Genomic DNA, 72,089 nt, shown 5'->3' with positions numbered 1-72,089 from the left:
ATATATATATATATATATATTTGTTTTCGTAGATTTTCACGGGTGTAGGTATGCTGGTTTTGTTGTATTCGGGTCTTTTCCCGTGTAAGGTTGAGATTGTCTTTGCAACGTTTCGGCAGGATCACACCTGCCATCCTCAAGCGTGGGCTCAAAATGTGGGTTTAAAATGGGAACGGAGCTGCCATTTTTCTGTAAGTCTTGGTGGGAGGGGATGGGGTGCTGGCTTTGTTTCAGTAAGTGGAATGATTGGTTGTGTGGTTGTATCATGATTGGTAGATTGGTGCTGATTGGTGCAGGTTTTGTGTGCATTGTTGTTTTGTATTTTAACGGCTTGGGTGGTGGGTGGTGTTCGTTTGTTGGCTAGGGCTGGTTTCCAGATGTTTGGTAGGCGGGAGGTATCATCACGTTTGTTCATGCTGTGGGGATGTTTCTCTATTTCGATGGCTTCCATGATTATTCTCTTGTGGAGGTGTTCTGTTTTGGAGATTAACCTGGCTCCTTCAAAGTTGATTTCGTGTCCTGTAGCTTTAAGGTGCTGGAAAAGGGAAGAAGTTTTTTCTTTTTTTCATACTGCATTTTTGTGTTCTGTGATGCGTGCATTTATTCTCCTGTTTGTTTGTCCTATGTATATTGCTGGGCAGATTTTGCATGGTATTTCGTAGACTCCTTGGTTTTCTAGCTGGATTTTGTCTTTGGGGTTTCTTAAGATGTTGGCTATTTTTTGGTCAGTGGTGAAGGCTGTCCTGATATTGTGTTTGTGGAGAATTTTGCTGATTTTATCTGTGGTGCCTTTGATGTAAGGGAGGAGGGCGATGCCATTTTCCTGTTCTGTATCTTGGTTTTTGGGGGGAGTCTCCTTTTGGATTAGGTTGGTGATTGTTTTTCTTTGGAATCCATTGGAGATTAATACATTTGTGAGTTTGTGTAATTCAGTTTTCAGGTGGTCTTTGTTGGCTAGGCGTTTGGTTCTGGAGATGAGGGTCTTGGCTACAGAGTTGATCTGTGCAGGGTGGTGATGGGATTGTGCATTTAAGTAGTGGTTGATGTGTGTTTTTTTCTGGTAGATGGTGTGTCCTAGGGAGCCATTGGGTTTTTTGTAGATTAGGACATCCAGAAAGGGAAGTTGGTTGTTTGCTTCTATTTCCATGGTGAATTGTATTTTGGGGTGTAGGTTGTTGAGATGTGTGAGGAAGTTGTCCAGTTTTTCTTTTCCATGTGGCCAAATCACGAAAGTGTCATCAACATATCTAAGCCAGAGTTTGGGTTTGTGTTCAGATTTGTCTAAGCAGCAACAAGAAGAAAAAGCACTCTCCAAACTGAAGAAAGACAACAACATAATCATTCTCCCAGCAGACAAAGGAAACGCCACAGTGGTGATGAACACATCTGACTACCAAGCCAAACTGTCCAACCTACTCCAAGACCCTGCTTACAAACCTATAAACACAGACCCCACCACCTACCTGGAAAAAACCACCAAATCCAAAATAAAAGCCTCTGCCATCAGTGAAGAGATCCAGCAAAGAATCATCCCCAGAGAGAAATCTTCCAGATGCCCCAAACTCTATGGGCTCCCCAAGATACACAAAGAAGGAACACCACTCAGACCTATAGTCAGCTCCATAGGCTCACCTCTACAGAATCTTGCCAAATTCCTCGCCAAACAACTCCAACCCTACGCAGAAACCATCACCTCAAACGTACAAAACTCACTCCACTTCATAGAAACAATAAAGAAACAAAACATACAACCCAGCGACCTACTTGTGAGTTTCGATGTCATATCCCTCTTCACCCAAGTGCCTATAAAAGAAGCCTTGACAGCCATCCAGAAAAAACACAACCCCCCTAAACACATCCTGGACCTGACCAACCACTGCCTAACCAACACATACTTCATCCATAATGGACAAAGATACAAACAGATAGAAGGAGCACCCATGGGATCACCCCTCTCACCTGTCATTGCAAACTTATACATGGAACATTTTGAAACCAACGCCTTAGACAAATCTGAACACAAACACAAACTCTGGCTTAGATATGTTGATGACACTTTCATGATTTGGCCACATGGAAAAGAAAAACTGGACAACTTCCTCACACATCTCAACAGCCTACACCCCAAAATACAATTCACCATGGAAATAGAAGCAAACAACCAACTTCCCTTTCTGGATGTCCTAATCTACAAAAAACCTAATGGCTCCCTAGGACACACCATCTACCAGAAAAAAACACACACCAACCACTACTTAAATGCACAATCCCATCACCACCCTGCACAGATCAACTCTGTAGCCAAGACCCTCATCTCCAGAACCAAATGCCTAGCCGACAAAGACCACCTGAAAACTGAATTACACAAACTCACAAATGTATTAATCTCCAATGGATTCCAAAGAAAAACAATCACCAACCTAATCCAAAAGGAGACTCCCCCAAAAAACCAAGACACAGAACAGGACAATGGCATCGCCCTCCTCCCTTACATCAAAGGCACCACAGATAAAATCAGCAAAATTCTCCACAAGCACAATATCAGGACAGCCTTCACCACTGACCAAAAAATAGCCAACATCTTAAGAAACCCCAAAGACAAAATCCAGTTAGAAAACCAAGGAGTCTACAAAATACCATGCAAAATCTGCCCAGCAATATACATAGGACAAACAAACAGAAGAATAAATGCACGCATCACAGAACACAAGAACGCAGGAAGAAAAAAAGAAAAAACTTCCTCCCTTTTCCAGCACCTTAAAGCTACAGGACATGAAATCAACTTTGAAGGAGCCAGGTTAATCTCCAAAACAGAACACCTCCACAAGAGAATAATTATGGAAGCCATCGAAATAGAGAAACACCCCCACAATATGAATAAACGTGATGATACCTCCCGCCTACCAAACATCTGGAAACCAGCCCTAGCCAACAAACGAACACCACCCACCACCCAAGCCGTTACAATACAAAACAACAATGCACATACAGCCAGCACCAATCAGCACCAATCTACCAATCATGATACAACCACACAACCAATCATTCCACTTACTGAAACAAAGCCAGCACCCCATCCCCTCCCACCAAGATTTACAGAAAGACGGCAGCTCCGATCACATTTTAAGCCCACAGCTTGAAGATGGCAGGTGAGATCCTGCCGAAACGTTGCAAAGACAATCTCAACCTTACACGGGAAAAGACCCGAATACAACAAAGCAGCATACCTACACCCGTGAAAATCTACGAAAACATATATATATATATATATATATATATATATATATATATATATATATATATATATATATATATATATATATATATATATATATATATATATATATATATATATATATATATATATATATATATATATATATATATATATATATATATATATATATATATATATATACACACACACACACAGACACTCACCTGAAGATGGCGAGTGAGACCTCGCTGAAACGTTGCCAAGACAATCTCAATCTTACATGGGAAAAGACCCGAATACAACAAGACCAGCATACACACACACACACACACACACACACACACACAGTGAATAGTGAAAGTATCTGGCATGCTAGTAAAATCATGAAGTCTTCATGCCACCCACTTTCACATTTAATGTCAAATGACTGTTACAACCAAAATGACTGAATTGACACAACATGCTTAACCCAAGTTAAACAAATTGCAATAATATTTAGTGTATTAATCAACTTCTATCATTTGTAGTCTACTGAGAACAGTAGTCAACAGGTTTGACTTAGATTTTACTTAGATAAAATAAAAAATAGAATTCAGTTGAATCAGGCTTACTAGGTGCTCTATGTATCTTTAGGAATATTAATTAGCAGAGTAAAATCCAATTAAGCATCTTGTGGCTTCAGTGCCAAGCCAGATTTTTCCCTAAATCTCATAATTCTGACTATAGTAAGAGTGATAAGATTTCTGAAAAATTACATGGGTTTTCTCATTGTTTTATGGAATGTTGGTTGACCTTCATGTTTGAAATATTTTATGTATTTTGATAGACTGCATGCAGGTTAATAAAATAAACAGATTCCATGAGGGATCAATTTAAGTTTTAGTATCTCTCATGCCTTAAATGATTACTGTACATATTTATCTATTTGCATAACAACTTGCATTCACATGTTTGATATTTTGATTCCAGAACATATTAGGAGAAATAGGAAACTCCTATATTCAGATCTGTAGCATCCTTTTTCTGAAGTTAAACTCTATCAAGATGAACAAGAGCAGTAAACCAATAACAAATGACTCATGTCACCAGTTAATGTTTTTATGCTCAACATTATCTCTTGAAATGAGCATGGTATGATTGTACTAAGGACTGAGACTAAACAGGCTATTATATTTCAGACCTGTTTCTTAAAAACCAAGCTGCAAGAAAAATAGTGGTTCACTATTTGCACACCTAGAGTAATGACAAGATTCCTAAAGGGTTGATGTGGCTGGAAATGGACACCCACAAGGGTGATAATGTACATATACATTAGAAAAAATAGAATTGCAAACCACGAGGCACACCTAAGGAAATGTAGATCTAAACCATCAGTTTATGACTATGTCCATGAAGGCGAACCTATGGCACGCATGCCATAGGTAGCATGCAGAGCCATATCTGAAGGCACATGAGGCGTTGTCCTATGTCAGCTCCAGTGTGCATGGGCGTACTGTCCAGCTGACTTTTGGCCTTCCAGAGGGGGGGGGAGGCCCTTTTCACCATCCCCAGGCTTCAGGAAACCCTCCAGAGTCCGTGGATGGCAAAAAACTGGCCCAACAGGCCTACCAGAAGTTTGCAAACAAACTTTAGGAAAGCCTCTGGAAGCCTAGGGAAGGCGAAAAACAGCCCAACAGGCCTACAGGAAATCCGGAGGCCTGAGAGCATGCGCGGGGAGGTTGTTCGTGCATGCGTGAGGGGGAGGGCATTGCATTGTGGGTGTGGGCATGTGCACATGCACTATTGCATGCAAGCACACCCTTTTGGCACCTGAGCAGAAAAACATTCTCCATCACTGGACTATGTGGTCATGTCTTTTCTGGCTGTTTTCTAAAATATCAGAGTCAAATTAGACAAGATATGCAATGGTTTATTTAACAGCCTGAGAGCAATCAGAAAAAAGAAGAGACTGATCTTTTCATAAAGCTGTTTCAAGAAAAATGCGAAGAGATGAGGAAAAATATTGAATGTAAGCAGTCCTCAGATGGATGCTGAAAATCCTGTTTATTCCAAGAAGATGAAAACTAGAACAACTTGAATCTAATATGAAGATCTGAAAAAAAAATTCCTCAGTCATTTTTTAAAACATCTTTATCAGAAATGCATAATTCATTGTTTCTTTACATGTCTGAACTTCTTCAAATAATCTTTCTGTTTTGAACCAGATGCTGTCAATGACTTCTGTTGAATGCAACAGCGCTTCCTTTTTAGGAAGATGTGGCTGTAATGTGGAAGAGTAGCTTAACTACTGAATTTTCATTCCTTGGTCATCGTTAGCAAAGACATATTTGGAACATTTAGAGATGGTAACAGCAATTGTGACCAGCAGTTTTCATATCAATAATAGCTAAGGATCTTTGGATACTTTACCTTTTTAACTATTACTTTTAAAAAGACTTAGTCACCTGGCTGTTTTCTTCCTTCCAAGCTCAAGAATAGTAATTTTAGTATTTTTATTTTCATAATATTTCAGATAGATTACAGTGTAAGGCTTGAACTACTTGTAATCCTAAATTGGATTAACAGAGGGATGCATTAACAGAGGTATTAATACATGAGGTATTAATACTACTCTATAAAGCCTTTAAGACCACACTAGAATACTGCATCCAGTTTTGGTCACCACACTATATAAACTCTAGAAAGAGTGCAGAGAAGAGTGCAACAAAGATGATTAGAGGACTGGAGGCTAAAATATATGAAGAATGATTACAGAAACTGGGCAATGAAGAGTGAAGAGAAGGACCAGGGGAGACATGATAACAGTGTTCCAATATTTGAGGGACTGCCACAGAGAAGAGGGGGAGAGCCTATTTCCCAAAACACCTGAAGATCACACAAGGAATAATGGATGGAAACTGATCAAGGAGAGGTTCAACTTAGAAATAAGGAGAAATTTTCTGCCAGTGAGAACAATCAACCAATGGAACAGCTTGCCTTCAGAAGTTGTGGGAGTTTCATCACTGGAAGCTTTCAAGAAGAGACTGCACTGCCATCTGTCAGAAATGGTGTAAGGTCTCCTGCTTGGGCAGGGTGTTGGACTAGGTGACCTACAAGGTCCCTTCCAGCTTTGTTATTCTGTTATTTTGTTATACTTGGGGATTGGTAGTGAGTGCATTCATGTGAATAGACATTGAAGCAATAAGATTGCTCATTAACATCCCATAGAATCACCTGAAATAAGAATATAATAGTTATGATTACTATGGAGAAGGGAGTGTTTTCTGCTGTCTTGATTTTCTGGAGGAAAGTTGGGATATAAATAAACACATATGTATATTAATTGCTTTGGCATAGCCAGCCTCTTAAACCTTTTTCAGAAGTACGAAGGAAACTCCTCTTTAACAACTCCATGTGTTCTGTTATTTAATGCATTGCTTTTTATCATTGTAAGAGTGATAATTTCCTCCAATATGGCATGCAAAGTTACCTTCCTTCTTGGCTCTGTAAATGATATAGTCCCCAAGAGCCTATTTTTCCCAGTATTCTCATAAACAATACTACATAGGAAATGTGTCACTTTAAGAACCATAAAAGCTACTTGACTCATGCCTAGGTGTCACAAATAATTTATTGCAGTCATCTGATGCAACCAGCATTGAGATGAACAAGGAAAAATGATACTGGTAGAGGGAAAGCAGGGAAGGAAAAATGAATTATACTGCATAAGAGACACAGTTGACATAAATATGGATGAAGAATCCTAATTCTTAACAGCCAAGAAGCACAGCTAGTGATGATGGATGGCAGGAGGCATAGTTCAGCAACACCAAAGACCTCTCACCTTTGACCTAAGTATAAAATTAGATCAGTGATGAAATGCAATTTTTTTTTACTACTGGTTCTGTGGGCGTGGCTCGGTGGGCGTGGTGTGGCTTGGTGGGTGTGGCTTGGTGGGCATGGTAGGAGAAGTATACTGCAAAATCTCCATTCCCACCCCACTCTGAGGCCAGCCAGAGGTGACATTTGCCGGTTCTCCGAACTACTCAAAATTTCCGCTACTGGTTCTCCAGAACCTGCTGAATTTCACCCCTGAATTAGATCCATCAGAATTATATATAATAGCTAGTTCTGGGTGTGGTTGGATATATGTCAAAGAATTCATCCAGACCAGTGTTTCTCAACGTTGGTAACTTTAAGATGTATGGGCTTCAACTCCCAGAATACTCCAGCGATATTGCTAGCTGGGGAAATCTGACAGTTGAGATCCACACATTTTAAAGTTGCTAAAGTGAAGAAAATTGATCCAGACAATTCAAAATGTCTTGAATGTCTAATACAACACAGCTGCTCATATTTGCCCAAGCCTCTATTTGCATCGATAGCAGTTCAGCATCTGAATAGATTTATATCAAGTCAAGCATTAGTCTATCAAACATCTTTTCTTTTGAGTCAATAAGCACATCTGAATTTCGAGAGTAAGCATTTTCACAAAATGGCTGTAAATTAAGATGATGTCTAATATTGAGCATCTGCTTTTCTGGATGCCATGTTTCCATTTAATTTTGATTTCATTAGAAGTCTCCCCCTCAGAAATTACAAATAAAGTCAGGTAGACTAGAGAGACTGAACTGCACCAGAAGAGCTATTCCCATCAAAAGGTGTGCCCCACAGAATCAGATTATCTATGCTGATCAAAATATGGGATTCTTGGTTTCTCTTTATCTTTCCATTCTTGCTATCATTAATGGTGCTGCTAGGGTTAAAACTGAGCTCTTCAGTTTTAAAACCTGGGCCTTATGAAAGTACCTTGGGGCTACCAAAACTGTTTTCTGAACACATGTGATATTATTGGTAAGACCCATATAAATAGCAAGGAGATACCTTACAGTACACAGATAATTATACAGATGAGTCCTCTGCTCCGTCTGCAATTAGATCCAGATCTCAGATTTAAAAAGTCATGACCTTCTTGAAAAAGATTTTTGGACTGATAAAACCTTGCCTGATAATGGGTGGAAACTAATCAAGGAGAGAAGCAACTTAGAACTGAGGAGAAACTTCCTGACAGTTAGAACAATTAATCAGTGGAACAGCTTGCCTCCAGATGTTGTGAATGCCCCAACACTGGAAGTCTTTAAGAAGATGTTGGATAGCCATCTGTCTGAAACAGTATAGGGTTTCAGGTCCCTTCCAACTCTACTATTGTATTGTATTGTATTATAATGGTAAGCATAACTAAATACTGATAAGCCTCCTAGCCAAGGAATACTTGCAAAAAAGAAGATCAGATAATCCAGAATTAGGTATTATAATTGTGACCAAGAAGCTTAGCTATGCATGAAAGCCTTGACCTGCAGGTAGAATTTCCTTCCATTCATGCAAAATAAATAGATAATGGATACGTGATTTTTCTGGGTAAGTGCGTGTATGTACATATTCATTATTTCCAGTGCTTGGACTTCAGTAGGATGTAACTATTTGTGTTTGTTTATGTACACGCAGCCTTGAAGCTCAAAGCTTTTACTCCAAAGGAGAAAAGCCAAGCCAATTTTCATCACTCTTACAAAGAAGAATGGCTATCCATTCTGAACTGCAGTGCTCACCCTGATCACTTCTAACTTGCTTTTCTTGTTTGGTTTCAGGATCATTAGCTACTCGTGGTCATCAATATTGTAGCTTAATGCAATTTTTGGCAACTTGGAACAAGAACGCTTATATTCATTTTGACGTTTCTCACTTTCTCCATCCATTTAGCATTCACAGCTCTTGGAGACAGATACATTAGTCTTCCATATTTGCTTGCTGATGAAAAAAAGGCCTGCCCTATCATTCAATGATTTTCCGTAACCTATTGCCCCCAAGTTGTGTTGTGCTTTTGGCTACCAACTGAGATTCTGAATATATTTTGATTGCATTGCAGGGGGGAAAATGGGAGGGTATAATATTGGTCAAGATCAGAGGTGGTATTCAGCAGGTTCTGACCAGTTCTGGAGAACCAGTAGTGGAAATTTTGAGTACCATCTCTAACTGACCCTGCCCCATCTATTCTCTGCCTTCCGAGTCCCAACTGATCGGGAGGAAATGGGGGATTTTGTAGTAACCTTTCCCTGGAGTGGGGAGAGAATGGAGATTTTATAATATCCTTCCCCTGGAGTTGGGTGGGAATGGAGAGTTTACAGTATCCTTCCCCTGCCATGCCCACCAAGCTATGCCACATCCACCAAGTCACACCCACAGAACCGGTAGTAAAACTTTTTTGAATTTTTTGAATGATAACTTGTAATTCCAAGTCCAGAAAGTATATAGCTGCAGAAATGTCCAACAGTGAGAATCCATGGACAGGAAACGAAATGATCTTTTGGCACAGGTTTCTGCTAAAAGTGGATCTTCAAATTAGCAGTGGCTAAGAATCATCCACTCAATTTCCAATATATATTTGGAGAAGCACCTAAGTAGCAACATAGACATTTTACTGAATGTGTTCTTCCCACTTCTCCCTTTCATTTTTATTCCCAGCTTCCTCCTGGTTACGTTGTGACCTTTGTTACAAAATTTGTTGTCACCTATGCTTAGCTTTTAGTGCTTCAATTTAAACAGGGTAGATCTTGTAGCTGTACATATTACAGTTAAAATTCAGCCCTTGATCTTTCTCCAGCATTTTCTGGTTGCTAGACAATAGCCAGTTCCCTGATAAACAGCAATGTTTCTCAACCTTAGCAACGTTTAAGGTATCTGGACTTCAACTCCCAGATTTCCCCAGAAATGTTCTCCCTCCCATGTTCTCACAAGCTGGACCCATTGTGATTCCAATTCCTGCTCTTGAAATTTGGTGCTGATTCTTTGGATATTACCTGTTTTTCCCTGCCCAATGGATTTGCAATACATTCACTGATATCCTTTTTTCATTTTTAAGTTGAGTTGGCATTGGCAGAGCATTGTTAGTGAATGCAAAGGGAGCTCCGGGAAGGGCTTTCCTGAATCAAAAATCAGGTCTCTTGAACAATCCAGTCCCACAGGTTGTCCATAAGGTAACATGTAAAGGTTCCGCTCGCACATATGTGGCAGTCATTCCCGACTCTAGGGGGTGGCGCTCATCTCAGTTTCAAAGCTGAAGAGCCAGCGCTGTCTGAAGACATCTCCATGGTCATGACTAAATGCCAAAGGCACACGGAACACTGTTATCCTCCCACCAAAGTGGTTCATATTTGTTATTTGCATTTTTACATGCTATATTGGCAAAAGCTGAGACAAGTAACAGGAGCTCACTCTGTTACGCGGCTAAGGGATTCGAACACTGAATTGCCGACATTTTGATCGACAAACTCAGTGACTTAGCCCCTGAGCCACCGCATTCTAGGTTGTCCTTAGTAACTCAGAAGGAAGACATGGAGACAATAGCTATTCCTTTAATCATCATCATGAGCTGGAAGCCTAGACATTCCTTAAAAAAGAGAGCTCTTTCTTTTAAGGTGATAAGACAAATGACTTTGGCCCTTCACCAGAGGAAGACTGATCCAAAGCAAGTTCAATATTTAAAACAGTTGGAAAAATTACAATAATACAATAGTAGAGTTGGAAGGGACCTTGGAGGTCTTCTAGTCCAACCCCCTGCCTAGGCAGGAAACCCTATACCATTTCAGACAAATGGCTATTCAACATCCAAATTCACATTTTTAAAATGAGAGGCAGGAAAAAAAAACCAACACTTCTAATGTATTCCCAGGAGTTATTTCAGTATTTTTCATTCTGTCCCATTTACTGGACCATTGATTTCATTAGGAAAAGAAAATAACAAAGAAATAAATCATAGTGAGTGGTGAAAAAAAAGCTGAGAGATGCTCAGATATGTATGCTATTCCTAGGCTTCTCAAAGCCTTATAAAGGCTCTAAGAGAGATGTCTGTAAGTTGTTAATATAAGGGATGAAACTCCTGCTTTTCTTAGGTAAAGGTTCCTCTTGCACATATATTCTAGTCGTTCCTGACTCTAGGGGGCGGTGCTCATCTCCATTTCAAAGCCAAATAGCCAGTGCTGCCCGAAGACATCTCCATTGTCATGTGGGCAGTATGACTAAATGCCGAAGGCACACAGAATGCTGTTACATTCCCATCAAAGGTGGTTCCTATTTTTTCTACTTGCATTTTTACATGCTTTCGAACTGCTAGGTTGGCAGAAGCTGTGACAAGTAATGGGAGCTCACTCCATTACATGGCACTAGGGATTCGAACCACCAAACTGCCAACCTTTCTGATTGACAAGCTCAGCGTCTTAGCCACTGAATTGTATGATAATGTACGTACCGAGACAAGTAACAAGAGCTCACTCCATTATGGGGTGCTAGGGATTCGAACCACCAAACTGCCGACTTTTCTGATCGACAAGCTCAGCATCTTAGCCATTGAGCCACTGCGTCCATGCTTTTCTCGCAACAAAGTAAAAACAGAAAGCATGCCATCTATGCCATTCAAAATGATCACGGCAATAGACTTCTCCTCAAAATCAGCAATAGACTTCTCCTCAAAATCATTTCTATCCAAAGAGTTCAATTTATGCAAACATTTACTGCTTTGCTTGGAAGGTGTGACCCTTTTTTCCCTGGCCCTGATCAATACGCGTCACAGTGTCATACATCTCCACTTCTCACCCACTCATCTTCTTTCCAATTGCTTAACAAGCTCTTCTTCAGTTATTACCCTTAAAAGAAACTTTTTTGTCATTTGCAGGATGTCAGCAACCATAAAGGAGGAAAACAAAGATGGCAATGTATGAAGAACCAACTCATCCCCAGTTTATAAAAGTATCTCTGCCCAGTTGCCTGGAGACAATTTTTAATTGCTATAGGCAACAAAGCAAAGGGTTGTTTAATACAACTGCTTCTGAGCAGGTAGAGGACAGAAGGGATGAGTAGGAAGATATTTTCTTGCCTCAGATCATGCTGAGTTGCATGAGAATGGCACAAGAATCTAGTTAAAAGTCACATCCATTGCCATTTACTTTTGGGAAGTTGAAAGGTAATCAATTTGGGACTTTTTATATGAAGTTTATAATTTCAGAACAGTGCTAGGGAGAATCGTTGCATTGGAGATAGTACAGATACTTCTAGAAGAATCCAGGATTAATATAATGAGGGAGCAACTAGGTATCATGGATTATCAAATTATTACTATGAATTGATAGTGGCGAGATTTGTATTTGAGATCATCACTTGAGTAATTAGCAAAAATTGTATGGTCTTCTTCAACATCAAGAGACTCCAGGAAGTCTAAAATATCTAGGGCTGTCTCTCATCTTATTTATTTAGAAGCAGAAGAAGCTGCCTTACATTGAAGCAGACTGTTGGTTGATTCAGATTATACTATTGATACTGTTGAGATCTTCCCTATCCCTGCAAGAAGTTAGCCAAGTTTGTGCCAGGACGTCTACTTGCAAAATGTTTTTTTTAAACTAAACTAAGCACTACCAGCAGTGCTTGGGGTTTAGGAGAATAGCAATAGTACTTAGGACTTACATACCGCTTTATAGTGCTTCACAGCTCTCTCTGAACGGTTTACAGAGTCAGCATTTTGCCCCCAACAATCTGGGTCCTCATTTTACCCACCTCAGAAGGATGGACGGCTGAGTGAACCTTGAGCCTGGTGAGATTCGATCTGCCAAATTTGCAGGTAGCCAGCAGTCAGCAGAAGTAGCCTTCAGTACTGCACTTTAGCCATTGCAGCTCTTGTGGAATAGTGGACATTGCTTCTTTAAATCAGGGCAGCACCAAGAAAAAAGAGAATATCCTAAGTGAGCATCTAAATTTCCCCCTGTGGAAATAGTTTTATTTTGTTCTGAAAAGTTTGCATTAGATATGGATCACAGAAGCCATTATGCAATCTGTTCTTTTATAAACAACAGTCCAAGGCTTTGGTGAATCATGATAATATGATTATCGTTCATCTAGGCTTACTCAAGCGTTTCAACTAGATAGGAAGAAAAGAAAAATATTCTTTCTTCGGCTAGGCAAAGAGTTTGTTTGTCTGCTTTCTTTCAGAGGTCGAACAATCCAAGGCAGAAGCCTGGGGCAAAGTAACTATATGGCTTCCCCAGGGACATATCAGGAGGACTTGTCTTTTCCAATCAATGAATTGTGTTGATCTACACCTCCACAAAAATGCTGAATTTTTGGTCAGGAGAAAAAAGATGGGGTTAGGGTTAGGGAAAAGAGAATAGCATCACATAATAAAACCACCCTGTGCTTTGTTTAATGAAAGGGAGACATGTTTGTGGCTTAACCATGAATAGACAAAGCTTGTAACAAATTAACAAGAGCCAATTTAGGTCAACTTTCAATTTAGGTGAAAGATCCAGCTATTCCAGCATTGTGTCTCACACATCATCCCCGCCCTGGAAGCTCACAAGCAGGAGAGGGAAGTGATGGTTTTCAATTGCTGCTCCTCAGAACATGGGATTGTAACAATCATGCCCGTGATTTACAGTTTAGAATGCCAACATTAACACAACCAACAAGTCTGCTTGTGATGTGCTGAAACCTCCTGGCATATGCTACACTATTGGGTAGCATAAATCACACTTGGAATTATTCCCTTATAGAGTTCTGCAGCTGCTATCTTTAATTCTTGCCTAATCATTTTATTATTTCATGATTCAACTGAAAGCTCTAAAACTCTACAACTCTAAATGGCCCTTTCCCAAAGGACTTGCTACCTACCAGATCCTGATGGCAGATTGGGTTAAATTAAATAATAGGATACTTGTGATAGTAGCATCCATAACGTGAAACAGCTTCTCAAGTGGGTTTTTGTTAAAGTATATAACTGCTTGCCTTCTTCAATCAGCAAAGTTCTCCCTTCTCTCTCCCTTTCCCTCTCCCCCCTCTCTCTGTGTCTGTCTGCCTGTCTGTCTGTCTACCTACTCATCCATCCATCCATCCATCCATCCATCCATCCATCCATCCATTCCAGATTTCCCCATTTTTTCATTATCAGCATGACTGGATTGTTTATAGATAAAGGCACAAAAAATATATACAAGCATAATAATTACCAAGTTCAGGAAAATGACAGTCACCTAAAAACCAAGATAAAATAAAAATTAAAAGTTAAAAATTAAAATCGCTTTTAACTTTATTGTAGAGCCATCTGGCTTTGTAAATTAATGGCTCATTCTCTTGATTTTAATAGTTTTGTTCTAATCATGGTTTTATTATTCATTTAGGTTTTGATAGATATCTCAATTGTGTTTTTATAGGCAGGCAAGCGATAACCTATTAAATAAATGAGTATAATGGCTTTGCCTGCATTTGGGAGTTCACAGAAAGTGGCCTTAGAAATTGATTATCAAACTTAATTTCCACCATGAGAATACCAAAGAATGTAGGGCTGAAGAATCATTTTATGTAAAGATTTGGGAACAATAGTTTCATACAAAGCAAGCCCTCCATCTTTTTATTGCTATAGTAACACTAACAAATAATTGAAAAAAATAATTGAAATACTCAGAAAGAATAGCAGGAAAAAAGTGTAAATTATAGAGAGGAGCCTGCACAGGCAAACAAGCTCTATTGATTTGTCTGACTTTCAAGAGTTCTTAGTGATCTTTTAAACTAATTTTTAACTAGTTAATTTTGCTTGCTGTGGTGGTTATGGCTTCTAATCACTGAGGAGAAAATTATGACGACCATATTATGACTTACAGTTCTGTTGGATTATATTTATGTAATTTGCCTTTGACACCCAAGGGGGTCAGGTTAATTCACACACTTCAGATACAATGCAGTTGTCCATGACTTATCCCATGACATTTGAGTAATGAGGACGGTGCTATTTGGGATACAATGATAATAAGATGCACTACTTATGTTACTATCTTGCTCATCCCCCTTATTCAGGCTGGGAAAGCATAACCATGCTTTTCTGGTAACAAAGATCTTGAACTATGGAGGACCTGGTGTGTTAAGGACTTAGGAGATTGAAGAGGCAACTTGCATGAGGAAACTAATGTGATTTTGATCAACTAAGCATATTATTGAGCTGGGTCAAGCTGTAGTTATAAAGAGAGTACACCCACTGAAATTGAAATTGATGATGGACCCAACCCTTTATGGGGTCATATATTGAGCTGGAACTCATTGTGCCTCACAACCCCAATATTCTGCCTCAAATCATACACATATTGGAACTGTTGTGGCCTGCCAGCGGCCACCAGAGCTGGCAGCAGATTTGGACAGTGAGTAGGTTGGGGAGGAACATGGGCCAGTGCTGGAGTCTGGAAAAGGCTCTGATGAATGCTCTGCATCGGAGACAGAGATGGAGCCACAGACATCAGTGAGGCAGATGAACTGGAGCCTGTTCCCAGTGTGCGCATGCGCAGAGTTGCCAGATGAAGGGAACAGCTAAGGAACAAGGGTCGACTTGGGAGTAAGGCCACAGGTGGACGGTGAATGGCCCCTCCCATAGGGAGTAGCGAAAGAGGAGGGGTGTTTGCAGGAGACAATTCGTTCATTCCTGCATCCTTGCCAAGTATTGTGCTCTGAAAGATATCGGGTTGGTCATTCTCCAAGCCTGATAAAGGTCAGTAATTGAGAACTATCTTGAAAGACTGTGGGGGAGGAAAGACTTTGCTGGAGAGGAATTCACTGTAAATTAAATAAAAGAGGTTTAAGGACTCAGCTTTAGCTGCCAGGGAAGCCTAGGTCAGAACATGAGCCATTATTTTCATGGTGGGTAAGCTTATGCCTTTTTAATGCAACAAAGTGAATACTTAAACATACAGGAGGATTTGTGTGTTTCTGTGTGTACAGTCCCTCGCATTAAATACACAATTTTATTTTTTTAAGAGATGATACAATTGCATGAACCCGGTCTTTGAGACAGCTACCTGGATTGAACTGTTTTGCTTCACTCATTAGCCCACCACTAAGTGCTCTTCCTTATTGTTAATATAAAATGCTGATTACCAATTCTTGAGCCAGCAGAAAATCATATTCAATACAATAATACAATAGCAGAGTTGGAAGGGACCTTGGAGGTCTTCTAGTCCAACCCCCTGCCTAGGCAGGAAACTCTATACCGTTTCAGACAAATGGCTATCCAACATCTTCTTAAAGACTTCCAGTTTTGGGGCACTCACAACTTCTGGAGGCAAGCTGTTCCACTGATTAATTGTTCTAACTGTCAGGAAATTTCTCTTCAGTTCTAAGTTGCTTCTCTCCTTGATTAATTTCTACCCATTGCTTCTTGTTCTACCCTCAGGTGCCTTGGAGAATAGTTTGCCTCCCTCTTCTTTGTGACAACCTCTGAGATATTGGAACACTGCTATCATGTCTCCCCTAGTTCTTCTTTTCATTAAACTAGACACACCCAGTTCCTGCAACCGTTCTTCATATGTTTTAGCCTCCAGTCCCCTAATCATCTTTGTTGCTCTTCTCTGCACTCTTTCTAGAGTCTCCACATCTTTTCTACATCGTGGCGATGTATTCCCATAACATTTTCTGTTCCTACTGGCAGTTCCTCTGCTGCAGTAAACAATGCCAGCAAATACAAGATAGCAAATGGTGCTAACATAATATACAGAACATGTTAAACAAAATGATTGGTGGATTCCCCCAATTTTATTTTCTTCCCCCCTCCACCAAATATCACAAACCAGCAGAATATGGGATAGATGTGGGACTGGAGGGGGAAGCATGTTTTGACAGATAGCTTGGTACCTATGATAGATTAGCTTTTAAAATTAACTCTGTTTTTGTACAAGTATTTTGGATAGGTGCAAAGTGAACCAGTCAACTGATAGTCGGATTTCCACGTTCAGATCGAGCTATACATAGATATAGTGCTATGCAGACTACTAAACCTATGTTTCAAATATGAGCAGGTCTGGCAGTATTCCAGAAAAGCATTGGATTTGTGTTGAAGTTGAACAATTGAGAGGTATGGAGCCACAGAAACTAAACCACATCTCATCCTCAACTTCATCATATGCCCCTCCACTGTTGGTCAGCTTCTGTCAGGTCCACCTTTTGTCCTGCCATTCTGTTGGAAGTGGGAGGGGAAGGGCGGCTTGCTGCCATTTTTCGCATGCTTTTGCTGTAATTGCTTGGGAATTAGAGAGAGGGATTGTCTTTGGAGATGGAACAGGCTCCCTCCCAGCCAGTTTCCAGTCTGGTTCCAAGGCTGTCATACCCTGAGAGTGAACTATTATCTGTCTAGCACCTTGGAGTTCTTAAAACAACCTTGCATCACATTGGTTGCTGGTGGACTGGTCGGTGTGTGTGTGTGTGTGTGTGTGTGTTGGGTTTGGGGATGAAACAATTGCTTTGTACTTTGCTTGGGCTTTTTCAGATTTCGTCTGACTTTACTGCAACCACACTCTCTCAGTAAAAAGTTCTTTTGATTCAGCTCAATGAGAGTCTTGCTTTCCTGAGGGACCAGCTGGGGCAGGTCCTGACAGCTGTAGTATAACAGATTAACAGAGTTGGAAGGGACTTTATAGGTCATCTAGTCCAACCCCCCCAGCTCAAGCAGGAGACCATTTCTGACAAATGGCAGTCCGCTCTCTTCTTGAAAATCTCAAGTGATGGAGCTCCCACAACTTCCGAAGGCAAGCTGCTCCATTGGTTGTTCTCACTGTCAGAAAGTCCCTCCTTATTTAAACGACCCAGATCTCCAACCTAGGGAAAGGTTTGCAGAGTACAGAGGGTGTGTCTAGTTTGAAAGAACTAGATTCTCCTCCTGTCCAAATTTAAACAGCCCTGAAGAACAGGGCCTAGATGTCTTAAGGCTGCCCAGTTGAGAATTATGGATAAGATGAAAACAATATTAAGTGAACACGGCAAAAAAGACAGACTGCTATGGCACGTTAATAATGTGGTTAGGTGCAAGTGAACAAAGGCTGCCAGACTGATAATTGGTGAGTATTTTTCAATGTAGCACTAGCACTTAGACTTATATACCACTTCACAGTGCTTTACAGCCCTCTCTAAGCAGTTTACAAAGTCAGCATATTGCCCCCAACAATCTGGGTCATTTTACCCACCTCAGAAGGATGGAAGGCTGAGTCAACCTTATACAATATTACAATAGAGTTGGAAGGGACCTTGGAGGTTTTCTAGTCCAACCCCCTGCCTAGGCAGGAAACACTGTACCGTTTCAGACAAAGGGCTATCCAAATCTTCTTGAAGACTTCCAGTGTTGGGGCATTCACAACTTCTGGAGGCAAGCTGTTCCACTGATTAATTGTTCTGTCAGGAAATTTCTCCTCAGTTCTAAGTTGCTTCATTCCTTGCTTAGTTCCCATCCATTGCTTCTTGTTCTATCCTCAAGTGCCTTGGAGAATAGATTGACTCCCTCTTCTTTGTGGCAACCTCTGAGATATTGGAACACTATCATGTCTCCCCTAGTCCTTCTTTTCATTCAACTAGACATACCCAGTTCCTGCAACTGTTCTCCATGTTTTAGTCTCCAGTCCCCTAATCATCTTTGTTGCTCTTCTCTGCACTCTTTCTAGAGTCTCCACATCTTTTTTACATCGTGGCGACCAGAACTGAATACAGTATTTCAAGTGTGGCCTAACCAAGGCATTATAAAGTGGTATTAACACTCCACGTGATCTTGATTCTATCCCTCTGTCTATGCAGCCTAGAACTGTGTTGGCTTTTTTGGCAGCTGATGCACACTGCTGGCTCATATCAAGATCAAACTGTTGGCAGTCAGGAGAATTAGCCTGCAATACTGCATTATAACCACTATACTACCACACCTCTTTGTGTAACCCCAAGTGTAATTCCTCACTTGAGTTTATCCTTGGCAACTCTATCCAGCCTACTTTGTGTACCTTTAACTAAAGACCTTTTCCCTGACAAAAGTTTCTGTCATGGCCCCATTGGATCTTGGTATGGAGGAGTTGGAATTCATCCAATGGGGATGGCACAACTCCCCTAATGTCTGGAGAGTCCAGGGGCTGAAGACAATGCTGTCCCATGGCCCTCCAGCATTGGGTGAGATGTTCAATCGGAAGGGGAGCTGACTGCCTTCACAAACACAGGGGAAGATTGACTGCAGACAGGCAGTGGTGAGGACAGGCAGGTCGCCTCTGATGAGGATCAGCTGCCTCCCCCAATGATCCAAGGGTACAGAGAGAGTAGCAGAGGGAAGGTCAGAGGTCTGTGAGGTTGTTGGTGAGGAACATCAACACCAAGGAACATCTGGCTTGAACTGATTTAATCAAGCTGGGGGAGGGTGACTTCATTGGGAACAATTGCTTCGTTTTGGCCTGCTCTTGCCCAACCTTCAGATCATGTTTCTGTCCTGTGGTCTCTGATTTTGCTTGATCTTGAACCATGTTTGACTTACAGACCTTGCCTTGTTTTTGGACTATGGACTTCCTCGCCTTCTGAAGCAGCTCTGGTGACTATTGGCTTTAATTTGTGGGACTGTGTTGCATTGTCTTGACCAGCCATTGTAGGGCCATTTGTTGTGGGATAGAAGAGTAATAAAGGACTTTATTGAAGCTTGCCTCTATCTAGCCCTAGGCGACCTGGGTTGTAACAATTTAACATTGATTTTGCTTCTGGCATTTCTCATAGAGTTTAATCTGTTCCTCTTAACATTGTTAAACAACAGCTTTCCCCTAGTTAAATATATTGAATTAAATAATGACTAATTCTAAATTAAAAATGTGTTGAAAGATGATTTTGCTGCAAATATTGTGACTGAGACACAGATGGATCAAATAGGAAAACAAAAACAAAAACTGATATATTACAAAGCAGTGAGACTGAAACAAAAAACTTACCTGCCAACAGACTGATTTAATTTTCTTGCTGAATTCCTTTTCCTAAGGTATTCCATACATTTATACAACTATTTTTAAACCAATATGGCACCCAGTGAAAAACTGCATTGGCTGCAATTTCTTAGCAACCAGTTGTAATTTGAGGACGATTTGTAACTCAAAATATACTGCACCGAAATTGTTCAATGTTTCAAGACACATATGACTTCTGTTTTCTGTAGGACTTTAAAAGACTTAACTCTTTGAGAATATCTTTCCTGACAAGTTTTCTCCTCTCAAAACTATTATAATCAGTTACTCTAACTTCTCTCTGCCATATACTGTAGCTATTAAAGGCAAAATATTAACCATATCCAGAATGAGATATCAGAGCAAAATATCCAAATGTAAGCTACTAATAAGTAGGGGCTACCATATGGCTCTTCCATTTTTATTTAGATTGGGAGAGACCATCTCTTGGCAGTCAATGAGATAGAAAACCACAGGAAGAAGGCATGTGATACGTACAGATGGTGGTAGTTTGAAGAAAAATTGATATGCAGGTTATTGTTTTTTTACTTTTATCTGTGATACGGGTAGTCCTTAATTTACAACCACAATTGGAAACATTGTGGTTGTTAAGCAAGTCTGGCTTTACCCATTCACTTTGCTTGTTGGAAGTTCTCTGGGATGGCAATTGTGTGACCCCACAATACTGCAACTGTTGTATATACATGCCAGTTGCCAAGCGTTCAAATTTTGATCATGTGACTGTGGGGATGTTTCACTGGTCGTAAGTATGACTGGGTTGTAAGTCACTTTTTTCACTGCCAACTTAAGTTTGAATGATTGCTAAATGAATGGTCATAAGTCAAGGACTACCTGTATGTCAGTTTTAATGCTTAGGCCTCAATTTGCCACCTCAGGCTAGCAGGAAACTAAATTTTTCATGAATCCTGTCCATGGTGTGTCAGCAGGCCGGAGGGTCCTAGGGGAGTCTGAAATTTTATGATGGCTCCATCATTATTAATATCTACTCTTTTCTGAGCCTGGTGGTTTATGTATGTTTAAATTAATGACTGTCTTATATTTTATAAGAGCTGAGGTGGTACAGTGGTTAAAACGCAGTACTGCAGGCTACGTTTGTTGACTGCTGGCTGCCTGCAATTTGGCAGATCGAATCTCACCAGGCTCAAGGTTGACTCATGTTTCCATCCTTCCAAAGTTGGTAAAACGAGGACCCAGATTGTGGGGAGCAATAGGCTGATTCTGTAAACAACTTACAGAGGACTGTAAAGCACTGGGAAGCGGTATAGTTTTAATGCTATTGCTATTGCTATTTTGAATGATGGTTTTCATGTATTTGTTTTATTTCATTCTGTTATGCTGCTCAGGGTTACTTTTTGTGAGGTGAAGGGGAGGTTACATAAATGTAATAAAAAAATTAACCCATAAGGACATACAAAGGAGATAGAAAACATGCAAGGTACATATTTGAACCTCTTGTCAGAGGGGCAAAATATGAAATATCTGAACAGAAATGAAAACACTTATTTTCAGTGGGCAATGTGCACTTTTTGCAGCATGTAGCAATTACAAATGGAGAAAATTCTTTCTATTTTGAACAGTAAACAATTACATAACTCTAGGACTCATATTTGTGAAGAGAAACCAAACATTTTTCATCTAATTACTTTTAGTGAAATTGAAACGTTTTCCCCATCCATCACATTGACATAGTTTAAATTCATTAAATCAGCATATACCCTCTAATCTATTTTAAGATTATTGCAAATGGTTGACTGTAGGACTTTATAACTCACAGTAACAACCTTCTTTCCTTGTGCATATTTTTCTATAAATATTCAATTTTAGACAAGTGTTCACTTTGAAAATTGTTTGAAAACAAATAAGAATTTTGGAGACATTTTCACTGGTAACAGGGTAACATTTTTGCAATTAATACATACCGGATAGCCAAAAGGTGTCTATGAATATCTTGACTTTGATGTTTCCAAAGTGCAGTCTACCTCACTTCTGACATCTCTCCCACTTCCATTGAATGCCCAGGGAAGAAACCAGAAAGCAGAACTTCCTTCCTCCCCCCAAAGCAGGAAATTTCCAGTATAAATAATGAGTACTGGGGGTTTTAACATCTCCAGTGATGAACTAAATGTATTTCATTAAGGAAAGGCAGCACCGTCACTTAGTTCCTAGTGAATACATGGGCGTGTCCATCTAATCATTTTGGTAATAGTAATGAAAGGATGTGTTATTACTTTTTTCCAGGATATCTGTGTATTTCCTTATCTATCCTGTGTAGTCTGCCTAGTTTGGTCTAGAGCAGTGTTTCTCAAACTTGGCGACTTTAAGTCCTGTGGACTTCAACTCCCAGAATTCCCCAGCCAGCTATGCTGGCTGGGGGATTCTGGGAGTTGAAGTCCACAGGACTTAAAGTCGCCAAGTTTGAGAAACACTGGTCTAGAGGCCTGGGATGCCTGGAAGTGTCTCCCAATCAAGTACTAACATGCCTGATTCTGCTTAGCTTTTGAACCCAGACAAGCTGGACAGTGGTGACACCTGCTGAGACTTATCAAGTTATCTTATTCTGTGTAGAATAACAATCAAGTTATAAACAGGAATATACATTGGTGGAGATGATAGATTACAAAAATGCAGAAATTATGTCCTTCTAAATATTAGGCTACAAATGCCAGCATTATCCTGATGAAGTAGAATGAATTGGAATCCAGTAACATCTGGGAGGTCCAGTTCTCCATTCCTAAGATAAGAGGTGTTGGGATGATCAGTATCTTCCAGTCTTACTCTACATGACTATAATAATGAGGGATACAAGACTAGTTAGATCAAACTAAAGGCTCTTGTTTTCAGCATTTTTTCCCTCATAGTAGGCAATCAAACATTTCCAGGAAGCTCATCAACAAAGCAAATCATAATACAGATAAATCTATCTTGCTATATGGATTTGTCAGCACTTTACTTCTTTTCCAATGAATATGAGTGAACTTTTAGTAGCATCCCATCCCCAAATTAGTGCATCGTAATAGAAGAAGTACATCCTTTTAATCTGTACCCTGAGATTACCATCAAAGAATTTTATTGGATGGCAATGAGAACAAGATGTGGAGGGGGAAATGGGAGAGCAGGAAAGGGAAGGAAAATATTTATACCATCCTATACATCATGCATAGATTTGTTAAGAGTTGGGAGTGCAAAATCAGCCATAGGGAATTATGTAGCATGATCATGATTTATGCTCCAATCCCTCTTCAGCACATCAGTCATTACAATCTCTCCTATTTATCTTCTATCAGTTTTGGATTAATTAAAAACCTTTCTAGGTTATGCTGGTAGCTTCCATGGTTTCCATCAGACAAACATTTATAAGGCAAGTTAGAAGTTCTTTCACAATTTCAGTTCTGTGGAAGCCACAAACAGTATTTGTTATAACTTTACAATCAGTACTTCATTTCTTTGGCAATCTTTGAGGATAAATTATGAATCAGAACATTTAAATGTCTGGGGTAGAAAACAATACTGAATATGAAAAAGTTAACATACAGTGTGAAAATATTTGGTTGCATGAAGACTCAGGATATGTGATGAAGATTAGCTGCAGCTACTGAATGTCATCTGAAATAAAGCTGTGTTTTAAAACTATAATTTGCATATTTATTAGATTCCATACTTCAGTTTCTAGCCCAATCCGGGTACTTGGATGTCTGCCTGTAAATTACACTGTGGGAATTGGGATGCTAGGACTATTATTGCCAGCACAATACTCAGACAGAAAAGCTTGTGTGGATGAATCTACTTCCTTTTGTTGCATTGAAGGAATGGAATACAGATGGAATCTTAAACTATTTTGTCCATTTTGCTCCAGATGTCTCTTGGCAGACTGAGATTTGAATTAGTTATAATGTATACTGGCTTGGAAGAATGCTGAAAATCCAGATGTGTAAGGTCAGTGCGTATTTTGCAATGGCTCAGGAAGAGGTTACTTCATACATGCTTTTGGAACAGATCACTTGTAATGAATAAATCCACAATGGTGTAGTTAAGGGTTTTGTTTATCATCTTGCTACCAATTTGCCTTTTTTCTGACACCAGATACGTTAAGTCTTCAATTCCCAATCAATCAGTAGACTGGAAGGATGTTCCTGGTGAGATCTTCATCTCTCTGGTAAACTTCACTGAAAGCATCAGATTCTTGGCTTGGGTAATTCTCAGAGTCCTCTGCTTTCTTCTTGTCACTGTTCCGCACAGCAGCTTCAAGGGCCTTTTGCCGGCGATAGAAATGGGAGAACTTATTGAAGATGATAGTGATAGGCAGTGCCACAACCAAAATCCCACCCAGGATGCAACCAGAAGCTGCTAGCTTGCCGGCGACAGTCACTGGTACCACGTCCCCATAGCCTACAGTTGTCATGCTAACTGTGCCCCACCACCAGCAAGCGGGAATAGTGTCAAAACCAACATCTTCCTCCTTTTCTGCAGTGTAGGCTATTCCAGAGAAAACAGACACCCCAACAGCCAAGTATAGGAGAAGAATTCCCACTTCTCTGTAGCTATGCTGAAAAAGAAAAGATAAAAAAAGGAAAAAATATGGAGGTAGGTAGTTAAGATCAATAACTAAAAATAGTATGAAGAGAGACCTCATTGTTTCAATGCTGGGTTGCCTCTACACTTTGAGTTTTATCCCTTACTGTTTCTATTATATCAGACCACAGTTGATTAAGATCATGATTGAAATTTAGAACAGAACAATATTTTGCCTTCACATATTTCCAATAATCTTTCATTTAAAAAAAAATAGCACGAAACAGAAGTACTTTAACACCAGCATTATTTATCAAGTTTTTTCAATGGTATGTGCATAAGCACATCTGGATTAATACTGTTAGGGATATAACCCTACGCTTGGCTTGGCAATGTATATAAGCTATGATTACTTTACTGTTACTTTATATTTTAGAGAGATGTAATTGGCTTGTTACCTCAAGCAGCTATAAGAGGGAGCCAGAATGGTTGTTAGATCGCTCTCTCCCTGTTTTGTTAGAAGCTGGTTGGTGTATTTTGAGGTATTGTGGTTTGCTACTGTTTAGCTATACTTTGTGTGTTAAACTGAGAATATTGATAACTGAATTACTGAACCGTGTATGACTTGGACTGATAACCGGATTCTGAATACCTCTATATTTCTACATAGTAAACTACTATATTTTTATACTATTCAGTGTCTCTGTATGCTGGTTTGTGCATGTTATTCCATATCACTCTCATTACGCTTCTCTGCATACTCGCTCTTCTAACGGGGAGCTTAATTACTTAACAAATACCCTCCAGATGCTTGGACTGTGATTCCTATTACCCTGTCAACAACCCATGTTGCAAACAATGGAGGTTGTACTCCAACACATCTGTATTGGGCATAGCTAGTGTTCATTTATTGTGGCAGGCAACAATATTCCAGAGTTTGAGGAACAGATTACTGGCAGGTAGACTCTAAAACTTCAGCATTCAAAATAGAGATACTCCTTCAGTGAGTTGCATTAACAAAAGGAAGCCAAGAGATCTTGCCTATATCATCAATTCTGCTGCCAATACGACCAACACTTCAGAGCCAAAATTGAGGGGTAGGGAAAACAGATAAATTACAATTGACTCACGTTGTCTTTGCAAGGAATGGCATACAAAATAAGGTTTAAGCACCTTCTCACCATATTTGACCTGTACTTACCATTTCATCTCATATAAGTATTTTTCTTAGTAGTATGTGTAGTTCCATCTTTATGATGTGACTCCAAAAACATACTTAAATGTTTATTAAATTCTTCCCATATACTTCCCATATAAACATAAGTATTGAGTACTTCCCATATAAACATAAGTATTGAGTACTTCCCATATAAACATAAGTATTGAGTACTTCCCATATAAATATAAGTATAGAGTTTCTGCATGTGATATCACTGTTACACAAACTGCACTGCTTGCCAGTTTTCAGGAGCCCATTAAATTGGGGGTGCCTGATGGGACAGAGGGGATTCTCACCCCCAGGCTCCCATCATCTTGGTTTTTAATTTTAAAATTTCTGTTGTACTTTAATTTGGTTTTTTTGCACTTTATAACTTTTATTATATTGTAAACTGCCCAGAGTCACCGTATTAGTGAGATGGGTGGCACTGACATCCAATAAATGAATAAACAATAAAGATCAAAGGTCAGTGATCTCCAGACAGAAGTTAGTTTCTAGGCTTCATCCATTCCTATTACTTTCAGCCCTGAAGAGCCTGGGTTGTGATATAAGCACCAGTTTTTTCACACAGTTGAAAGTTTTATCATGGTAATATTTGAAATTACTTGTAGTGTGTGAGGGTAGCTGAGATTTTTATAGTTTAGCTTGTTCATCACTGCTGCTCTGTACCACTTTACTTTGGAGTAACCTTCAACAAGTTCATTTGGTCTTACTTCTGAGCAGATATGTATAGGAGTGTGCTATAATTCTCACTTATTTAAATGGGATTCACTCATTTTAACTGAATGGAGGATTGAGACCCATCTCCCCCTACTGCACCAGGTGATATATTCTTCTCAAGCAAGGCAACTTTCCAGATCAATGACCTTTTTTAATATCTCTCAGAATATAAAACAAAGTATTTTTCTGTGCAACATTTCTGGGACTAATGCAAACTCTCCAGATAACTTATTAATGCTTTGGTGCTTCTTTGATTCCCAAGGACAGAAGGGCAGAATGTGGTGATGGCAATGATCACTCTAATATCTGCTTTTAAGGACAAAGGCTGTTGCTGAACTCTAGACTGGCGCCATCAGTCATATCTCAGTTTGTATCGAGTCAAGATCTGCATCTGGCAGGCAGAAAGATGGATGTCTTAGTGACAAATAAATATCTTTCATTAGCCTATTTTATAGGTTTGAAGCAGACATATAAAATGGGGATGTCTACTCAGTGCCTTCAGAATGCAATACGATCCCTACACAGCTGCAAGTAAAATCAAGACATGGACTGATTTCAGATTTAGCATCTATAGTTTTACAAGAGATAAATAACTGAGGAACAAATGTGCTTCTGCTGTCCCCTTCCATAGGCTTCCCCTTTTCCTGGATCAAATCTGGCAATCTTTCTTTTATGCAATGAGATTGAATATCCAGAGTCAGTTCTCAGAATACGCGATCAGAAGAAGCAGCCCTTCCAGGTCCTGAGCCAGACAGAGGTATCAAGCTTCTTTAGTTGCTATGGTCCCAAACAAAAAAATTATTTATCACAACTGTGCTGTCATTGGAGATTCCTTTCTTTGTTGTTGACAAGTAGTCCGTCTTCTGCCCTCCTTGCTTTCCCTGTAGCATAAAAATCACAACCACCATCAAAGCATGTGATTAGGGAAGACAGAAGAAGCTTTTTAGAAGAAAGCTGCAATTATCCTGGCAAATCACTCTCCTTCAGCTCCAGGCTTCAATCTTAACAGGGTTTTAAGAGTCACAATCCTAATTTACTTTTTCTTAAAATTTACAAACAGACATTTCCTTTAGCATATGTATAAGAAATCCAGCTCGGAGTTGATTGGATTTGTAACTTCCAAGACGTACGTATTTGGACAAAAACCTGCTATTTGTCCAAAACAGATACCAAACTATAATTGTTCTGAGGACCAGCAGGAAGATGAGACAAACTGTTGCTGGAAGTGAGGCTGATATAACCAAGGCCATTGACAAAAGATACCAAGATGACCAATCAATGTTAGGCAGACATGGTAGGTGGGAAATGGAAATTCCTTTTCAAAAACATACAAGGAACCCAGCAGACGCAGTAGATAGATTCAATCCAGAGCAGAACAAGGACTGTCAGAGCTGGGTATTTATAGGCATGGTATTGACAAATAGAAAGAGACAACGCAGTACAGTCAGGCACAAAATGAAGCTGCCAAAGAAAACGATAGCCTAGCCAGTCAAAATGTATTCATTAAAGTATACGCAAGAAAGAAGCAGAGGAACATGGTTAAGCTGCAAGAAGAGAAGAGAATGTAACTAGCTAAGGACTAGGAAGTCCAGTGCTTTGAATAAAGAGAAAATGATGTGCACAAAGGAATTAGTCACAGACTGAAATGTGCAGTTTACACTTGAATAGAATGGGTTGCAGTCCCTGGATCAATAATACATTTCCCACTTTTTAGACAAGCCATAACATTTATTTTCATCCTCTCACTTCCCTGGCTGCTTCAATCGAAGGGAAAGCAATAAACCAAAACGTTCTTGCAACATTAAGGCAGCAATAAGAAATGCACTGCCCAGGAAGCAGGTGCCTCATGCATGCTGCATACTCTCTATTTTCTCTATGAAGAAGCCTGTGGTTTGATCTCAATATAACTTGCAGTGGCATCTCCAGCACTCCTGGTCTCTACTGAAACAGTTTGGATTATTAGATGAAACCAAGCATAATATATTAATTAGAGTTAGCAATTTAACTCCCTTTGTTTCTTTATGAAGCCATGTGTTAGTAAGGGAAGGAAGTGGGCTGCTCACTACTAGCCCTATAGAATCAAAGAAACCTAACAGCAAACCAAAGCTCTCCTCTTGGCTACCTACTACAGCTGGACCATAAGCAAGTATCAGCGCCAAGATGATTGGCTAGGTCTAATCCAGATTCTGTCTTACTTACTGCAGGAAGGGGCACTTCCTTCAAATGAGACATTGATCTGATTTGTACAATGCTCTAGTCTATAATTGAACAAAGCTTTATTAAAACTGGTTTGCTTAAGTTCATATTATAAGCAGTATCACCAGCATGTGTTTGTCAGCAAAATGACGAGGTTCATACGTAAAACTAAATTATAGTCAAAGACTCCATAATTTTGCTTAGTGCTGGGTGTGAAATTAATTACTGGAGAAATAAAAGAAGAAAGCAAAGAGAGCATTTTGGTTGTTTTAGTATTTTAACAATATGTGATGGTGGTTTGGGTAACAAATGATTACTCAAACACCCAAATCTGTTTTCTCTTTCTCATATACCTCATGCTCTCTCTCATAATCAGTTCTTTTATCCAATGCCTCACATTCCACAAAGCCGTTGACTTAAAACCTGTAATTCATGGATAGGCAATACAATGTCTTTTCAGTTTACAACTCCCATCGATCCAGTTGACATGGTCAATGACTTCTGACAGCTGCCCTTCAAAGCCCTTGGCAGCTTACTTGAACTTTAGTTGTAAATAACAAATGAGCTGACATTTAGATTTTTCTAGCTACATTTATATATGTTTATGTCGAATATATGGACTTAAACTAGTCATAATGCATTTTCCAAAGTGTAAACATTGCCTGCTGCTTAAAAGACAACAAGGTAACTCCAAACAGGTCCAGGAGAAGCCTTTTCTGCTGTGGCCCCCTCTCTCTGGAATATTTTCCTAGCAGAGGTAAGATCTGGCCCTGCATTCCTGGTCTCCTGGAATAGTCTAATAACTTGGCTCAGCTGTTTGACCTGCTAAATCAGAGCTGGCTGATGGGGGTAGAGAAGATTCTCACCCTCCGGGCTGCCCATCATCTTGATTCTTAACGTTGAATCTTTTTATTCTAATTTTAATTGTTTTAGCATCGTTTTATTATATTGTAAGCTGCCTAGAGTTGCTGCATTAGTGAGATGGGTAGCACAGAAATGTAATAAGCAAACTTCTTTTGCATATTACATTTTTCTGGGAAGCCAATTCAATAACTGGGATGATACAATGAAGAGAAGACATTTATCTTATTATCCTTAGCATCCTTTTCTCTTCCATTAACTTTCTTCCCCTTTGAATTTATATTGAAACCATCAACACTGATTATGTAAATACTGTATCCTGATTTGGGTTGGGATCAATGTACTGCACCCATCTTGTTACAGCATCCTTTCTTATATGATTGTTTACTAAGTATTTTATCCTCTTTAGGAAAACTAAAAACACAAAGAAAAAGGGTCTTTGTTAAAATATGAGGAAGCCTAATATGAGTATTATTGACAAACTCATATTTATACATGGGATATTTCTACTTACCCTTACTTAATCTCCCAACAGTATTTTGAATATAACTGATGATTCTACTGATTTGCAGAACTGAGTCCAAGGAGCAGAAATCTCTACTCTGCTCTAAGTGAGCAGGTCTCACAATAACAAAAGCGTTTTCCATGCAAAACAAATACAATAAATAATTTGCTTTGCTTTTCCACATCCGCACTCTTATTTCACAGTATGTGTATTCATATGATCATATGCCACTATATATTTGGTTAAATTATTTTTAAACCTGAATGGGGTAAGGAATTATTGTTTTAAAAATGGATACACCACCCAGTTTGTGCGTGTGCCAGTCGGCATTTAAACTATCATAACATGTATTTCATTTTGTTTTAGTTATTTGTAGGAACTTATCCCATAAATTCTTCACAACCCTTGTCAGCTCCTAAACGATCTTGTCTAGTTCCTGAAGGACTGGATAGGGAAGCAACTGGGAACGAAAGAGCTGTCAGACTGAGAAACCCAATTAAAAAAATAAGCAATGGCAAATCACTTCCATAATCCCGCATGAAAAATGTACAGATAGGTTCACTAGGAGCTGAGTTTGATTTAAGGGCTTTCTTATCCCAATCACAAACTGATATTCAACCAAACTAATGTGTACATGGTGTGTTTAGTGCGAGATGCACAGTCATTTAAAGTATTTTGTTCTGCTTCCTTACTTCAAAACATGTAAAGCAGCTCACAGCTCTTGTAAATAAACAGAATCAAGGGAGACCCATCCTTCTTACTGAAATCAGTGGGAGAAAACGTTTCATTTTCTATTCAAAACCAGGATTAAAGAAGGAAAGAACATACATTTTCAGTGTTGAGGTTTATTGCAATTTTTTAAAAAAGGTTAAAAGATGTTCTTTCTCTCATCTAGGCAGTTTCGTTAACGACTGATGGATGAGGATAATGGCTGAGAAGTAGACTGATAGGGTAAGCCACTCAAATTCCCATACTATAACTATCCCCATTAAAGACCCCACCTCCAAATCAAACAAAGCAGAAGCACTAAACACTTTCCATGAACACATATGGATCATGCATGATTTAAACAGAGGTGGCATGGCTTCCCATCTGTTCCTTTTCCCATTCATATCACGCTCTAGATAGCCTATCAAACAGACATTAGTCTTGGGGATGTTGATTCCATCTGGTTTGTGAAAACCAACTATTGGAAAAAGTTAGTTTAATAAAATGTAACAGTCTCACTGGGGGAAGTGAGTTGGGAAAGTCAAGCCTGACTGCCCTCTTCTTTCAAGAAGGGCAATGAACATTTCTAGTTCACAGTGGTCTGTGACGTTTTTGTGAATATTTACTGTAATTCTAAGGTCCCCTAGCATTGTGGCCCACCAGTGGCCAGCGGAGCTGGTGGCAGATTCGGACAATGAGGAGGTTGGGGAGGAACATGGGCCAGTCCTGGACTCTGGGGAAGGCTCTAATGAATGCTCTGCGTCAGAGGCGGAGATGGGGCCAGGGCTGTCTGACAGTTATCAGCTGCCTTTGGAGTCGGGATATCAGTGGGGCAGAAGAACAGCTGGAGCCTGTTTCCAATGTGGGCATGCACAGAGCTGCCAGAAGAAGGGAACAGCTAAGGAACAAGGGCCGGGAGTAAAGGCACAGGTGGATGGTGAATGGCCCTTCCCATAAGGAATAAAGAGGAGCGAAAGGGGAGGCGTGTTTGCAGGAGACAATTAATTCAATTCATTAGGGTGAAGATCCGTTCCTGAATTCTTGCCAAGTATTTGCTGCTACAGCGTGGCATTTGGAAGATATCGGCCTGGCAACTCTCCAAGCCTGATAAAGGTCTGTAGTTGTGAAACACTGTTTGCTGGGACTTTACTGGAGAGGAAGTCCCTTTAACCTAAATAAAAGATGTTTTATCGGGATGAGGAGTCTGTTTCATGATCTTGGGAAGCCTAGGTCAGAACACCTAGATCAGGCTGCAGCTCACCTCTGGACCGTGAGTTCTTTGCAACCAGGCCACGGAAGCAGTGGGAAAGTGTGCCTGTGGACATCACAAGCGGGCAAGCGAGCGTGTGCACACACTCCATTTGCACAAGTGGTAGACATGCATGCCTGCAAATGGAGCTACGAGTATGGGTGTGCTCGGCACTCATGTAGAAACATCTCCTTCCCCCAACGCCAGTCCGCAAAGATAAAAAGTTTGGGGAACTCTGCCCTAGAGAAGGAGAGACTGGCTTCCATTCCCATATGGTGGTGGGGCATTTATAGGGGAAGCAGCATATGCTGCTTGCTGTTTCACATCCTGCTTCTATATTCTGTGGCTCAGGGGTGAAATGTTCCAGTTCAGACCGGTTCGCCCGAACCGGTAGTAAAAAATGCTACTGGTTCGGGCAAACTGGTAGCTCCGATGATTGGCGCTGCGACAATCAGCTGTGCCGCACGATTAGAAATTGTGCGGCACAGCTGATCATTGGAACTACTGGTTTGTCTGAACCAGTACCATTTTCTTACTACCGGTTCGGGTGAATAGTGCACATGCGTGCACAAAGCAAACCAGTAGTGAAGCGAACCGGTAGCAGACTTCAGAGCATTTCACCCCTGTTGTGGATGCATTTTGGAAATGATGTTCCACTAAGCTTCTTGGGTAGGAAGGCAATCAGAACGGCAAGTATATATGGTGAGAGAAAAAATAACAAGAAACATACATATAATAACAAACAAACGAATAAAAACTTTTCTGAAGGATCTGAAACCTTACAAGGACTTTTTGTTGAAAGAAGGGAAAAACTGTTATGATGATCTATGGGTTTGAGGATTAATAAGATGTGGACAAGTTGGAAGTTCAAGGCATTTGTACAGCATTCAAAGGGGGAGGGAGAATTATAAGACTGTAATTCTCTGTTGAAGAGAAGATCAGAAGCCATTACATTTTGTACACTCATTTTCTTTTCTTTTTTCTTTTCTGGTACCTTTTTCCTTCCTTCTTTTCCCTTTTAAATTTTTTTCTTTAGATTTGACTTTTACTATATGTGAAATTTTAATAAGTAGAAAGAAAGAAAAAAGAAAGAAAAAAGAGAAAAGAAAGAAAGAAAAAAGAAAGAAAGAAAGAAATGAATCAAAGAATCAATTTCATGTATATGATTGGGTGAAAGAAATGGCAGTTCAGGTTATCAGAGACTACACAAAAGAGAATATTTAGAGGGCATCGCTCAACAAATTGCACAAAGTAAACATAAATGTGAAGTAGCATAAAACCATTTTTTCCTCCTTCATCAAGATTGGAGACATCTCAGAGGCTGAGAGAGAGCTTGTGGAGCTGAAGTCAGAAGGAAGACATTCATAGTTATTATCGTCAGCTATTCTTTCCAGTTGTTTGATGCTTATAGCCCCAGACTACAGTAATCCCTTGGGACTTTCTGGAATGCCAGATACAGCGAATTAGCCTTCTAAGCATAATATCTGGATCCTATACTAGCTAGAGCCTCTCTCTCAGAATTCATTAGCGTTCTTTGAAGCAGATATGACTTTTCTAGACTTACTGAACATTACAAGCAAAGAGTAAAAATAAAGACACCAACATTAATTTCAGTCCCTTAATATCTGCCCTGTGCCATAGGAGATCACCCTTCTCAGTCACCTGTTCTGACAACCAGTCACCTGCACACATCAGCTGGCCCTGAACTTTCTGGTGCCAGGTGGTGCTCTTGCAGGTTAGCCTTAGGCTGCCTGGCAGCAAGCTGATAAATAAATGAGCTACAATCAACCAAGCTGAACAAATAACGTAAGTTTTAGGAATCGAGATGGAAAATTCAAGGTTTGCAAGATTTTTTTTTTCCAATGCTGTCTGCTTTCCTCCTCCAAATCTTCTTTTTTTATGGAAAGGAACAAAAGCCTGAACATAAACACAGCCAACTGCAGAGGACCACAATAGAAAACTGTCACTGAATTCTGCAGGGTATAGAGCTCAATATGTGTAAATACTGCATTTAAAACAGGCCATGTTAACCCATATTCCATGCCAAGAGCTTACTTTTGCCATTACATAAATCAAACAAAGAAAGCTTTTGGAGGCCAGACAGAATACAGGAATATTTCACATTCATTCCATATATAGAGGCAAGGAGAGATATAATTGTACAGATTGCTATGCTATGCTATGCTATGCTATGCTATGCTATGCTATGCTATCTCATTCCATTCTGTTTTGGGAGTGTTGAAGTGGAGATGATGCTAGACAGATATAAATAAAACTGAAGGAAATGTAGATGTTGAGAATAGGTGGGCATTTTTGATAGGAACAAGGTTTACTATGGAAACAGAAGATAGTTTTGTCTGTTTGGCAAGGAATATTGGATTTCCAACTCAATTGGGCTTTATAACTCTGCATGCTAATTTGCCAGTAACTGCCAGCAAATTTGGAGAATGACATAGCAGCAAACTGATTGGAAGAAGTCAATCTAAATACCAATACCAGAGAAGAGACTTACCAGAGTATGTACATTATCATACAATTCAGTGGCTAAGACGCTGAGCTTGTCCATCAGAAAGGTCGGCAGTTCGGCGGTTCAAATCCCTAGGGCTGTGTAACGGAGTGAGCTCCCGTTACTTGTCCCAGCTTCTGCCAACCTAGCAGTTCAGAAGCACATAAAAAATGCAAGGAGAAAAATTGGGACCTTTGGCGGGAAGGTAACAATGTTCTGTGCTCCTTTGGCATTTAGTCATGCTGGCCACATGACCATGGAGACGTCTTCGGACAGCGCTGGCTATTTGGCTTTGAAAGAGAGATGAGCACCGCCCCCTAGAGTCAGGAACAACTAGCACATATGTGCGAGGGGAACCCTTACCTATAATTTCACGTACTAGCAAAATAATGCTCAGGATCATTCAACATAGATTAGAGCCCTACATGGAAAAAGAGAAACTGAGCATTTGAGCTGGAGTTAGAAACAGTCAAGGAAGATGAGACATTATTGCTGATTCATGCTGTATAATTAAGAAAGGCAAAGAATACCAGAGAGAGATACCTTTGTGCTTAGAAAAACGGGAATCCCAGGAAATCCCATTGTGCCCATGAGAAATCTATACAGAAGTCAGGAAGCCACAGTATAAACAACACATGGCAAAACAGACTGGCTTCAAAGTGACAAAGGAGTGGTACAGGGCTGTATACTTTCTCCATTTTATTCAACCTGTTGAATATGGGAAGATGGTTTGAAAGAAGATGAATAACTTCAATAGCTTGTGCGATGCTGATGACACCACTGTAGAAGCCAAAAGTCCAAAAGGATCTACAAAGTTTAGCTATAAAAGTCAAAAAGCAAAGTGAAGAATATGGCTAACAATATAGAGAAAGAAAATTACCTGGTACTACAACCAGTTTTTGAATTGATAATGAAGATAATGAAGAGTTAGACAAAAGATCCTACCTTTTAGGATCAACTATCAACAGTAAAGGAATCAGTCATCAGAAAATATACTACAGCGTAGCAAAGCAAATATGAAGGCCCTGAAAAAGATACCCAGGTGCTGTGATGAGTCTATACCTACAAAGATCAGAATAAGGCAGGCAATGATATTCCCCCTGGCACTCTATGGAAGGGAAAGAATTGGATTTTGCAGAAGCAGGATAGGAAGAGTATTGATGCTATTGAACTTTGGTGTTGAAAAAGACACCTGGGACTATTGTGGACAGCTAAGAAAACAAACAAATGGATCATCAAACAAATCAACCCAGAGTTCTCACTGAAGGCACAAAGGACCAGGCTCAAATTATTATATTTTGGAAAATTAGCAAAAATCAAGTTAATCCCGGGAAAAGGGGAAAGGCAAAGAGGACAATCAGCAGCAAGGTGGGTGGACTCAAGAGTGGCCATGACTGCAGAATTGGAAGACCTAAAAGACCAGGTGAGGTCCAGATCATCATGGAGAATATCTATGTCAGGGGTGTCCAAACTTGGGAACTTTAAGACTTGTGGACTTCAACTCCCAGAATTCCCCAGCCAGCTGGGGAATTCTGGGAGTTGAAGTCCACAAGTCTTAAAGTTCCCAAGTTTGGACACCTCTGATCTATGTGATCACTAAGAGTCAACATGATTTGAATGGACATAATCACACAATTATTCATTATTTCAATTGAACTTTAAAAAGTTCAAAAGCATGAGTAACTTCACCAGGTTGAAATCAGACACAAACCTAAGCTTGAAACAAGACAAAAGTGCTTTTGGCTACTCTTTTGATTATTTTTTTCTTAGAAATACGAAATAATAAAAATAAATGAGCTGAAGCTCATTTACCTTCAAGGTAGCTCCTAAAGACCTCAGGCCTGTTGAATGCCTTGCCAGCTTCAGCACTCGGAATATCCTCATAAGACGAAACACTTGCACCACCTTTCCCAAATTTCCCAGTTCTGAATCTGTCTTCGTGGTCACATCGACCCAGAGGGTGAAATAGAAAGGCAACACTGAGACAATGTCAATCAGATTGAGGGGATGCTGGAAAAACTTCCTCAAGTTTGGAGCCAAAAGCAAGCGGGCAGTGACTTCAAACGTGAACCAGGAGATGCAGAAATACTCCAGGTTTTGCAACACAGAGTCATCCTTCAACTTGCCCTCCTCGTCAAGCTGCTGGTATTCTGGCATGCTGTGAATACACATGGTAGCTATGGAAACCAGCACAACACTGATAGACAGAAAGCTGAAGAGTTTGCTTGGGATGGAGTATCCTGGATTTTCCATGGTGAGCCAAAGGCGCTTGCGCAGATTGCCGCAGCGGAGCGTACTATAGCGAAGCAGGTCATGATTGAAATCTAAGATCTCATCTGGGGACGTATCCACACTGCTAACTTCACTTTCCTCATCCCAGTTGTGATGATGCCTCTCCAGTTTCCTTTCATGATAGCGATAGCTGCAGCAGGAATCCAGAAAGAATTCATTAATGCCCCAGTATTCTATCTCTTGGCAAAAGGAGAAGACACACAGTTCCTCCATAACGTGCAACTTGCCAGTCTGGTAAAAATGGAGCAGGTATAGGAAGAAGCCAGGATTCCGATCAAAGTAGAACTCCCTGGCACTCACATCATAATCATCACACAGCTGTAGGATGGACTCTTCAGAGTCGCAGGAAAGCAAGCGCCCAAGCCGAGTGTCAGGAAATTTGGAGAGGGCACTCGAACTGAGTCTCCGTCTCAGGCCCCCAATATTGACGTTGATGACCTCATCCTCAAAATCAGAATCCCAATAGTTTAATCTTCTGTTGACCATGATCAGTAGAGATGGGGCTAATTTGGCCTGCAGACAACACTGAAACAGAAAGAAAAGAGAAGATTCTTTGCTTAAGCTAATTGGCAAAACAAATCAATTATCCAAAACATCTAAAGATAGTTTTTTGCCTAAGAATCCCCTAGCTGTTTAGATTTTTTTATAACAAACAAAGGTAATAAGTTCTACAACTAGGAGTGTACATGTGCTTTGATCATGTAGTTTAGAAAGAATCCCAATACACTTTTCAATTAAAGAGGTTTTTAAAAAAAAATCCGGCGCAAACTGACATTTGAAATCTATGTTTTTCATGGAACTACCAACAGCTTTTTTTTCCTACACAAAAACAGAAGGGAGGATGATTTGGAATGGAAATGACCGTTGGCTTACCTGAATGGTCGTTTTCTAGGTGCTGCTTGGAGTGTCCAAACATGGGTTAACTTCAGCTTGCTGCCCAAGGACTGAGTTCAAAGTTCGTGTAGCCACGCCTCATGCTCCCTTTAGAGGCCAGTTTTAAAAAATGAAGGTATGAGTCCTAGAAGGATGTTGTACCCAAGCTATGTAGTCCCAGGGTGGGAAGAAAGAATGTCCTGGTTAGCGGGAGTCGGGATGACCCGTTGCAAGACCCGTCTTCCAAAGGAAGCTTCTGCGGCCGCAAAGGAGTCCAATCTGTAATTCCAAATGAAAGGAGATGGTGAGGAGCAGGTAGCTGCCTTGCAGATCTCCTTGATAGGTGCTTGTGTGGCCCAAGTGGCCATAGTCGCCACGCTCCTTGTGGAGTGCACTGTTATACGAGGAGGAACAGGCCTAGCTTGATGTTCGTAAGCTAGCTTAATGCAGGCGCGCAGCCAACGTCCTATGGTGGAAGATGACACCTTCCTGCCCATGGAGGTGGGCTAGAATGATATGAAGAACGATTCCGACTTGCGAAAGGAAGCTGTCCTCTTTTTGTATACCTGCACAGCGCGGCACACATCCAATTTGTGCCAGATGCGCTCCCTGGGATGTTTGGGGTGCGGGCAAAAGTTGGGAAGGATGACCTCCTGCGTCCTATGGAATAAGGTATTAATTTTTGGGAGAAACGCCGGGTCCAATCGCAGAATGACTCTGTCCGAATGTATAATACAAAGGACCTCCCTAACTGAGAGCGCTGCCAGCTCTGAAATTCTGCACGCTGAAGTGATAGCTACGAGAAAGGCAGTCTTAAATGTCAAATGTCGTAGGCTAATGGAATTGGCGAATGAAATCACACCAATGTTAAGGTCTGCAGGACAATCGATAGGTCCCAAGTAGGGTATCGGTGTACAGTCAGGGGGTGGAGGTTGGTAGCCCCCTTTAGGAAACTGCGGACCCTTGGGTGTCTGCTGAGCGGTTGAGAAGTGTCTCTGGACAAAATGGTGGCTAGGGCAGCCGTCTGCCTCTGAAGCGTGTTGGGGGCAAGGCCCTTGTCCAACCCCTCCTGGAGGAAATCCAGAATTTCTGGTATTGTCGCTGCTGTGGCATCAATGTGACTGACACCAAGAGGAAAAGATAGTCCACGTAGTGTCAGAGATCCGCACTGTAGAAGGTCGTCTGGATGCCGGGATAGTGTGGATAACCTTGTCAGAGAAGTTGTCCTGCCTCAGGAGGTTTTCCTTAAGTGCCAAATGGCCAATTGGAGCCATTTAGGATCCGGATGCGGAATGGCCCTTGGCTGAGGGAGATTTGCTCCTGAGGTATGTGCCAGTGCTTGATCACTGACAGGCTGACAAGGTCAGTGAACCAGGACCTCCTTGGCCAGTGCAGGGCAACTAGCAGCACCTTGGCGCCCTCAAACAAGATCTTCCTGATCACTGAGGTATCAAGGGGAGAGGCGGAAATGCGTATAATAGCCGGGAGGCCAGTGGCATCAAAGGGCGTATGTCCCTTCTGCGCTGAAACATTGGAACCTTGGGAAGAACCAGAGGAGGTGTGTGTTCTCCGGACTGGCAAACAGATCTATCATTGGAAGGCGGAACCTCTGGCTCAGTTGGTGAAACAGAAACGGATGAAGTCACCATTCCGAGTTGCTGATAGTTATTCTGCTTAGCCAGTCTGCTGTCACGTTCTCCTTCACCGAGATGTGAACCGCTCTCAATCTCGAGGGGGCGCTCTGCTCTTTGCCCTAGGGCTTCTGCCTACGACGTCAGGGCCTTCAATCAAGTTCCGCCCTGGTGGTTGACGTAGGCCTTGGTGGCGATGTTGTCCGTCAGTATTAAGACGTGGGATCCTTCGATGAACTGATGGAAGTGGCGCAGGGCTAGCCTGGTGGCTCTGAGCTCCAGCCAGTTTATATTGTGGGCGAGCACCGCCTGCGACCATCTGCCTTGCATCACGAGTATCAGTAGATGGGCGCCTCAGCTGTACAAGCTGGTTATGACCAGGCGCTCTGGTTCCTTGAAAAGGGAACCTCTCTTCAGTGCTGCAGACTGCCACCACCTGAGGGACCGGAGCACCTTTGGAGGAATGCTCACCACTTTCTTGGAGTTGCTGGCCTTGCGTTGCTGAATCGGGAGGAACCAGTGAAGATCCTGTGCATGCAGCCGTGCCCAGGGAACTACTGTGATGCACGAGATCAGTTTCCCCAGCAGCTGGGATAGAGTCATGAGAGGTGCTGACATGGACCTCCGGATCTCACACACAAGGGATGTGATGCTGTCCATTTGCTCCTGGGTGAGAAATACCTTGCAGGTTCTGGAGTCGATCACCGTGCCCAGATGCTGAATTCTGGAGGTTGGCTTCAGGTGGCTTTTCTCCAGATTGATGAAGAAGCCGTGTTGCTATAGCGTGCAGATGGTGACATTGAGATCCCGACACGCCTGCTCCCTGGATGAAGACAGCAACAGGATGTCGCCCAGATAACAAACGAGTCTCATTGGACAAGATCAGAGATGTGCAGCTACAGCGGCCAGAAGCTTGGTCAACGTCCTGGGGGCCGATGAGAGGCCGAAGGGAAGAGTCTTGTATTGATAGTGCTGGTTTGCAAACTGGAACCTCAGAAATTTGTGATGCACTGGATGAATGGGAACTTGCAGGTATGCCTCCTTCAGGTCGATTGATGTCAGGAAGTCGTCCTGCCTGATGCAATCCAAGATGGTCTGAAGTGATTGCATCTTGAAGCGCTTGTACGCTAGATGGATGTTGAGTTTCTTGAGGTCGAGTACGGCTCTCACCCCTCCCGAGGACTTTGGAACCAGGAAGAGGATGGAGTAGAATCCCCGCTGCTCCTGGCCCACGGGAACCTGCTCAATGGCCGCTATGTCCAGCAAATGTCTGATCTCTGCCTGCATCAGATGGCGTTTGTGAGCTGACTTTGGGAGTGGGCAGCGGACAAATGTCCGTGGGGGACTGAGAGGAAGTCTAGGGTAAGGCCGTGACGGACTGTGTTCAAGACCCAGGCGTCCAGCATTATCTCCTCCCACTGGTTGGCGTAGAGTTGCAGACACCTGCCTATGGGAGGGGACCGGAGATGGTCACTTATTCCCACGAAAGGAGCGGTCTGAGAACCCCCCTCGAAAAGATTTGTGTGTTACCCTGCTGCGTGTTCTTGTCCCTAAATGATACCCTACCATGGGTGTGATCCTGCGGTTGTGAGTAGGAATGGTTAAAACCTCCAGAGGTGGCTGGAAGATCCGTGTTCCGAAAAGGCTGCCTGCGGTAATAAGATTGTTCTTGCGATCAGCCTTCTTGGTGACGGCTGGAAAAACCTTGCCTTTGTCCTTGGATTCTATTAAGAAGCTCTCCGAAGAGCTTCCCCCCTTTGAAGGGAGCGGAAGCGAGCTTCCACTTTGCCTTCATGTCCGCTTGCCAATGTCTAATCCACAGCAGACGGCGCGATGTTACATTGGAAGCTAATGCCCTTGAAGAAAATTTGGTGGCATTAAGTGAAGCGTCAGCCGAATATTCGACTGCAGCAATAATTTTGTTGAGCTCCTGGTGCACTCTAGTGTCGCCAGCTGATAATTTGGCTTGTAGTTTACGGAGTCAGAAAAGTGAGGCCCTGCTGAAATAGGAGAAGGAGGAAGAGGCCTTCATGGCCCACACAGTAGCCTGATGGGTCTTATGACAGGCCTTCACTACTTTTTTATCCTCCACCTTAAGTCCTTCCAGCAGATTGGCTGGAAGAATGGAGTTGGAAGTTAGGGCAACTATGGGACCATTCACCAGGGGAAGCTTTAAGAGATCCTCAATATTGCTCTCCATGGAGTAGAGCTTCTTATCTACACCACTCGGATTGGCCAAGGACCCTGGCTGAGCCCACTGATGCTGGATAACATCCAGGAACAGCTGGGGAGCCAGAACTAGCTCTTGGGGCAGAGAAGCCTCCTTGAAGAGCCCGGCGCCTGGGTCCAGGGACCCAGTGGTCTCCTATTGCCTTGCTCTGTGGTGTCCTTGCTGGCCTGGCTTGGGAGGCCCATCTGGATGGAGCATGCCTTGGCCTTAGTGAGGATGGCCTTGAACATGGAAGGTTTAAATAATCCAGAAAAGGCGGGGGAATCAGGAGCTGGATTTTCATCTTCCGACAATTCCGGGGTCTCCTGACCACCCTCCTCTACCTCGGATTACTTGCTGACAGCTGAGGAAGCCAGGGAAGTAGACCTTCCTGTCTGGTCTTTGGGACCTGCCTCCTGCGGCCTGGCCTTAGAATGGCCCTGGCGAGGCAGGAAGTGACCTAGCTGTCTCATGCCCTCAGCAATGCCCTGAGATATTGCACTGGCAATGACCTCCCTCATCTCATTGGAGAGATTGTGGCCCTGGTCCTCAGCTGGGCAACGGTCCCTAGATCTAAGGGCCTGGAGTGAGGGACCTCCTCCTCTATGAGGGAACAAGCCTCCTGTATTGACCCTCCCACTAGGGAAGGACTTGGGGATTTCCCAGAGTGGTCTGATGATAGATCAAAGTCCCCTTCCTCCACCAGGGATGGTGAAATTTCCCTATGAAAGGAGGGTAGAAAAGGCCCAGCAGGAGCCTCCACGGGAGGCGGCCGGGCAAGCCTTTGGGCTTTTTGAAATTGTTTCTCCAGGGCCCTCTGGCTTCTCTCCGCCAACCTAGCTGATGCTTTAGACATCTTCAGAGTTTTGGGCTGCTTCCCTTTTGGAGGGTTCCCGGTACCTTTACCCTTGCCAGCAGGCCCTGGCCTGCTACGCTTAGAGGGAGGTAAGCCTGCTTGATCTATCTCCTCGGCTGGGCTGGTGGATATCATGCTGAAGAGGCGAGGCGAAACCAATCAACTCTACACTGTAGGGTTGTTGTAGATGGTGATAAGGCAACAGTCAATTCAAGTCCCAAGTCCAAGCAAAGGGCCTCTGTCTGGGTGAGATAGAGTTCAAACAGGACAAAATGGCGCCTTACGGAAAAGTCCAGAGCGCCCGAAGATCCGCTCTTAAATTAAAGCAGGGTATGGCCAAAACAACAGCCAAACACCCTGCAGCGACTAGGGAACATTGTTCCTGAAGAGGGGGCAGTGGTGGGTTTCAAATTTTTTTAGAACCTCTTCTGTAGGTGTGGCCTGCTTTGTGGGAGTGGCTTGCCGGCCATGTGACCGAGTAGGAGTGGCTTGTCAGCCATGTGACCGGGTGGGAGTGGCTTGGCAGTCACATGACTGGGTGGGTCTGGCCAACTTGTAAAATGTGGTAAAACTCATTTAACAACGCTCTTGCTTAGCAACCAAAATATTGGCTCAGAAACTCTTGGCATTTGAAGCATGCAAGTCTTAAAGCTGTCGTTACAAGACCCTTGCACCACTAACCTTTAGAAAAAAAAACCCAGGGGTGTTCAAACTTGACAGCTTTAAGACTTGTGGGCTTCAACTCCCAGAATTCCTCCTCTCGCTCTTCATCTTGATGATGTGCAGATGGGCAGGGGGAGGGAGCTGGAACTGGTTCTAAACGGCACTGTAGATTTGTGGAACCTCTTCTATAGAAGAGATTAGAACTGGCAGAAACACACCCCTGGGAGAGGGGGACCTGTCTGGAGACCCGGAACAAGGTCCTTCAATTAATGACCCATCCCAGCAGCGATCTGCTCAGCAGCACGGTTTAAAACGGACCAGGAATTTTCACGCCACTTTCAAATGGTCCAAAATGGCCACCACGTGGCTCGGAGCAGCACCGGGGACTGTCGGAAACTGCACAGGGGCTTTGGCAGCCTCCACAGCTACAGGAGAGCTCCGACAGTGTTCTGGGGGCCCTGCTCCACGTGAATAGGAAAGGCAATTCCAACTGATAGTCACAATCTATTTCTAGAGCAAAAATAATAAAAGGCTACACTATTTTACTGTTTGGAGAGTCCAACCATGTAATTAAGGACTGGAGCTCCCCAACTGCATCCTTTTAGGATAACTGAGTTTTTGAAAAATGGCCTCTAAAGGGAGCAGGAGACGTGGCTACACGAACTTTGAACTCAATCCTTGGGCAGCAAGCTGAATTTAACCCATGCTTGGACACTCCAAGCAGTGCCTAGGAGAAAACAGAAGGCACTTCTTAATTCCACTACATTGCTGCAACTTCTTTCACTTTGAGGAGAACTGTCTATAATCACAGGGAATAAAATATATGTCTCTGTTTTCTCAATGGAATTACAGCAAAAAGTGATGGCTAGAGACGAATTATACATATCCATCTGTTTTTACCATGATGTGACTCAGGTGCAAAATGCTGATAAGCCTCACCTGAAGGTTTTCATATTGAGGACCAGAGAAAGCTACCTTACACAGTCAGATTCTAGGTAATCTAGCCCATAATTCTTGCCACTGAGCAGCAGTGGCTCTCCAGGATTCCAGGCAGGAATTCTGCCTAATCCACTTGGAAACACCATGGATGAAACCTACATGCCAAAAAGATGCTGTTGGATCAATAGCCTACTAATAGGTTTGGTTTTTATTTATACAACTGACATCTTACTCCTTTAAAACTTCAACTAATTGTTGAAGGGAACGAGCCAGACGTCGCAACGACACAACGTGCGGTCTCAATTGTCCGAGACCGTCGTTGATTCTTTTACCAGCTGCACGGTCCCTATGGACCTAAACTGTCCCGGAGAGACGGTGACAGGGAGACAAATCCTTGCTGGTCTCAGGGACACCGCAAAGTCCCCGATCTACGCAAGGAAAGTTCTCCAAGCCGGCAGTAAACAGACAGCCCCCAGGCTGACAACGTCGGAGATGGCTCCGGAAAGAAGGCAGTGAAAGTGAGTCCAGCTGGTGAGATTTTTTTCTCTGAGAATGATTGCCCAAAGAATTTTTTAAAAAAAAGATAAATTAGTCCTTTAAGCAAAAGAATAAAGCGACGAAATCTATCTTTATTGGACTGCCTTAGAAAGTTTATTTTTCCTCTTCTATGTAACAGCATTTTGTGGATTGAAGTGATTGGAATGCTTCCCGTTTCTCCTCTTAAGTGAATGAATTGATTTTTTCTCCTAATCTGTGCTACCTTTATTTTTTGGCTGATCTAAAACATTTTTTACTTTAATAATCCTTCCTTGTACTGCTTATTAAATTTTATTAAAGACACTTAAAGATTTTTGTTTTCCTTAAGCCTGATACGAATAAGAGAAAGTTGAATCTGCCATTCGGAAGCCAGAACTTGGTTTTTTCCCCTCTTTTTGAAACAAAGTATCCTTTGCTCTATTCTCTCTGAGTTTGTTGACATTGTTAACTAGAGGGTTTGCAGCTTGTCTGTAGAGACTGATACCGGCTCAAGGACACGAACTGTTTTCTTGCAGGTGTCTTTGTGGAATATTTTGGACAAGGGAAGGGAAAGAAAAGAAAAGATAGAACCCTCACTTTTTTTTGAAAAAATTAAAAGGATCTTATGTTTAAGCAAATTTAAAACAAAAATATTTTTATACATAAAAGAGATATTGAAGGCGAGAGTGGCAGTGGATTTTAAACTTTTTCTTTTTTTCTGGGAAATATGCATTCATATACAGATGAAGAAACCCTAAGTTACCAGGATTTTTTGGATGGAATTCTAAAGATATTGGAAGGATTTGAGAGGTTTGATAAGAAGCTAGATAGATTATTGGCTCAATAAAAGATGAAGGGACTGGAGCTTCAAAAATTAAAGAAGAGAGTGAAGATAAAGACAAGATAACAGGTGAACCTAATAATGGAGCACCTATGAGTGAAAGTGGAAAGGAGGGAATATGGAAAAGTGAAACTGATTATTATTATACACTTGATGATCTGGAGCTCTCTCCCCCCCCCCCCGTCAAGATATGGATTTGATGATGGAATTAAGAAGAGAAACAGCTTTAGAAAGACATTGGATAATCAAAGACATGTTAATTTTAATACCAGTTCAAGGGCAACAAGACTATATGAAAGATCTTTCAAGCAAAAAAGTGTGGAGAGAAGTTTTTAAAAACTTTATAAAGAAGTTTATAAGAGAATTGACACAACAACTGGATAAACTGGATAAAGAGATGAGACAGTTTTGTTACTGGAAAGACACAGGCTGATGATGAAGGTTGATAACTCAAAACTTAGTTAACCTTTGGTGATTAATAAGTAAGATTTCTTAGACACTTTTAGAATGTTTTCTTTAAAATGTTTATTTGTTAATTAACAACCCATTATGTTAATAATAATGAAATAATAATCTCAATTAATAAAAATAATTTGGATATAAACTGTAAATTGCGACCTGGGGAAAAGATTTATCAATTTCAGTAATATATTTTTGTTTAGATTTTATTATGAAGATGTAATTTTTGGGGGGCACTTATAAACTTTACTAACAAACTTTTGTTTAGACTTTATTATAAAAATGTAATTTTTCTTGGGTCGGAAGGGAGGAGATGTGATATAAATGACAAAAAAAAAAATCTGTTTTTTTTAAAGATAACTATAATAACAATAAGAAAATGTTAATGGATAATGTTTAATGATTTTTATATGTCATGGCATTGGTAAAAGCAATTAGATATAAGCCTTAGATAGTGAGTTGGGGGAAAAAAGGGAATATGCTATAAAAGGGTAATTATTGGAGGTTTATGGCAATGGCTAATGAATGCCAGTAGGTGGTTGTGTCTTCAATAAACTTCAACTAATTGTTCAATATTGCAAGAATAAGATGCTGTCTGAGAAAATTAAAACCAAAACCCCGTGAGGATCATAGAAAGAAGCTTCAGGTATGTTTACAACCTGCTCACACATGTCAGATAGCAGAGTCCAAGACACAGTTCCACAAAAATGAACATACAGCTGATTCGTCTAGCTAAGACCCAACAATTTTGCCCAAGATGGAAAGTCAAGGGAACTGACAGCATGTATAGCTTTAAACTAAACTGCTGATGATTGCAGAGCTAGATGAATGTAGGTTTTAGTTCATATCAAGCATGCTACCTTCATCAGTGGGTGAAACTCTATGTCAGGACTGTCAAACTCTTGTCCCGCAGTCCGGATGAATTACGCACTGGCTACGGCCACACCTGGTTTAGCAAAGGGGAAAAAAGTCCTGATACATCACATGACGCCACCAGGACAACATGAGTCCCCTGCTCAATGAAAATAATGTAAACAAACAGATCAAAATGGAATTTTCCATCCCACAAACTCTAGCTCCATATCTAAATCAGAAGATCTTAAAATATCAATTTAATATCAGTAGAGTAGGTGGCAGAACTTCTACAACAGGCCAAAGATGACTCACCTTTGAATAAAACGAAACTTGTATTACCACACCATTTCCAACACTCAAGTATCCTTTCCAATGGTTTTCGGCCAAGTTGTAGGTAGTAGAAAAGATCTTCCGTGATTCTACTTGTCTTGCACATTTTTAATGACACCTCTAAGCAATATCTTAAAGGCAATCTGATTAATCAGATCCAGGTAATATAAGAAAAGAGAATAAATAAATATCTAGATGCTTTCACAGAGAGCATCCTTATCTAATTAATGATCCCCAGATTTGGTAAATTTGGTTAACCATGTTAACCATGCCAGTTGGGAGATGAACAGGAAAAGAAATTATATTTTTCAGAGGGCACCATCCTGGAGGATTTCACTTAAAATCCAGTTTATGATTAGGTGCCAGACAGATTTTTTTGCCTGATTTTTCAAGGGTATTGTGTTTTCAAAGCAGACAAAAATAAATGAATAACCACAGAACAGAATTAAAGAATAAAATATACTAAGGTTGTAAATGCTGCAAATAAAAGCATATGCTTATTGGGATAGATAGCATAATGACAAAATCAAGCTGAACCAATAAAAGCTATTCCTAAATAAAATTTAAAACTTGACAAAGTAAATAAGTCAATCTTAACCAAATCCTAAAAAATAATAATGAGAATGTCTGGAAAAGTCTAAAAGCAAAACCTGGCACCTGTATTTGCCCAAATGCGTACAGCAATACCCCTAAGAGTCAATTTACCTTATTCATATTTGTCTATAGTCTCCAACTTCCCCTCATTGAGTGGGAAACTACACAGGGATTATACATGTTTCTGTTTGAACGTAGGAAAAAAAATTATATACAATCAGAAACTTTGCTTTAACACGCATTCTCTCTTCCAACTGGAAACACAAAGAGATATGCAAAAAAAAAAAAAAAAAACCTCTAGGGCTGCACATAGTTCTCTAAGCTAGCTACCTGTGTTAGTTACCTTATTTAGGTATGATATCTGCAGTTGACTAAAAAGCTCAGATCCATACCTTGAGTTTCTGACAGGTTCATATAGGAAAAGCCAATCCTTCGGATACCTTATTTATTTTGCAAAATAAATAGCTCTTTTATTGGCAGGATGCTAATCCATGAAAGAATACAAAGGCAAAATCTAAACACATTAGAAACTGGAATGTATGACTAGGGTTACAACTATTTAAAAGAAATCCCCAATTCTAGAGTTGGAAATGCTCCCAATTTTATCTTCAGCATGTTCCAGAATTGTTTCAAATTCTACAGAATGCTTGTCTATTCCACTTCATAAGCCACCCAGAACTGGTCTGGGTAGTAAGATGGGTGCCATATAAATGCAATAAAAAATAAATAAAAGCAGTGTCCCTTCAATACATTGTTAAAATCAATGGCAGTTAAGCATAAAGTCTTCTGGAAGATCTGAAGTTCTATCCCTTGGTCTCTTCTTTCTACAAGGATGAAGTGGCTAGTGATGAGGAAAGATGCCAGCTGGAGATTTTGGATAACTACAACTGACCGGACTAAATATATTACTGGGCTGAGTGACAAATATCTTGACAACATCCTACCTTGAAATCTTGTCTCATATTTCATGGTTCACAAAGCAACTCTTTTGTTTTGCATTGAATTATGTGTTATAGCCACTTAACCTGAAAAAGTCAACTGGAATATTTTTGTAGCACTCATGAGCTACTTGAAACTGGTGCTCATTCCCCAACTACAAAATGCTAGAAGATGGTTATAAAATCCAGCTTGAATAATTCTGAACATTTTTACGCCAATTATTTGTTCATATAAATAAGTAAGGATTTACCAAACAAGCTGATACACACGTCCTGCTAAGCCACACTTTGTTTTAAACGTGGATATAGAATAATCCCGAAGTAACAATATGACTCAACATGAGCTGAAATCTTGGTATCATTTTGATTACAAGATTACAATTGTTCAGAGTTCTATCCAGACAAGTTGAATGAAAAGTGTTTGAACAGCCATTCAGCTATTCTCCAACTCTGATTTTGTTTTGCAAACGTGCACAATACTCAAGTATCACTTCTACACAATGCTCACTTATCACAGATTTGTGTGTATCAGTACACATATAAATACAGTGGCATAATACAGTTCAGGGCTTTTGAAACACAGCTGCAAATACTATGAGCTTGCTCCAATTCTCTGTGAAGTGTGTCAACTGAGATAAAATGAAATGTTAATTATTAAACATCGGAGAGAATCCATTCAGAAGAAAGCATAACGATTCAGATTATTTTTTTACTGAAATTTAACACAGACTTTCTCACCATAATCAGTGCATGTCACTTCAAGTAACATGTCAATATCCCAACAGCACTGAAAAAAGATTATATGTATTTGGGCTTCACTGACTGCTTTTTGTGAGTTTCAACATTATTCTGAATTTAGTCTAGACAAAATAGCATCCCATTGCCCTATGCAGATGAAATCTTATTGAAGCAGGTAATCTTCTGTGATTATTTTGCAAACAGATAAATAACTTCAGTAGGTCATTAATTTTTCCATGTGTACATTTAAAGGTTTGGATCTAAGCAAGCATAATGAGAGGAGACCTATTGAAACCATCAAGAATTCAGTTGAATCCAATGGACTACTCCACTTGTGAAAACTCATCTTCAGTCACATTACCCCATGCCATGGTTTAAAAAAAAAGATTAAATAAATCACAGCAGGCTAGTTTATACAATATGTAATGACATACATTTACCTTGATTTATAAATAATTATATGAAATTCGTGCAACATGTAAAATGAAAGCCAAACAAATCATGCTTAGTACAATGTGTGAACCAAGCCAAGATCTAGGTCTAAATGTTTTATTGACGGAAGCATCTTGTTAGCTTGCTACATAATAATTTTATTAAAGATTATTATTACAACAGTAAAAACTAGATTAAGAAAGACAGAAGAATAAAGAGCAGAAGACGCAAAGAAAAAAAGAAATAGAAAGCAAATTAGGAATACAGTAAAGAAAAAGAAAAAAATTATAAAGACTTCCCACTTTCATCATAAGTATAAACCATTTTAATAACATCACTTCCTCTTAAAATACAACAATCTCTTCTTCCCATATTCCGTCCTGTACCTATAAACAAATCCATAAAGCATTGTCATTTCAGTTCCGTTATCAGCAAAGGTTTATTAACTGTTGCCAGAAATAAAACACATCTATTTTAAACTTAATCAGATAAATCAACTTTGTATTCCCTTCTTTTATGTCTAACAACCTTAATCTTTAGTCCATTCAAATAATGTCATAGTTTGATTTTTCATTTTTTTTATCTTGCAAGGTTCTTCAAAATATCAATGAGCCTCTGGGAAGGATAGCAGCAGTTAAAATGAATGTTTTGCCTAAGTTTCTATTCCTCTTTCAAATGATACCAATATTTTAAAAAGACGCAAATTTGGAAGAATGGCAGAAAGGTATTAACAACTTTGTTTGGGCAGGAAAGAAACCTAGAATAAAACTTAAAATAATGCAAGATATACGTGAAAGAGGAGGCTTAAAAATGCCTAACTTAAAATTATACTGTGAAGCAGCAGTTTTAGCAACAATTAGTGATTGGATTAACCTAACAGAGCATAGAATATTAAATATTGAGGGTTATGATTTGGTATATGGCTGGCATGCTTATTTAATATATGACAAGAAGGCCGACAAGATCTTTAAAAGTCATATTTTAAGGAATGCCTTACTGCGTGTTTGGAAAAAATATCAATATAGGTTAAACGTCAAAATACCTATGTGGGGTGCCTAGACATGCTATAGAGAATATAAGTATAGAACAAAAACAAGATCTAACTACATATGCAGAACTCCTTAGAATGGATAAAGGTGCACTGCAGTTGAAATCTTTGAATGCACTAAGAGATGAAAGGGTAATTCAAACCTGGTTCCAGTATGGTCAGTTACAGGCTAGATGGAAAAAAGACCAGAAATCCGGTATTATTCAAAATGAGGATAACTTGATAAAACAAATCAGGGATCAGAGTCAAATGCACATAAAAAGGTTGTATAATGTATTGATAGAAATAGACTCAGAAACAGAATTACTTAAAGATTGTATGATAAAATGGGCACAAAATTTTGAAGAACCAATAATGATGGAAACATGGGAAGAGATTTGGGTAAGAAATGTAAAATTTACACAAGCTCAGAACTTGAGAGAGAATTTCTACAAGATGTTGTACAGATGGCATTTAGATCCAAAAAGGCTAGCCTGTATGTATCCGAACCTACAATCTAAATGTTGGAGATGTGACTGTGCTGGTGCCACGTACTACCATATTTGGTGGACTTGTAAAAAAGTTAAAGCATTTTGGATAAAAATATGGTGGGTTATTCAAAATATTTTGAAAAAGAGGATAAAGTTCACACCCCAGTTGTTTTTGTTAGGCATAGTTTCAGACTGTACTGTCATAGAGACTAATCTGATCTTGAACCTAACGACGGCTGCAAGATTGTTGGTGGCGCAATACTGGAAGAAGGAAGAGTTGCCTACTATCCAAGAATGGACGTTAAAAGTAGTAAACTTAGCAGAGATGGCCAAAATTTCAGCGTATTTGAAGGATCATTCGGATGAGAAGTACAAGCTGGATTGGAGAAGATGGATTGACTATATTCAAAACAAATACCGGACTAAAAAATTCCAGTTAGCTTATGAATGAAGGCATAAAGAACGTTACAATTTATTCAAAGTTAGTTTAATAAAGGGGCAGTTAAAGCACAAGAATACTAACATGTTAAAATTAGTTAGCTTATCTTAGGGTATGGTTGTTAAATGTTTATACCCTGTATTTTGCTCTGGGAGGTCGGGGGGAGGGAGGGTGGGAAGAGGGAAGGGTAAGGGGGGGGGTGATAATTGTAAAATTTATTTAAAAAATTTAATAAAAAAATATCAATAAGCCTCACTCTTTTGCTATTACAAACTCTTTAAAAAAAGTTATTAAACCTGTTAAAACATTCCCTCACTAATGATTGAAGGAAACTCACCCGTCGTGAAATGTGTGGATCCAATTCTGCTCTTCATTTCACAGCAATCAATCAGCTCTTCATTGTGTCAACAGTCATCAGAGCTGATGATTGCTGTGGGGTGAAGTGCAGGCAATGGGCTCTTTGGTTATTCCTCTCCACACAGGGAGAGGACTTGAGATCTTCCATAAGTGTTGGAGTGATGCTGCCTTTGGTCCATTCCTTCCTCTGGAGAAAGGATCATTGGTTTGAAATAAGGGTACAGAGCAATGGTGGGATTAATAGGTTTTTACTACTGTTTCTGTGGGCATGGCTTGGCTTGGTGGGCATGGCTTGGCGGGCATGGCTTGGCGGGCGTGGCAGGGAAAGGTTACTCAAAATCCTCATTCCCTCCCCACCCCACTAACTTGCTTTCCAGCTCAGTTCTGTGCAGGGCAACAAAAGAAGACCCAGCCTGGGAGGCAGCAATAGACCAACCACACCGATCAACTGAGAGGCAGCAGGGGCAGCCTATTTGCAGGTTCTCTGAACTACTCAAAATTCCCGCTTCCAGTTTTCTAGAATCGGTCAGAACTGGCTGAATGCCAACTCTGGTATAGAGGCCATTTATGAACAGTCCTCTCTCAACAGAGGGGGAGGGATAAGACACCACCTATCTCCAGTCTGCAATGCAGCCCTTGCAATGGTTCTAAGAAGATTACACAACCAGTTGCACCCTGATTCAGGTGACCCTGAGGACAAAGATAAACCCTCAAGTGCCTTCAAGGGCTCTCAGGGAGAACTAGATGACTGCAAAGAAATACAATCCTTCCATCTCCCCACCATCCAGTCTCAACTGTCAGTACTTATCCTTCCATTCCCCCTCTCCCGCCCACTGCCATCACAACTGATGAAGCTTCTTGGATGAGAAGCGAAATGTTTTGTTCTTCTTCCTCAGGGAAAAAGCAGCCCAGTTGCCTTTTGAGAGAAAAAAGTGCCCTTGAGACTTCCTCTGGAAGCCACATCTAGATAGCTTTCAATGTTTGCTATGGGGAAAAAACTGATCTTTCTGTAATATTATTAGACTTAGGAACATTTTTTTTGCCAGACTTTTCCTTTCTTTCATTACATAAATCAGGATGGAATAGTAAAAATTCCAAATTGACATAATTCAGTATTGCTGTTTGCTACAATTAAATCCATTTATGGAAGAAAGCAATAAAATGCATAGATAGTATAGTATAGTATAGTATGGTACGGTACGGTACGGTACGGTATGGTACGGTATAGTATAGTATAGCCTTTATTGTTATTGTACATCATGTATACAACGAAATTGGTTTTAGCGTCACTGGTGCAATCCATGACAAAAAATACAAACAGCATAAATAGTATAAAGAATAATCCCTATGCAAGTAATTAGGAAGAAAAATAAAAGAAAAATAAAGAAAAACTAGTCATACGTTTCTTCGTGTGCATGGAGTGATTGTGGTTGTGTTTAAGAGTCTGACAGCCCAAGGATAGAAACTATTTTTAAACCTACTTGTTCAGCTGGCTATGCTTCGATGTCTTCTGCCCAATGGTAGAAGTGCGAAGAGACACTGAAGGTGTGAATCATCTCTGAGTATCTTCCTTACTCTGCTAAAGCAGTGAGACCTGGCGATGTCATCCAGTGGTGTTATAGGGCAACCAATGGTTTCTTGTGGCAAATTGATCACTCTATAGTAGATTATGTGTGCCTTCATTTTTTTAATTAATTCCCTGGGTCCAGTCCTAACTCTAACCCTTATTGCATGTTTCAGGTATTGACCATTTGCAAAACAAACTGTAGTACTGTGGACAGTAGAGTCCCCATGTTTTCATATTAGAAATCAAGGATCTCTAACACAACATCCAGACCAGGTGCATGCAGGATTTGTCATTAAATCTTTACTAATGCTTTTCCCCTCTCTGCCCGCACGCACACTAACAAAAGTTATTGCAACAATTTCTCTGAAAGGCCATTATATTTGTTATTGATTTTTCCTGTTGCTTTACAGGAGTTGTCATGGTTGTGGTATTAAGACGAAAGAAAAAAACAAAACGGAAATACAAGCAATGGGAATTAAAAGATCTCATTAAATGAGATTCAGTTGCAAAGACTTAAAAATAGTTGTTTTTTTTAAAACTGATATTTCTGCAGGAGAACAATTCAACTGCAGTATATGCAGGAGTGATTCTTATTTAGGCAGACATTCATCCAGCCACTTTGAGAGAACAATTGTAATGTCAAGCTTACAAGTGCTGTAATTTGTCTATAGGACTTACACGCAGCAATTAAATCTGAATTTACGTATTTTTACCTCCCCATCCCTCAGTCTCCCTGACATTCCAGCACCTTAAGTTAGTTATCTAGTTAAAAATGACAATTTTTGTTTACTTTTTTAGGATCAAGTATTTATACATTGCCGTCCACCAATGCAGAATCTCTGCAATCCAAGTTTAACCAAAAGCCAGATCTCAGTACCTGAATTGGCTGTTTCAGATGCAGAAAGGAAAAAGATGATGATTTGCTGAGAAAGGATGGAATGAAAATGACATGTGATTATATTTTCTCATGGAACCATCATATCATTTCTCAGAAAAACATCCTTGGGAGGGAGGATATCATTCTGCAAACTTGTAGAGAGGAAAATCCAGTTCTGAATTCTCTTTCATTCTGGTTTCTACAACTCTTATTATTTGCAAGAGTGCGCATCTAATCTTATAAAGTTCCCCCAAAGTGTAAAATGGGTGGAACTGACTGGATCCTAATTATTTGCTCCACCTTACACTTCTTTGCCATACTCCCAATGACAAGTAAATGGAGAACAGTTGGAAAATTGGCCTAAATGAATTTATTTCCATTTCGTTTACAATGAAAGTTTTGTATGTGTATATGAGGCTACCAATTACAGTCGTAAGTCTTGATGGTTATTAAATGGGTCATCACATGACCAACTCAATTTTACAACCTTTTTTGTGGCAGTGGTTGTTAAGTGAACACAGTAATGACAATGGTCATTAACTGAATGCTACGGTTGTTAAGCAAGCCCATTGTTTACAATGGGCTGGCTTTTGCTAGATATCAGAAATAAATACCAGTTTCTGAAAAAAACATCATAAATCACATTCACATGACTGAGGGAGAACTGTAAACAGCTGCAAATGTGACCAGTTGCCAAGCTCCCAAAATGCAGTCATATGACTGTGGGGGAGGGGTGACACTGGAACTTAAGTAGTTTTGATGAGAGGGGTATGGGGTAACTTTGAATAATTACTAAGTGACCACTTGTAAATTGAGTAAGTCTACCTGTCCTGTAAGCTTTGAATTTTGAAAAAAAAGGTTACTGTATTTTTCGGAGTATAAGACGCACCTTTTCCCTCCAAAAAAGAGAGTGAAAATCTGGATGTGTCTTATACACTGAATACAGCATTTTTGGCCTCCCTGCCCCCTTTGCAAAAATGACCGTGCATAGATTTTAGGAGGCTTCCAGAGTGCTCCTGGGAGTGGGGAGGGTAAAAATGAGCAAAAAATTGCCGATTTTTGCCCCCCCCCCCCCAGCCTCCAGAAACACTTTGGAAGCCTCCTAAAGATTATGTATGCCCTTTTCTTGACATAAAAAGGGCTGGTTTTTGCTCATTTTTGCCCCGCCCCCAGCCCCCAGGAGCACTCTTCAAGCCTCCTAAAGGCTATGCATGCCCTTTTTGTGACAAAAAACTGGCCGTTTTGGGGAGGTCTGCAGAGTGCAAAAACTTTTTTTTTAATTTGCCTCTTCAAAATCTTGGTGCGTCTTATACTCCAAAAAATGCGGTAATTGAAAGATGCTTCAACTTTGGGAAAAACCCAATCATTTTAGGAAAAGATTGGTTTAATGGAAAGGCTCAACGAACTGATTAATCTTTCTTTCTTCTGAGAAAAGGGGAGACAGAACAGGGGTCCCCAAACTTGGCAACTTTAAGACTTGTGGACTTCAACTTATGGAAGTCCACAAGTCTTAAAGTTTGCAAGTTTGAAGACGTCTGGAATAGAGGATAGGAAAAACCACCTGGAGCCCAATAATTATCAATTTTGTGATATACTATTTCTGCGTTTATGGTTTATTCTAAAATTCTTAAATGTATACTATATGTATACATAAAACAAAAAAATATTTCAACAACTCCAAAAGTTGGCTGTTTTACACATTTTGTTTCAAAGTTCAAATAACCAATGAGAAAGCAAGATAGCACAGAGCATAAGTACTGATTTGCTTACCATTTGTTTTGCAAGGCATTCTAGATTAGTAGTAGGAGAGAATATTTTTAAAGTAAGTAAAAGCAAAATAAAGCAATAGCATATTAACGCTGAATGATGAGACAGGTCTTAGTGACATCTGTCTAAAAACTCTACGGGGGCTGTTTATAGAGGTTTTCCATTCCCTAGACCTGTACCTGACTTTTTAAAATGTCTTTTGTGTCCCTTTATTTGTTGCACTTTTAACAACTGGAAAGTACAAAGAAACATTTTTCACCCAGCAAAGTTTTCAAAAGACTCACAGTATGGGAGATGATTGAAATTCTGATCCACAGGCTGCTTAGATTTTTAAAGGTCAAATCCAACTCTATAAATTGAGCCTGGAATTACATCCCTGACTCTGGTTACCAATCACAATAATTTGATTTAACCAAGAGGTTCTGCTCAAAGCAATGATCGCCGCATTCTGGGCAAACTGAGGCCTCAGAACAGTCTTCAAGAACAGTTCCACATAGAATACATTACAGTGAACCATGGAGGAGATGATTACAGGTCAAACAAGAACTGGCTGTTTTGTTTGTGAAACCATGAGGATGAAGAGGATGTTTGTTTTTAAAAGATGATGATTAGTCCAGAAGTTCCAATTAACTCTGTAAGTAGATTTTGGCAGAAGAATAATTCCAATACGAGAATTTGCTGCTTTGCAGGATGGAGTATAACATTATTCAAAATGGGATGAATAGCTAATCTTAGGTGAATAGAATCCTCAGACAACCGCATATCTGCCTTACCTTCCATGTGCTAAAGATACCAATAGGTTTATACCATTGGTTTGGGACACCCACTTCTTCCCTAGAAGCAGAAGATGGGAAGAAGAGATATAGAGTACAGCCAAGAGATATAGAAGATAACATTCTATAAATTAAGAAACCAAGGGATAGAGTAGCAACTTCTAGTACAAATTTCTGTTGCTTCCCAGAGATGTTGGTGAATATTGTGCCTTTGGGTAGCACAGATGTTGGTGGATATTGTGCCTTTGTATAGCAAAAACTGACTCTCCCTCATTATTAGAAATAGCCAGATGCAAACATCCTTCTAAACCATAATTTCTTCAGAGGTTATCTTGTAAACATGGTGAATAAACTTTAGAATATAAATTAGTGCTATATATAAATTTGGCATTTAACCCCAGCTAAGATCACTGTATACAGTACCTATACTCTTATTTCAATAATGACTCCACTTTATAAAAGTGTGTAACCACTGTCTACAATATCTTCATAAACAATTTAGATGAGGGAATAGAAGGGGAACTTATCAAATTTGCAGATTATACTAAACTGGCAGGAATAGCCAACAGCCTAGATGATAGGCTCGAGATCCAGATGGATCTTGACAGACTTGAACACCGGGCCGTAACTAACAAAATGAAAATCAATGTAGAGAAAAGTGAAGAAGCCTTATACTTAGGCAAGAAAAACTAAAAGTACATATATAGACTGGGAGAAACAAGGCTTAAGAGCAATAACTGTGAGAGGGATCTTGAAGTCTTAGGGAACAACCAATTAAATATAAACCAACAGTGTACAGCAGCAGCCAAAAAAGCCAATGTAGTCCTAAATTGCATTAACAGAGAGATTCAATCAAGATCATGTGAGGTACTAATACCACTCTATAAAGCCTTAGTAAGACCATACCTAGAATACTGCATCCAGTTTTGGTCATACTATAAAAAAGATGTTGAGACTCTAGAAAGATGGCAGAGAAAAGCAACAAAATGATTGGGGGACTGGAGGCTAAAACATATGAAGAACGGTTACAGGAACTGAGCATGGCTCATCTAGCACAGAGAAGGACCAGGGGAGATATGATAGCAGTGTTCCAATATTTGAGGGGCTACACAGAGGAGGGGCATAATCTATTTTCCAAAGCATCTAAAGGGGCCAAGACAAGAATAATGGATGGAATTGATCAAGGAATGATTCAATCTAGAAATAAGGAGAAATTTTCTGACAGTGAGAACAATCAACCAATGGAACAACTTGCCTTCAGAAGTTGTGGGAACTTCATCACTGGAAGCTCTGAAGAAGAGACTGGATTGCCATCTGTCAGAAATAGTGTAGGGTCTCCTGCTTGGGCGGGGGGTTGGACTAGATGACCTACAAGGTCCCTTTCAGCTCTTTTATTCTGTCTGTCACTATCATATCAAGGTCACAGCAGGCTTTGTACCGCACACTGAGGTTTGCACTATTTTCAAGAGAGGGTTGGGGACTTAGAACATAATTATAGATGCCATCCAACCTTAAAAGAGTGATTTTTTGTCCCTTAAAGGTCCTTTAATCCTCAAAAATGCCAATGTTTTTGCTAATGCCCACTCTGCAGCTACAAGATGGTGCTAGTAGAGTACGAGTGATCCAAGGGCTACCTCTTTTTACATCTGGTTAAGGAAGACCAGAAGGACAAAACAGATGGAAAATTTCTTCCTTGAATTTCGATTTCAATCTCAAGGACAGATTAGGCTGCAATCAGAAACCATCTGGTGCTCCAGAGATTTTTGGCATCAAAGACAACTACACTAGAGGTTTAAAAAGCTGAAACTTTTTTCCACCACCGTAAATAGATGGAGATACTTCTCTTTTGGGGTAATAATCTTCACATTCAATAAAATAAATTATTGCCTGCAAAAAGTTAGATTGTATTAAATATACCAGTCTATTGCAAATAAGTAGTCTTAAAGGCTAATATGGCTACTGCTCAGCTACAAAGTGATGGAGCAACCTCCGAGAAATCGTTTAGGGTTTTCAAACAAGTAACCACAGAATCCATCACTTAATAAAATGTTTGGGATTGGAAGGATTTGGATCCCCTTCAGTTTCTTTTACCCCACGAATGAAAAACAAATGTGAATAGAATGTATTCCAGTTTCTGCTTTAGAACAGAAAATAAAGCAACTAAGTTAAAGAAGGTTGTGCACACCACATCTGGGCTGTATCATCATCATCATCATCATCATCATCATCATCATCATCGAAGCTTCTTTGCTGTCTGATTCTAAGCAACTCTAGCAATCAAACAAATACATTGCAATAAAATCGATGGATAAATAAATGAGAATAAGGAGATACAACCCCCCCCCCCTGCTTCCATGTTTCGTCATCCTCACGTTCAGATAAAGTATTTGTATAAAAGGTATAGATTAAAAAGCACTCACCGTCCATTCAACTTCTTCCTTCTCAGCCCCATACATAAACTGACTATCAACTTGCAACACTTCTCCCCATTCTGACAACTATATGGCATCAATATTCTCTAGACGGTACCTTATAATCTCAATGGATGCTCTACCACCATTATCGTAGCAACCTTCATTCTTTCAAAAAGTCAAACTGTACAAGATGTTCTCCTGCTTCGGTTTAAGCACAAAAACGGAGCACAGGAGCTCATACCTGAATCTATATGAAATCTGCTTATGCATTTTTCTCTGGAGTGATCTCTGATGAATGTACGAAAAGACTGGCTCTACCTCGACCGTTGAGAAAAATAGTGTGGGTGGACGTAGAAGAGCACCCACATGAGGATAAAATGCATGAGGTTGGTTTTCTCTAGCCCTGTGCTTCCCTTTTTTTAAATGGCAAATTCCATCATGCCAGCTACATGTTTGTGTAAATGGCTACGGGTAAGGGGCTCTGCAACCTCACAGATCCAGAAAGAACCAAGCTGGTAGAGATTGATCTAGGTCAAAGGAAGATAAAGAAGGTTCACATGGAATTTTGAGAGTCAGCTGTGGGCACTCTCACAAAATGGGTACTATGGTAATCATATAGTCAGTTCACTGACAATCCTTTTTATCAGAAGATGAGGGGGTAAAATTGCTTCCTACCACTTCTTCTAGCTCCTCTGGATTCTGTTTTAGCAGCTTATCTTTGGGGTTTCCCCCTTGGGCACTTCCAAAAATAACCCTAGACTGCAGCAATTCATTGTGTTTTTTATTCAAATAATGTTTGCGGGATTTATTTGACAGACAACAGAATGGAATAGAATGGAATATTATCATGATCAGTTGCCAGTACAAAAAGGGGAAAAAAAAGAAAGCACAATATTTGTATCCATATAGCTAAGTAAATGAATAAACTAAAAATAGCATAAAATAGACATAAAGCCTCTAAAATCCATTAAGTATTAATGTTCTGTATATTATTTACTGCTTTCAGTCCTTGATTAGATTTATGTAAAAAGTAAGAATAATGGAGTGGAGGAAATAAATAACTTTATGGCATACAATATCAGAGTATGGTGAAATGTAGAATTTTGCCTTGCTAATCCTGCTGAATTTTTAAAAAACTATAAGGTCCTTACGCTTTTGTAGATCTTTGGCGCAAAATCTTGAACTTGTGACAAAGTAGTACAGGCTGTATGTGAAGGTAAAATTCAGTGAACTAGTCTTTAAAACTTAAGTGGACACCTTGTTCGAAGGAGTCTAGCTTTCTCGCAAAGGGGGAGTGATAGAAACAAGCATTTCTGGTCCATGAGGAAGATTCTAGGGCCTATGGTATTAAAAATCTATGTATTTATATATGTATAATATACATGTGGTGTCTTCAGGTCAGTGTTGCCTGCTGGAAACTGCTGGACAGTAATTTCTTTTGGCAAAATTTTAGAAGTGATTTGGCATTGCTTCTTTTCCAGGGATAAGAAATTATGACTGGCCCAAGATTACCCAGATGGTTTTGTATCTAAGGTGGGATTAGAACTCATGATCTCCTAGCCTCCTGATTTTTAGCTGATGCCTTAACCACTACACCAACTGGCTCTCTCTTTAAAGTGATCTAAAAACATTGAGGAAGCAAGGAGCCTGGAAACAACATAGGTGACGTCCTTCGGGACTTTGCTCCAGCCAAAAATCATGCTGTCTCTTCTTCATTATATTAATAAACAGCTGGGTCAACAGATCGTCTTCATTTGCCTTAATTGCAGGACTGAGTTTGACTCCTGTGACTTCTAAGGTTCCTAGGCAGCATGACCATCAATTCTCTGGAGGGTAATTTGTGGAGCTGCATTTCCATGTCCTCCTGGAGGGCACCAGAGTGGGGAATGCTGCACAGTGAAGGTCATGGTTGAGTTAAGACCTGAACTTCTTCCTTCTATGGCCACATTAAGATTCCATTTGTTGCACTGCTTCTCCAAACTCTGTCTTGAAAAAGGCATTTATGTGCTATGCCTCCTAGCTAATTAGCATCAGATTTCCTCTGCATCAATTCTGATTTTGACATGTTTGGGTCATTGACAAAGAATGCCTTCTTCCCAAATAATCTACCCCTGTGGAAAATTGAGTCCTACAGATGCTTTCAGTGACATTTGAATAAGACTGCCTGAAACTTAGCAACTGTCATTTTATATTTATATCCTAACTTTCCCTAAAAGCTCAAGAAATGGCTTATCTTTCACAACAGCCTTGCTGGTTATATTAAGCTGAAAAATCCCCCACAATCACTTCCAGCAGTACGGCTGAGGAGATAGGAACCTGGTATCCATTTATTCTGGCTCTGAACTTAGAATTTGCACAATATGTGAAACATATTCTTTTAAACTCTGAATTTGTGCTTGCATATCTATGTATGTGTATCTTAACCCACATTATTTGAACAAAGAAAGTGGGTTAATTTAACAGCAAGGAAAAAAAAGTGTGCAAATAAAAACGTTTAGAATCCTGTTTTTCCCACCTGGCAATCAGTTACTGCCTCTTCCTGACCAGTAAAAACCCACAACCGGCTGCTATGTTTACAGAAGTGGAGAGCCAAAGCATTCCAGAACATCCTTTGCCAGTTTTGGATCTATAATATGACAGCCTGTCTTTTCTTTTGCACAATAAATCTTCTGCCGGATAGGCACGGTGGTCTGTGCTGTCTGGATGGCTGTCTTGATAGCTAGGCCTATACCTCCTGGCCACCTCCTCCTCAGCTATGCTGGAAAAGTTTACCGGAGCTCTCGCCCAAACTGCTGCTGGCCACAGCACCAACCTGCGGGTGTTTTGGAGGTCATATGTTTGCATACAAAATACTTACTTTCTAAAATCAAGCCCAATCATAGACAAAACAGCCTGTCCTGGAAAAGCTAATCAATATGATTTGGAATACTTGGATTAATAAACCCCCTGCATGTTTACAGGGACACAAAGGAATTGCTTATTTCCTGGAGTGTTTTGTCTTGTCTTATTAAGATTTGAATTGTAATTGGAATAATATTCTAATCTTTATTATTCAGAGTATGTCCTGGAGTGAAACACTGCAACTCAGTCAGGACACAGCTTTTCCTGCTAATACCGCTCCAGTTCCCTGCTCTCCTGCTATTACATGAGGGGCCTCTCCTGCCAGTCGCTATCATGACTACCGTCAAACACTCTGCACATGCTCAAGGGCACTCGTCTTTAGCAAGAATCCTGCAGGTTAGCGGAAGGTGAGAACAGGAGAGACTGCTTGGGCACTAGTGAATTCAAGGGCAAAAGATGCCCCGGATTTCTGGAGAAGGAACTTCAGCTGAGCGTCTGGCTAGGGCTGAGTTTCGCGGGCGGCCGTCTCTTTCACAGGGAATGCCACTTACCTCTCTAAGGCACCGCAGGTGCCTTCAGCCGCTGCGCCCCGGCCAAGGACTCCGGACGCAGCGTAGCGCGCACATGCCGGGCGGCAGCAACAGCAACGAACTCACCCCGCCAGAACCGCACTCCGCTTGAGCCATGTGCGCTTTGGCTGGGAGGCGCCCGGTCCTTTCGCTCTTCCCCCGGATCCAGACTGGAAGCGGACTTAGCGCCTAGCGCCCTCTTTCTTGATGCCGAAGGCGCCTGCCGCTCAGTCTTGCGCGGCTCCCGAATCACCTCCAGCCATCCCGGGGGATCCGCACCAAGTGCCGGTGCCGCCGCTCTCAGCCGCTTCTGGAGATGTGAACGGCCACGCCGCCGGAGAGGCAGCTTCCCGTCGCCACCCCGTCCAGGCACCGTCTACAAATGTTCGCTTTGTGGCTCGCCAGAAAGAGGGAGAGAGGGAGGGAGAAGAGGCCGCGGTGAGCCTTGCGCTTGGCTTGTCTTCTTTCCAAATCCGGGAGGTTGTAGCCGGATGGTGACTTACTCTCGGGAACCCAGGAGGAGGACGGGCCAAGCGCGTCGTCTCTGTCTCCGAGGCCTCCGGTTCCTCCCGCGCGTCAAAGGCCACTCGGGAGGCAATTAATTACGCGCGTCGCTTGGCCTCCGAGATGAGACACAGACACAGACGCAGAAGAGGAGACGGAAAAGCCTCCGAGGGCACCTCGGCTGCATTTGTGTCTGGCCAAGAAATCAAAGCGCGTTTCTCTGGGCGCTGAATAGTTGCAAGGCAGAGAAAGGTCAGTCGGGAATACAGGTAGTCCTCGACTTGCAACAGTTCATTTAGTGACTGTTCAAAGGGACAAGGGCACCGAAAAAAGTGACTTATGCTCAACACCTGGAATGCTCTACCTGACTGTTGTTACAGCTTCAATCTCAAACTATCTACTGTGGACCTCACCCCATTCCTAAGAAGTCCATGCATAAGCGCACCAGCGTGCCTACCGTCCCTGTCCTACTGTTCCCATTTATTTGTATTCATTTCTTTCATTCATGTCCATGTTTATATTTATACTTGCTATCTTGTACCTGTTTATGGCCATTTTTTCACACTTAACAACTGCCGGATCCTTGTGGTTACATGATCAAAATTTGGATGCAGGGCAGCTGGTTCATATTTATGGTGGTTGCAGTGTCCTGGGGTTGTTGTGTGATCACCTTTTGTGACCTTCTGACAAGCAAAGTCAATGGGGAAGCCAGATTCACTTAACAACTGTGTTATTAATTTAACAACTGTAGTGATTCGCTTAACAAACGTGGCAAGGAAAGTAGTAGAATGAGGCAACACTCAGTTCACAAATGTCTCACTTAGCAACATAAATTTTGGGCTCATACCGACCTGTAGTTTGTGAGTTACCCAACAGGGACGTGGAGAAAAAGCGAGGGATACTTTGACCTTCTCAGAAAGAAAGTGGTGGAAAAAGAATAGCCCAAAGCCGAAGTATCCTTCTCTAAAAGAGGATTGTTTCATACAGTTGTGAAAAACCAAACCACTAGGGAGAAGTGGGGTTTGACAGTAGACTTTAGAATTAGCTCTTTTATTAGTTAAAATGTCCAGCTTGCCTTTTCTCCTGCAGTTCCAATATCTTCGTTGATTTTCGCCTCATAACCACAATCTTGCAATGCAGGTTAAGCTCAGAGAGAACAACTGGGCCAAAGCCACGTGTACATTTCCGTGGCTGAGAATGGGCTTGAACCTGGCTTCTCCTAGGCCTTGCCCTTTGGGGAGCATTGGACATGGGAATCCAAGCAGAAAAGCGGCTTGCTGGCTAAAGAGTTATGGCCATGTTAACGGGGGCACTTTCGCTAGCATAATACCCTGCTTTTGTAGAACCTGTCACGTAGGTATTTTTAAAATTTCACAGGAAACATGTTTTACTGTGTTAGGATGCAGGGCCCAAAGAGAAGATGAAGCAATGACAGTACCTGGCCTTACCAAACCTCTATGCAGATTGGCAAATTACAATAGTCATCTGCCAATTTAAAAATATCTTAGATTTTAAAATAGTTTTAACACGGCTTCCCGTCACAACATGTAGACTAATGTATCCCCTTGCACAAAAGCAAGCCAGAGGCACAGGGAGCCCTCGTTCTCATAGTCCTTGATTTATAGCTCTGTTATTTTACAGTGTGGTCAACATGACACATGGGACATGCTTTGAAGGACTGGCATATTATGGGCTGGGTAACACAGTTCAAGTAGTTTAATATCCCACCCACTGTTATAACACTCTTGCCCTGAAATCTGATTAGTAACCAGTTGAGATGGATTTGGAATACTGGTGCAGTCAGGCATAATAATAAATGTTTTAGTTTTCTTGGAGATAGCTCTCTTGGAGGAAGATCAAGGGGAGGGGGAGCTTTCAGAAGAGAGGGGAGATCCCAGTTGGCTTGGAGTGTGAGATGAAACAAAAGTTATTTCTTGTTTATGGTAATTAGGAATAGATGGGATCAGCAACAAGGAAGCCAAGATGTAAAAGCATATGTTATGTGGAACAAATGATGTGTACAGATTTCAGGGTTACTTTGCTCCAGGAAAAAGATGTTTTTAAATGATTTTTTTCTAAAAATGCTCACCAAGGATTGACGTCATTATCTGCATATTTTTCTGGGAAAGCATTCTTCTGAGGAAAAAGAGTCCTAAGCAAAACAGCTCAACAATATTTAGAGAATCTCAGTTTAAGCCATTTAAAAGAAAACCATTGAAAACCCATTTGAGGTGAACAAACTAGTACGGCACTCATACGACGCAATAGAGACAGGACAGAGAGTAGTTTCATGAGAGATGATTTAAATATTTTAGTGATGAGAAACGAAAATGATATAGTTGTAAACTTGTCGGTATTGCTGAAATATTTCTGATCATTCTTTTTTCTTTACTTGGAATACAGAACACCTCCATTTCTGCTTTCTATGTAGGTAAAAACTGTTTGCAGAAATAATCAACTGTGTGGTTCCTCAGTGTAACATTACTGTAGTGAATTGGAAGCATGTAGGAGTGTTACAGTTGGACAGTGCCCACTCTTTTTGAGAATATATAATTTATAGTGTTCTCTCATAAGGGCTAGAAGGAAACATGTTCTCATCCTCAAGCTTGAAAGATTCAGTATTGTGGGGAAAAAATTGATATATGGATCCCTGTAGATTTTGAGCCTATAAAAGATTCAACATCAGATCCCCGTAGCCATACCAAGAACTCTCTTCTCTCTTCTCTTCTCTTCTCTTCTCTTCTCTTCTCTTCTCTTCTCTTCTCTTCTCTTCTCTTCTCTCCTCTCCCCTCCTCTTCTCTTCTCTTTTCTCTCCTCTCCCTCCCCTGCACTCTCCTCCCCTCCTCTCCACTCTCCACACTCCCTTCTCCTCCACCTCTCTCACATACAAACACACCTCACTCCTGAATGACTTTAACCTATGTATTCCCATTCTCTCTACACAATTTTGGCTGTTGATAGCCATCTTGGAGGCTTCCTTGAATATGTGACTGATAAGATGGCCAGGGATTGGGATCTGCTCAGCTCTTACTGGCCACAATGGCTGCTGCGGGTGCCTCCATCCTCTCCAGTTGCAGGGCATTTTGCAGGTTTAAAAGAGTACTAAATAAATGCTTATAGAGTGTTAACCTTTATGCTACCCAGAAGATAATGTTAAACGGGGAAAGAGAGCTGACTTCTTAGCTGCTTATTCCTAGTTCAGTCATCATTAGGTACATTACAGATTTTTGCTGCTTCTGCTGAAATTCTGCTGAGTTTTGGCTGTATTTTCTGTTGCTTATACCATTTTATTATTTTATGTGCGAAGACTACAACTGCTACTTGGAACACTTCATGTCACAGGGACTAGAATTACACAGCAGCAATCCTCATAGCACTTTGAAATTACATCGGGCACACTTTGTGAGGGGTCCAATTTTGTCTACCCCATTCTATCTTTGACATCTGATGCCATGGGGCCATCTGTTTTTATTATGTGCGGGCCAGTAGCAATTGCACCCCTCCAGCTACTTCTGAGTACTTCCAACCAGAGGGTCAGATCTGTAGTTCTTGATTACTTGATGCCAAGATTTCCCATTCAGCCTTTGGCAACATGGGTTGCTGTGGAGATCACTCTTGTAATTACATATGTGGTAAACACAATTGCACAGTTCTGAGTATGGGTCAGCTATATCAGCTCTCGCTCATGTCTTCCATACTTGTCGTTTGACTGCAGATATAAGGTCTAAACTGGAATCCTAGCTGCTGGCACTAGCATTCCTTTGTAGCACCAGCAGACCAGGGAACCTACTTGTTTATTTCCTTCCTCTTGATCTTACCTTGAAAGATCATTCCATATTCGTATGCAAGCTGGGAGTAACCACCTTCTCAATCATGTCCCCCCCAAAAGGGAGGATAGAGAATGTTGGAGAAAGCAGAATCGTTTGCATCCCTTTCAGTTGGAATTCAGGCTTGGAATTCAGGATGGAAGCAGCATTGCTGGCATTTTTCTATGACCTCAAGCAAGGGCAGAATGAGGGTCATCCATGCCCTACTTGACTTCCCTGCAACCTTTGAACCCATCAGCCATGGTATCCCTCTGGATTGGCTCTGAGGATTAAGGATAGGTGGCATAATGTTTTACTGATTCTCGTCCTTCCTCCAGGGACAATTCCAGTAGGTATTGATTGAGAAGGAGAAGTGCTGCACTTGGCCCCTACTGTGTGGGGTGCTGCAGATTTGGTGCTGTCTCCTCTCCTGTGTCAGCCCTCAGGCTGCCATCCAGGGGGACCCTGTCCATCACCATTGCCTCTCTGGTGTCGATTGAACCTGTAGCTGCATGTGGCTCTTCTACCCAGGTGCAACTGCCACCTCTGATGAAACTCTTCTACTCGGGTGCAACTGCCACCTCTGATGAAACTCTTCTACCCGGGTGCAACTGCCTCCTCTGATGTAACTCTTCTACTTGGGTGCAACTGCCTACTCTAACTCTTTGCTCGGATGCGGCTAACCAGGAAAGAGGCTATGATGACACTGAGTGGGGGTGTGGCTGGAGGTGTGGGTCATGGTGATTGGTGGGTGGGTGGGTGTCATCTGGGTGGAGTTGTGGGTGGAGCTGGGTGGGGTAATGGTATATATATGGGTGATGGTGTTAACTTGGTTAGAACTGACTTGGATTTGATTACCTTTGCATCATTGTCATTTAGTGCTGGTTATCACGTAGTTTGTTAGATAGAGATAAAAGTTTTTCACCAAACAAACTGAATCTCTGTTTGTATGCAACGTGAACGCCTGCACGTGACATCCTGTTTAACAACTACATGAACCTGTTGGGTGATTTCATCCATTGCCAATGGTTTGAGGTATCAACAGTGTGTTGATAATATCCAATTATCAGTGATGAAATATAATTTTTTTGCCACCGGTTCTGTGGGTGTGGCTTGTGGGGGGGGTGTCATGTGCCCAACTTTTTTCCACTTTTTAAAGCATTTTTTTCCTGCTGGTTCAGGTGAATAGGTAGGAAAAAATGCTTTAAAAAGTTAAATAAAGAGGGTTCGACGATCGCGTGGTGCACAACTGATCCACGCGATTGTCGGTACCATTTTTTTGCACTTTTTAAAGCATTGTTTTACTACCAGGTCCGGTGAATAGGTAGTAAAAATGCTTTAAAAAGTAAAAAAAAAAAGATTCCGATGATCGCCTGGCACAGCTGAGTGTCATGGAACCTTTCCCCCCCGCCCCCGCCACGTTTTAAAGCTTTTTTTTAATTACCGGTTCAGGCAAACTTTAGCATTTTTTGCTACTGGTTCTAGAGAACCGGTAGCATTTCACCCCTACCAATTATCTATCTATGCCCCAGGAAAATTAAGTGATGCCATGATCCCTGCAGGCAGGGAGAGCCTGGATGGGGAACAAGAGGCTTCAGATGAACCCTGGCAAGTCTGAGTAGCTCTGGGTTTTGAAATCTTCTAGTTCTGAGGACTACACCATCTTTGATGTGAGGTGGGGTGGCACTGCCCCAGACATATCCAGTGCACAATCTGGGGGTTCACCTGGATTATGATTCCTGCTCAAGGAGTAATCGCAGTTGTGGGTAGGAGGACCTCTGGATGCTTCATGTTGTAAACCAGTTGCACATGTTCCTGGATCAGGAGGTTCTGCTCACATCATTCATACCCTACTCACCTACACATTTCTATTACTGTAATGTGGTCTACAAGGAGTTGTCCTTGAAGAGTATTCAAAAGCTTCAGATGCAGAATGCAACTGTACTGACAGCTGTACGTGGTTCAGTGACGTGCGGTGAGGGTTATGGCTGGGGAGGCTGGTGATGTCATCAGGAAGGCGGGGAATGGGACCACATGTGCAGCACACGTGGTCCCATTCTCCGCCTTCCTGAGTGAACATTAAGGGGACCGCGGAGTGCACTGATCTGCGTAGCATTGCTTCCTCCACCGGTGCCAGTCCCTTCCCCCCCACTCCTTCAAGGTCTCCCACCAACCCAAAGCTCGATCCCCAGCTCCCTCGGGCAAGGCTTGAGCGGGGTGAATGGGAAAGCAACGAAAGGGGCTGCGCTTTCACCCCGCTCAAGCCTTGCCGCCTGCAGCCACCGCCCGCCCTCGCTGCCCCTTTCGTTGCTTTCCCGCCCGCCCTCGCTGCCCCTTTCGTTGCTTTCCCATGCAGGCGGCAAGGCTTGAGCAGGGTGAAAGCGCAGCCCCTTTCATTGCTTTCCCATTCAAGCGGCTGCGCTTTTGTGCCTTTGTCCTCCGGCAGCGCCGACATTTCTGCCTCCGCCCTCTGCAGCTCCCAGGCGCGCCCGGATGGAGGTAGCCAGAATGGCGCCGAGGCAGTCCGGCGGGCGAGCGACCGAGGATCAGGCTGCCTCGCTTGCTCTTTCGTCCGCCCGGACCGCCTCGGCGTCACTGTGGCTACATCCAGCTGCCCGGACGAAAGAGCGAGCGAGGCAGCCTGATCCTCGGTCGCTCGCCCGCCGGACTGCCTCGGCGCCATTCTGGCTACCTCCGTCCGGGCGTGCCCGGGAGCTGCGGAGGGCGGAGGCAGAAATGTTGTCGGCGCTCCCGATGACGAAGGCACAAAAGCAACTGGGGAACCCAGTCGCTTTCGTGCCTTCGTCATCCGGAAGCGCCGACATTTCTGCCTCCGCAGCTCCAGGGCGCGGCCGGACGGATGTATATAATATTATAATATTATATATATATATATATAGTTTATAATATTATATGCTATTATTTCATGAAGAGAGGTGAGGCCCTGCGTCCCCTGCCTCCTCTGACCGCACGTCCCTGACGTGGTTCCAGAATACCACATGTCCCACCTCTGCTCTGCAAGCTGTATTCCAGGTTCAATTCAAGGTGCTGGATTTAACTTTTAAAGCCCTTCGTGACATGGAATTGAATTACCTGCCTCTCCCCAAATACCACTACCTGTCCCACTAGATGTGGCATATCATATTGGGCACCCCTGTTGCATCTGTTCAGCGCCTCCTTAATCCTCTCCATACAACTTTGCAAAAAGACATTACTTCTATTAAAAAATTGATTCTCCTTCAAATTCAGATTGCCTTACATGCTGATCATGAACTTTAAAGTCTTGAATCTGAGAGAATAACAATTAGTTTAGTTGAAGGACTGCCTGGATCCTAGTGGAGACTAATTTTTATATCGTGTGGACATTACTTTAATTGTATTTAAATTATTGGTATCCTCATTTTAACTTTTGACGTTTTCTTGGCAGGGCTTTTTATCTTGAAATATGGTCTATAAATAGTTCTAATTAAAAATTAAGTGCAACAGTCAGCTTTTCATGGTGTTCAAAGGAAACTAGTACCGTAAAAAAATATACCAGACTGCAAGTAAATACAATAAGCACTAAGAAAAATGATAGCAGTTTCATGTTATGGAAATAAATGCCATAGGCACTGTATTGGAAGTTATGTCATATCTCTCCTTTGTCATATCTCATATCCATTAAATTATTTATTGTGCCTTTTAACTCCCCAGTTTTAATCATTTTATTTTACTAAAACCATAATTATCAATGTCTTATTATTGCATACATATTTGCTTAAAAGTGATGCACGCATCTACTGTTTCTATCCACCCTTGCTTTTTGAGAGGCAGCATCTTTAATTCAGGGTGATCTTCCTTCTGAACATATGCATAAATAATACATAGACATAGACATATTTCTAGAAATATAACCAATGCATGCAGCTGAATGCATACTTACCTGAGATAAAGCCACATGGAACAGAACAGCTGATTTATAGATTGTGGTTACCCATGATATGTTTAAAAAAGTTTTTTTTTTTTTGAGTAAGCCACTGGGATATGATTCTTGAGGGGATCAATCTATTTTGTGAGATTAATTTCTAAGTAAATCCACATGCCACACCGCAAGATTGTAGTATTATAACAAATGCATTCATTTTACTCTGAAGGTATCGTATTAACACTTTTTCTAGATCTATACAACTCATTAGATTAAATGAGGGAGCTAGGCTTGCTCAATTCATCAGCCCACAAAAACAGTCTGATGCAATCAAACCACACATTGTGCAAATTGCAAACACCAGATCTTTACCTCGCCTATGGAAGCATGCTGTGTGAATCAATTGCGTGAATAGAAGAGAAAGAGATGATTTTTAGAATCACAAGTATCAGGAAATGATGAAAGTAGCATTGGAATGTTATGGCACATTCATTCCTTTCATATGTGTATTGTGATACTGTACAAAAAGGGCAGAACTTGAGCTGTGATTCTAGAAAACTCTTGGACATTTTGACAAAAAAAAATCTGTGGATATCATTTGAGATTACTAGCAACTCATTACAACCATGAAGCAATGTGACTTTTGTTATCTCCTCATCTGATTCTTTTTTCTCACTCCCCTTCTGTGGTCAGGGAGAAGGAATTATCTAAAGTTGCTCCTGGACTAGAGTTAACTAAGGGCTTCCTAGGCCACATTAACGGAGGAATAAAATCAAGATTATATGTTAATAACACTTTATAATGCCTTGATAAGACCTCATTTAGAATATTGCATCCAGTTTTGGTCACCACGATGTAAAAAAGATGTGAAGACTCTAGAAAGAATACAGGGAAGAGCAACAAAGATGATTAGGGGACTAGAGGCTAAAACATATGAAGAACAGTTACAGGAACTGGGCATGGTTAGTTTAATGAAAAGAAGGATTAGGGGTGACCTGATAGTAGTGTTCCAATATCTAAGTGGTTGCCATAAAGAAGAGGCAGTCAACCTATTATCTAAAGCACCTGAAGGCAGGGCAAGAAGCAATGGGTGGA

The 72,089-nt window shown here is 41.0% G+C and overlaps 1 protein-coding gene across 2 annotated transcripts; it reads right to left on the bottom strand.

The window, feature by feature from the left end:
- Positions 1–22,451: 22,451 nt before the first annotated feature.
- KCNS1 (potassium voltage-gated channel modifier subfamily S member 1) lies at positions 22,452–63,481 on the bottom strand. Of its 2 annotated transcripts, none has more exons than XM_081947006.1 (3): positions 62,763–63,481; positions 36,305–37,309; positions 22,452–24,562 (listed from the first exon to the last, which is right to left on the bottom strand). In XM_081947006.1, the coding sequence occupies exons 2-3, from the start codon at positions 37,268–37,270 to the stop codon at positions 24,128–24,130; spliced, it is 1,401 nt and encodes a 466-aa protein (XP_081803132.1). In that variant the 5' UTR covers positions 37,271–37,309; positions 62,763–63,481; the 3' UTR covers positions 22,452–24,127. The 2 variants fall into 2 exon arrangements, with proteins under 2 accessions (XP_081803132.1, XP_081803131.1); XM_081947005.1 differs by having other exon boundaries at positions 62,868–63,481.
- Between the last annotated feature and the right edge of the window lie 8,608 nt (positions 63,482–72,089).

Source organism: Natrix helvetica (genome assembly GCF_964273705.1).
Source record: "Natrix helvetica genome assembly, chromosome: 3".
NCBI classification, from domain to species: domain Eukaryota; kingdom Metazoa; phylum Chordata; class Lepidosauria; order Squamata; family Natricidae; genus Natrix; species Natrix helvetica.
This window is presented reverse-complemented; position numbering and strand designations above follow the sequence as displayed.

Coding starts and splice junctions, on each gene's coding strand:
- KCNS1 (XM_081947005.1), bottom strand. CDS start 62,897: ATGGCTCAAGCGGAGTGCGGTTCTGGCGGG. Junction 37,310..62,867: donor CGGAGTGCGGTTCTGGCGGG/GTGAGTTCGTTG, acceptor TTTCTGTTTCAG/TGTTGTCTGCAGGCCAAATT. Junction 24,563..36,304: donor CTTTAGGAGCTACCTTGAAG/GTAAATGAGCTT, acceptor TTTCTTTTTCAG/CATAGCTACAGAGAAGTGGG.